This window comes from Cajanus cajan, chromosome 3 (assembly GCF_000230855.2).
Source record: "Cajanus cajan strain Asha chromosome 3, NIPB_CcT2T_4, whole genome shotgun sequence".
In the NCBI taxonomy this organism is placed as follows: Eukaryota; Viridiplantae; Streptophyta; class Magnoliopsida; order Fabales; family Fabaceae; genus Cajanus; species Cajanus cajan.
In genome coordinates this window covers 78434484-78506572 of record NC_138519.1, presented here as the reverse complement: position 1 = coordinate 78506572, position 72089 = coordinate 78434484, and the positions used below count along the sequence as shown (strand labels likewise).

Genomic DNA, 72089 nt, shown 5'->3' with positions numbered 1-72089 from the left:
TTGCCGAACACATGATCACCTTCTTGTCAGTAGCTGCTGCCCATGGGTGGCATACCAAAAGGAGGCATTGGAGGCATTCCCAATCCACCCATTGGAGGGGGAGGAGCAAAGCCTCCTCCCATTCCAGGCATTGGTGGTGCGGGCAAAGCAAGAGGCAACAACTGAGCATACATATTCTGCAACAGGAAAACATCATGAATCAGTATACAGTACTGTAAAGTTCAATCCATTTAGAATGTTTGATGACGAGATAAAAATTATCAAGTTATTAGCAGGAAACAAAATGGCCAAACTAATTACCTGTTGAGCAATTACTTCCTTCTCTTCTTGCTCTTTAGCCTTCACTTGGATCTGTGTTTCAATTTTGTCCTTCACCAGTTCATCAACTTTGCCAGTGTACTCACGGATAAACTACAACCAAAAAAGGAAGACACTGAGAGAAAGCACTGGAATAACACAATGAAAAAGACATAAATGGCAATGTATGATTTGTGTAAAAAACGTTAGGAACACAAGGAATACAAACCTGCAATAGATATGGGAAGGCGAAATCAATCATATTGTGCATCCAAGCCAATTCAAGAACAATGTCTGCCCGGATCAAATCATAGCAGACAAATAGACACGAGGCAAAGCATTCCTTCTTTCCCTGCATAAGCACGTGGAAAGAAATATTAGAATATATTGACCTTACTAGAAACTGGCAGAATAAATTGTCACAATAAGATTGAAAAAGAAAACAGTAACAATGCTAGTAGGCAGTTACCAATAATTTCTGACTTAGAACTGTATATGCCACTATGAGTAATACAAGTGTCAATGTTCAATAAACAAAACATTATGACTTAGCATCTTGGTCTTTTAAATAAAACATGTACGATAATGAGCCAACCCAAATCAAATATGCTGGGCTGTGTTGCGGAAAATGAATTATATGCAGCTGAAGTTGAATTTGGCACCTGATCAATGAAATAAACAAGTAACTCCTCAGCAAGTTCACGGTCACCAGATTGAGACGCCGTCTCCATGGCATCTTTGTAAAGGTTATCCTTCTTTGACAAGGCAATGGACTGCTTCCATCTACCTGCCTTCTTGTAAATATAAGCAGCAACACGTCTCATCTCAAGAAGCTCATGCTTTTCAATCTGTATTCCAGATAATAACGATTATTTTAATATTCTATCATGTTCATACATTTGAATTGAAAAATAGTCAACATGACGAATAAATGCAGCTAACCTTCTGTGCAAGGCCTATTTGGTCAAAGTTATCGTGCAAATCAATTGACTCACGCAATCTATCATAGTCCTCCTCCTCAACATATATTTCATTCAGGGCTTCATTAACAGCAGACACGTTGTTGCTCTGAACAGCAACCATGTATGGCTTGACAAGACGGAGATGACCAGCCTATGGTACATCACAGGGAAAACATTCATGAGTGAAATACAAAACAAGTTATTATGTAAAAACTAAGATCTAAAGAAATTGTTAACAATATTAATTCTACCTTTCGCATGATGTCAACAACACGTGCATGATCAACACGAAGTGCAAGGACATTCAGAACATCATTGATAAGATCTGGATGCTCTTGTAAATAGAAGTGAACAGCCTTGTAATACAACTCCACATTAGCAACTTTGACAACAACATCTTTGAATTGCATGTGATCCCATGCTTCGGGTGAATGGTTCATGATGGTTGTAGCAGCATTATCAAACTCGTCATATTGGATGTACAGATAGGTCAGCTCCTTCCAATGTTGTTGTTCATCACATGCTCTTATGAGTTTTGGAATATTGAGGCGGGTTGAAAAGAGTTTGATATGCTCCATAAGCTTCTCAGGACGGTATCTGGCATACAGAACTCCTAACTCGGTGAAGATGCCCATATGTGCCCGTTCTAATCCTAAACCACTCTCCATGAGGGATATTAACTCATTGAAGCAACCTCTATTTTGGTAATATTCACTGACCTCTTCCAAGTCATCCACCTACCAAATTCACAACAAAAATTGACATTAAGCATCAGAGAGACTATAAGCTCACCAATTGCAGACCCAAGTAATGCTCACTAAACCTTCCAACCATCACAAGCTCACAGCATATTTATATGGATATTATTTCCCCATTAGATTCTGAAATATCAAATTATTGAAACTGCCTAAATTGAAATCAGATGACAGCTGAATAAAGAAAAAAAAATCCAATTCATTTCAGAATATAGTTAATTAAAGAATTAACAAAAATAAACACATTACCTGAATAATAATGTTAAGTCCACATATCTGGGCCAAACGGAACTCCTCTGCATCAACACATGCGAAGCAAACTTCCTTCCATGTTTTTGAGCTGTTAGCTTTCCTTGCTGCATCAACTGCACCTTGGAATTGTTTCAACTTCACAAGTGTAACTGCTAACTTGGCCCAGTTGGATATAAAGGCAAATATGATTTTGGCAGCCTCATATAGTTCTTCATCATACAATCGGTCACCAACATTTTGAAGATTGGCTACATTTGGCATAAGAATGAACTCCTCAATTTCACTGAGCCTATCGATCTTTGCATATGCATAAATGAGCTCACTATCCACCTTGGGTTCTTTTGTCTTCTGCCTTACCATCAGCAAGTATTTCACCAAGTCATGGTAAACATTGCCATCTTCAGCAGCACGGATAACATCCAAAAACTGTGTGGCATCATCTGCTCTAATAAATGACTCAATTGCATCACTTACTAGCCCTTCCCTTAGTTGAGCCTTGGCCACCTGACTCCAAACAGCATCTTCTTCAACTCGGAAAGCAAACTCCACCGCTCTATCAATGCTATGAATATTATCTAGCAAGACATTGACTGCTTGAACATTTAAGTTGAACTTCTTGAAAATTGCAAATGCTTCCTCATATAATTGAGCTTCAACAGCCATTTCTCCAACTGCAGGCCCATCAAAATTATCCAGTCTGTTAACATAATCCATAACTCTGGAGGGATCAGCCTTTATCGCCGTTAAAATAAGCAGATTCTGCAGATTAAAGTTCCCACTGAATGCAGAATTCTGAAGCACTATCTTCTCTAGAAGCTCAATCAATTCATGAGGTAGATCAGCAGTCATGAAAGCCTTAACAGCTGCAGATACTTGTTCAGGGCTCTTGCTTTCAGGCAGAGCTGTAGACACAACCTGATCAATAAGTTGCCTTCTGTACGCATTATCAGGGTTAAGCACTTTCTCCCAAAGATCACCATCCATCCTCTCAACAACATATCTGCAATCCCAATATAAGAATGTAAACACTGAAACCCAGAAAAATTATAATTATATACAGAAAAAAATACAAATATACACCACAAACCTTGCTTGTAGTTTGAACAAAGAATTTTTGTTTGTCACATTAATAAGTTCGTCGTCACATTGTCCACGCCTATAAGCCACAACTGCCAAGGTGGGATCACGTTTCTCACAATATTTGCCCACAACTCGAGAATCATAGTATGGGTTGGTAGTGAGAAAATGTTCTGGATTGTTGTTGCTATCAATGATGATTTTACCCAGTGCATTGTGAACATGTACATCCTGGCTTCCCTCACTTACCAGATGTTCCAAAAACTGTGTGAGCAAACGAAGCCGATTCCTGCATGCCAAAAGAAGCACCAGAGAAAAATCAGAAACATGAACACAAAAAACAAGTAGGATTAGAGAACAGATACTACCTCTTCTCACACTCCTCCACAAGGGGCTCCACTGGCAATAATGAACGAACAGAGAGAATCAAGCCTTTGATAAAATCTTCTGGACACTCATCATCTAGAAGCTGCCCAACAACTAATGGAGCATTCCCTGGGTTCACCTATAAAGCAAGGCGCAAATTTATGACTGGAGCAGAGAAAAAAGTAGATAGCATTCATGTAATAAACACGGCTATTGCATTATTAATGGAAACTATAATACCTTCTGAACATAACCTTCAATGTAGCGAAGCATGTTGCTTGTGTATAGATAGTGTGTTAGATCTGGAACAAATCCAAACCGGTCACAAACATTTATCAGAGGTCGAGCATCTGGTAGCTTAGCTTCCATTAGAAAGTTCTTCGTTTTTTCAGGATCATAGAAACTTGATTCTCTAGTCACACGCTCAACCTCTTTGATTTGTCCAGTCTTTGCTGCTGCCTCAATGTACTTAAAGTGAATGTCAGGATCCTCACTGTCCCGTATTCAGGGGGAAAAATATCAGCAGATATCAGACAATATCCCCTCTACAAATGGCATCACATGTCCACTGCCCAAAACAGTTAATATAAACATTAAAGAATTACCTGGAGCTCAAATATGATCCCAAGAAAAAGTATAACCCTTCATATGACCTGAACTGCTCAAAAAGCTTTATGCAAGCATCAACGCCTAATTGTTCACAATATTCTTTAGCAACCTAAACAGATACAAGTAAGCTTTTAGTTATCAATCAAATATTAATAATTCCACATTATAGAATGCAATAATAGTTTCATACCTGTACAATAATCTGTAGGTTGCCTCTAAGATTGACCAGCAATAGGTCTTTCATGCACTCTAATGCCCATTCTCGTGACAGAGTACCAAAAAATTCAACAAGTGACTGCAATAACCAAACAATGACCAAGTATTATAAAACTAGCATAATGCTACAACAGATAAATTATAAAAGCAATGAAGCACTTAAACCTGAGGCTCAATTGCATGTGTATTTACAATCACACGTTTTATATCTGGCAACTCTGTGTAATGCTGCACCAAAAATAATATAATCAGCAAAAGGGAAAGCTTTTGGATTAAATAAAAAACAGTTAGAGAAAAACATTTGGTGAGTCATTACTTGCAAAGCTCGCACATAAAGACCAGCTTTTTCACAAAGTTGGGCAACACGAGGACGATCATAATGGCTGAACATGCCGTTAGCCAAAATTGCATCAGCAACATTTGGGAAAGTAACTAGATTTATCTCCAACACCTTTGTTTGAAGGAAACCATGTTCTGGTAGATTTGGCTTCAAAACATCTAGGAGAAAAGCTGTTGCCTCACGGATCAGGTTTCTCTGAATGGAACAAAAAAAATGTTAAAAATGAACAGTCCAGCAATAATAATTACTTCTAAAATAAGGAGAGGAAAGGACTGGGCAGGTGCTTTTACACAAAATCAATGATCACGGAGCAGGAATGTTATATTACTAATCACCAAAATGGCTTGATCATAGTAGATTACCAACCTGAAGAAACAGATCAGTTATGGTATTGTAATCAACTGGGCAACCTCCCTCCATTTGTGACATCATTAATGCAAAATTAACAGCACCCTGCAAATCAAAATGTAAAAAAAATAAAAATTGAAGAATTGATTTGTACAACTATTAATTTCTGCACATTGAGATGAAAAAAGTAAACTTGTACAATTTCTCTGTCAGAAAATATATCATTTGATAATCAGTAATCAAACAGAGTGGTCAACAATGGGAGAAAAATACAAATAAATGATTCAATTTAGATAGTTAATATGAACTGCAGAGGGTTGTCTCATACCTGAGGATCGGTCCGGAGAATTGTTTGCAAAAGGAAGAGATAATCAGGTGTGTACCCAACCTGTAGCAACAAAAGGTAATGAAAATGCTCAGGCACAATTCATTCCACTAAAATGCATAGGGATACAGGTCAAGTACAAAACTCTATAGGCCAAAACAATATTAAAGAATTCAACAAGGGAAACACAAGAATCTGATGAACAAAAATCAGTATTATTTGATGCAAAAACAAGCCTCTACCTGCTTAGAGTATATCAGAATCTTGTCAAACTCTCTTCTCTCAGCAAAAGCAGCAACAACTTTTGGAGTAGCTCTGGCTTTGATGTATATTTTTAAAGCAAGATCATTGTCCACAGTCTACAATGGAACATACTAATCAAAATTAACAAAAATATACCATTTCATAGTAAGAAAATTTAAAAGCGGTAGTATACTATTAGATAAACAATTAGAAAGAAACAAAATTAAAAAAAATGATAAAAAACAGATCCACTTTAAAGTTTTTCAAAATTTCAAAAATGCAATCCAACCTTTACAAGATCTCCTAGCTCTTCACTGCATTCAAGCTTGTCCTCTGCCAACCAATTCTCCAAAAGATTTTTCTTGTTCTGGTTCACAACCAACCGTGACAATTCTAATGACTCAAAGGCATTCAGCTTTCCTCTAGTTAGAAGTGTTCCAAAATACTGCAACAGTGGAGGAGTTTGCCCAGCTTGCACAGGAACACTCTGCCACGTAGAACAAATTATGACACTTTAACCATCATGACAGCCTAATTGACCAAGAAAAAGGACAATCCTAAAAAAAGTTTAATTTACTTTTATCCTTTATCCCTCAAAACAAGCAAAGACAACTAACTAGGTTATATTTGTTGAGGAAACACCAGAAGTGCAAACAAAATATTTGATGACTATATCTTATTACAAAACCTGAAATTTGGCAACTGTATCAGGTGTCCGAAGGATTCCTTGTGGAGACTCAGCAGCAAGCTCAGCTGCTTCTTTATACTTTGTTTGGGCAAACAGTTCATGGAAACGTTCTACCACCTGTAATGTCAACAAGGAGGAATGTTAATGTCTAAAATATACACACACACAAAGCAACTAAAAAAGTAAACCATTTTAAATGAGGCTAATACACACCCCAATCAATACCAATTATTTTTTGCAAAATATAAAATAAATAAATTAAACATATCATCAAAAAATTAATCAAAGCACGCAGATTATGTTAATAGAAGGAAAAATGACTAAATAAGAAACTTTGTGGCAATACAGAACCCAGGCCACTCACAAACTCCTTTGGCTCAAGCATATATCTTTTACAAGCATTAAATATTTCCACATAAAAAGGTAGACATGTCAAACAGATACAGCAAATATCAGCAAGGAAAAGATATTTCTGTTGAACAGATATGTAATAACCTGAATAAGTGAATGCTGAAGAGAACAATTAGCAAATATTCACTAAAGGAAAATGCTAACAAATGTTGCTAGGGCACTATTTAAGGAATCAAAAGATGAAAGTTTTTATGGGAAAGTCCAAATAAGTTATTAATGCGTTCCATCATGATTTCCAATAAATAAAAAAATTATCTATTCTTTAATAAGTACCTTTAGGACACTCTTTAGCAAGACCCTTTATTAAAACATTGCACATTGTACAACAACCATACAAAATTTCATACAAGTTAGCATTTAGCATTTATATGAAAAACCCCACCAAATTGATAACATGTAACATTCAATTTATGGGGACCACCCTATGTCCTGACAACACCCTAAAGCGAAAATATTAAGTTCTAACAAAAATTGACATACCAGTTTCTCAGCCCCAGGAAGATTTCCTCGCTTGGCGAGATTAACTGCTAGCTCCAAATTGTTTAACTGTGATAATAAACAAATAAACTTGTAAATATGCCACTTTGTTTCCCATATTACATAAGAAAAGTGATAACAAGACCAGAAACATACTTGACCACTGACAAAATTCACAATCGTTTGCTCATTAACAGTAGCCAATAACACCTGGCCTCTCCTGTTAATGGCATAAAAGCCTCCCACTGATGTAGCTTCTGATGTCAAAAATATAGGATCTGGACTTATTCTGTTCCTATATACAGCTGTAGCTGTCTCCAAATCATAGACAAATAGGAGACCAAGTTTCGTAATCACATAAATCAAATTGTATTTGTGGGATATCTGCCAAAAAAAACTATGAATCAAATATCTGTATATTTTATAAAAATAAACAATTCCTGCAACTTCTGTACCTGCATGGCGACTGGAAAATCATCAGCAAAATCTGGGGGAAAGAAAAGATCTGCTTGTTTCTTTGTAAATGATGGCTTCCCTGCCAATAAATTTATGAAGTTAATTCCCAGCAGGATGATGATAAAATTATACAAATGATCTAGTTATAATACCATAAATCTATCTATCCATTTTTAAATGCCCTCACTAATTTAAAAATTTTACTATGCTGCTTCCTGCATTTGTGAAATTAATCACTACAGCAGCTTCACAGGGTTATCATTAAATAGAAAACCCAATAGAAGTCTGTCATGATCACATTATTCAAATTTTCTTATCATTGAAACGTAGAGTAATCCCTGGAGCACAGACTATTGCCAAACAACAAAAAGCAGTACATTTCAATAACCAAAGCTATTAGCTATAATGAGTAACCTCTTCATATTGGTAGTCTGATACATTAACACTTTGATCCATCCATCTAGAATTTGAATTTTATTAAATAGTTATTCTGAGTTCGAAATATTTGAATTGCAAGACAAAGGTGCCACTCTTGGAAATTGAAATATCTTTAAGAAATCTCTTCTTCCCCCCACACCTCAATTTGATACAATTTATGATTATGACCAATTTAAATTTCTGATTTCACAGGAAAAACAAGGTTGGAAACTCAATATGGGACAGCTAAATTGTCATCTTGAGACATATTTATTGAACAGAAATATTTCCCTTTCCCATAGATGAATTAATATACAAGAGGAAAATGTGACAAAGAAAAAAATATACAGACCTGGCTGTGCACCCAACTCAATAACATGCAACTTGGATATAATTTGACCAGCATTAAGTGTCTTAGTGGCAAAAGAAATTAAAGTAGAAGGATTTTCATTCCCAGGAACCTGTCCAAAAAACACTCCAATTTTCTAATACATACGTAGTATGATAGTAAAATATAGTAGTATTTTTTCAAGAAAATATAAAATTAACAAAGGAAAATATACACAGAATCATAAACAGACGCACTTTAAATTGAGCAAATGCTGCAGCATGTGCTTCAAGAGCCTGGCTGCGCTGTTGATCGACAGAGAAGAGTTGCATGTTTCCTTTAACCAATTGTGGCCTCTAGTACAACACAACATACCATAAAAGCACTAGATCAGACTAATGCAAATTACAGATAATAATAAACCATGATTGTTTTCATGGACCAACTATCCCAGTAGCATATGTTAGATAAATGGTTTTATATACAATTCCTCCTCCTTTGAGCTTGAAGTGCGAACAACACAAAAGCCCATTATTCCTTTGTGCTGAAATTTAACTTTTATTAGAGGAACAAGGGCAATGAAAAAACAAACTCTAGATCACTTAACCAAGGAGCTCTAATACCATGCCAAGGACAATTTTCCCAACATCCTATGCCTTAAGGTTTTCAGTTTTAATATCTTAATAATATTCACAAGATTTTACAGATAAATTAAATAGAAACTGATTAGAAGAAAAGGAATATGAGCTAAAAGAAAAACCTAAATAACTGAAACAAGATAACTGACTTTCTAATTTCTATCTATAACAGGCACTAGAGATATACCTCAGGGGAACCTGGAGCAATACCAATCAAGACCAACCATTTTTCAGATGGATCACATCGATAATTAATTATTTGATTGTTTGCCAAATTTGCTGTTCTCTCAAACATCTTCACGGGTTCAGAGTCACCTACAAATTACATATACCAGACAATTATACCAGTGCACAATATGCAGATGGGCGATAAACACACTAGTAACAATGCTTAAAGCAGAAAACATAGCACAAATTCACAAAACCATGTAGTTAAGCATGATTGCATTTTATCATAGTCTTACCTTCGATTGACCAATGGTATACAGAGGTCTGTGTCACAAGACCCAACAACTTGGGGGTAATCCACTTCCAAAAGACCACCTGCACATGAAATGAGGGCATTCCACAATGATTAACAAAATTTTCCTTATAACAGTGCTGTATACTTGTACATAATAGTTACCTGCTCAGGCATCTGATAAGATTTCATCTTTGCTTTCATTTCAATGTTAAAAATTTGTAGGTGATCTTGAGTTGTTCCTTGTAGTTGAGCTTCAAGAGAATGATGTAACTTAGAAGGGAATATGATCCAAAAGTAAATACTAATTAAGGTGCAACACAAACAGAAGCTTGTGATATAATCAAATAAAACCTTGAATTTTCTCCCAATAGTTGGAAAAGCTATAAACATACAGCAATTTTAATACCCACCTTTTTCTTATAGCCAGGGGCACTTTTTCTTGAAATATAACCACTTTCCAGATTGACAAATGATGGTGACAAGAATAATATATATCATGACAACGTTTAATTGGTGTAATGTGAATTGTGAATGATAAATAAAATACAGCATGGAGAAAAATGATCATCAGATTCATAGCATTACAGGCGATGAAATCCATCCTCTAGTGACTTCCCTTTCCTAACTGAAATTTAATCTAATAGTCCTATTACCTAAGCATGTGAGAGTGAAAACATACGTAGGATAGTTTTCTTCTCTCAATATATTTATATCACATAAGGACATGATCTCATGTATGAAATTGATAAATAAGAAACAAACAAAGATCCCTGTTTCACCCCTATGATCAGGCTACTTAAAGGACACACTTAAGAATCTAGAATGCAGAATTAATGTTTCAGAAGCAACTAAAGACCTGAAAACCAAAATTAACTCAGGCCATACTCTCATTGAACTAAGTCAAACTAGTCACGAAATGGATATGTTATTCCACATTTCCACTCCTAGTCAAACTAGTTGAAACTAAGCAGTTTGATTCATATAATGATTGCTTCAATGCCAAAAACCTAAGGAACTTGCTTCATCTCTCCAAAAAAGTAAATATATAAAGAAACTAAGCTCCCAATAAATATTGATATCTACAATGACATAAAAAATTCAAATCAATAGCAAAATGCCAGTAGTTAGATTATCGACAATACATCATCACTAGCCAGTAGCCACAAACACAGCTCACAAGCTCATGAGAAGAATACAAGGGAACAGTAACCTACCTTTCAGAGCAAGGATTCTGGAATTCGGATTCATAAGAGCGGAATCTGCGGTGATAGGCCTCCTCAAAGGCTGCATCGGCATGTTCATATCAATGATAACGACACTATTCTGCGGAGCCGTTTCTCGAACGCATATATACTTATCGGACTCCATCGTCACATGCGTGAAGGTGATGAACTGCGGATTTATGCCAATGCTCGGCAACTGCAGTCACAAATCACGAATCACATCACTCAATTCACAACACACAGGCAACAGCTTCATGAATGAATTTCTAGCTCTAGAGTTCAGACACTGTACAAGACACATCCAGATCTACGCAAACTCAAAAGTAAGAAAGTAAAGTAGCGCGGCGAAGTTCGCAACGCCACCGATCGAATCTACCGCGGAATACTCGATTCGGAAAATCGGAATCTAGTAAAGCGTAAGAGTAAGTTGAAAAACTTGGATAGCTATTATTGTGCTATAAAGATAGCATGTATTTGCTGTAGTTAAGTTCGGAAGTGGAGCTGCGAATTGAGCTAAGGAATGGAGAGAAAAAGAAGAGTACGGGAACTTACGGTGAGAGCTTCTCGCATGGCAATCGGAGCGTTGGCGGCCGCCATGACGGCGTGGATCGGATAACGGATCTGCGGCGGCGATAGAATTGGAAGACAGAGAGTCAAAAGAGTGATCCAAATCGGCGCAAGATCTGGAAGCAAGTTGGACCCTCTAAAGCGAAAGGAGAGAGAGATCTACGGGGAAGAAAGAAAAAAGGAGGTGACACTAATAAAGCGGGGTTAGAGTGAGAATGAGAAGAGAAAGAAAAAGAATTGAATTCCAATGATGAAAATAAACGACAGAGAACAGAGTGAGAACCTTGTGAGCTAATAAAGCAAGATTAGCGAATTTACGAAAATAAATTTAAAATCCTATGATTGTATTATATTTACAGCCTAGCAATTTGGTAGATATGCGAGTGATTTTTTATGTTCAGATATGTGATTAAATTGATGACAAATTTGTTTATAATTTTCTCAAAGTAATGATTAAGAAATTAATCAATATTTTAGAAAAATAATATTAAGATGACCATACATTAATAATATTAAATTAAATATTATTTTTTAATTAAAATTCACTCTTATTTTTATTATTATTTTTGAGACAGTAATTAACATAACTGACTTCGTAATAGCTTAGCTTTGATTTTACGGACAGCAGAACCGGGTAAGGATTCAACCAATTCCTTTCTGTCTTTTTCTTTTTTTAATTTATGTTCATTCGTGTTAATTTGATAACGATTTTGAAAATCAGGTATTTTTCTTTCAACACATAACATATGGGTTTAATTTTCCGACAGTAAATTACATTGGCATTTTAAAAAATTATATAAATAATTTCAATTATTTACTTTTATAATAAATAATAATCTTTAATTGTTCAGTCAAAAAAAATAATCTTTAATTGTTTGAAAAAAAAATTATTACATTAGCATTCATTATTCGTTACATTAACTTTTTAATCATTTAAAAAATATTACACTATAACTCTTTAATTATTTTTAAAAATATTACGCTATAACTTTTTTAAAGAAGGTTAATGTAAACATCACCAAAAAAAATCAAATATTGTTATTATATTTTCACACAACTTCAAGAAACATTATTATAATTTATTCATTTCCTTATCAATAATTGATGTATGATTCGTCAGTAAATATTCAATGAGTCCATTAGTTTAAATTTATTTTAATTAAAACACATATTTGCTTAAATTAATCATTTTAAAAATAATTTTATAAACTTAAAAAATTACTTTAAAAAATACTTTGTTCATGATATTTTTGAGTTTTAAAAAACCGTATGTTTAACCATTATCCTTTTTGAAAAGAGGATTGCTATATCCACCAAACAAAACATCGAAACAGCCTCCGAACTATTAAAGTTTTGACACCTTTTGATAATTATATTAAAAAATATTATTTAATTTAATGTTTTATAATTTAAGTTAATTTTGCATAATTCGGAACAGTCTCCAAACTTTTAAAATTTTGACACCTTTCAGTAATCATATTATTAAATAATTATTTAATTTAATTTTTTATAATTCGAAACGGCTTTAGGAGCGTTATTTCGGAGGAAAAAACGTTTCTTTTGAAAAGTACAAAATGGAGACAAAATAAACTAATACTAATCAAAGGAAAAGGCAAAAGCAAAACCCATTGTCAGAGAAATATTGTAAATAGCTAATTGCAATTTTACGCAGAAATTATTCTGAATTATGTAAAATGTAAAACAATTGTATCATTTCACATACACAGTACTAAATTAAAAAAAATGGAAAATTAAATCATAGCAAGATTAATTTTGCGAGTAAATGGTCAAAAGTTTTTGCCCCAGCCCCAATTATTATAAAAAAGAACAAAAGCCATTTATATGTTATAGATATACACGCCATTTTAACTTTTCAAACCACAAAAATGTCATTCGAGTAGCACTTTGAAAATTATTGTGCTGCGCTAATTATGCACATTAACAATATATTTTTATTTTCAAATAAAATGCATAGTTAAGGCAATTCAGCCAATTTTGAGGCCAAAATAAAATAAAGGAATTTATAAAAGCTGAAATGGGATTGAGTTATAGCAATTAGGAAAGCAGCACCAAAAATAATGCATATCATAATCGAATGTTTGAACTTTGAACATGAACACGAAACACTAACCATAAAAGATCATCCAACAAAACTGTAACAAGATGAAAATTTGTATCTAGCTATTAAGATAATGTATCAAGCGCGATCACAAATTCACCGAAATGAAAAAAGAAATCCCTCAAAAGACACGGTAAGATTTTCCCATGGTACTCTTCAGATACAAGCACCTAACCTGAAATCAACAAAAAATTCATCGTAAGATTGAGCAAATAAAAATAGAATGAACAGTTGCAAATGCGACACTGGCACATTTGTGCCCAAAGTCATCTAAGGCCAAAAATTAAACACATGCCAACTATAACATCATTTGACAAACTTCCATTCTTTGATTTGAAATCACATTAGGTGAGATCACAGTCACACTAGGAATGGAAATTAAGGGCATATTGGACAGGTTTAATGTAAGAAAAAGAAACAAGGACATATGACAGCATCATCTACATAAGCATATAAGATAAAACCTATGATAAACATGGATTTGATCCGTGCACATTTAATATTCATGACTACTCTTAATGTAGCTGAACTTTTTAATTACACCAATATCTACAAGAACATATAACTAGTAAAGCACAGAAAAAAAATGTAAAAGCAGCAGAAGTTTTACTACATATTATGAGTGGACTACTCACATTCTGCCAGTTCTTTTTCAACAAGGATACCAAGAAGTTAACACTCAATTGCACATTTTGGAAGATTTGCTTTTCCTCCATGCTAACATTGCCCACAGCTACTCCCATGCAGAGCACCTTCTTAAGTTGAAATTTGACCATAGCCTTGGACTCATTAACCTTTGACTCAAGAGTTTCCTGGTGAGTAACAAGTGTAGGGAACTTTCCTGCATAGTTATACAACATACCAAAATCAGTTAAAGTTATTAGAATGAAAAACACAACATCATATATAACAGTTGTTTCAAAGAAAGCAAGCCACTGTATGCAGGGGAAGGGATGGAATAAAGCATGGGCGAGAGGAAACAGGGAATCATTTTGGATATAACAATGCAGATCAAATTTACTAACCATATATATATATATACAGTAGAAACTCTTTAAATTAATACTCGGTAAATTAATAAACTCTCTAAAATAATAAATTTGTCCGGTCCCGACTTAGGCCAATGTAAAAAATTGAAAAACTCGATAAAATAATAAGATAATTTTTCGGGAGATCCTTTTATAATTTTCGGTCCCAAAAAAATCATAAATTAATAATTCATAGAAACTGAAAAAAATATATTACACTCTAACACATTCATGTAATTTATATATGCCAAACTTGCTTAAGAATACATTGAACACATTTGTTCCTTTTGTTTACATTTACTGTACTTCAAAAGTCATTATTGATTTCCAATGCATATGTACTTCAAAAGTCATTACGTATTGATTTTCAATGCATATGTACTTCAAAAATTACTAATTTACGTTGAATCTCAAGGTTCGCAGCAACGTAATTCTAAGAAGCATAGACTAATTTTCCTTTTTATTTGGTATGTACAGTATAATTACTTAAAAACTCTTTAAATTAATAATTATTAATTATCGATAAATTAATAACTCTCTAAATTAATAAATTTCTCCAACATTATTAATTTAAAGAGTTTCTACTGTATATATATATATATATATATAGCAGAAGTGGCCAAGGGTTAATTAGAAACGGCAATCCCCTTGTGTAAAAATGATAAAATACTTAAGCAAATCACCAAAAAGTATCATATGTCCAAAGTGTTCAAAATCCTACACCAAGGAAAAAAATAAAAGCAAATACATGCCTGCCTTGTTGAGACCAGGACCCAAAAGACGTGGAATCTGCTTAATGACTGCTTCAGAAGCTAAAAAGGCATGGTATTTTTTAGCTAGCTTCTTCACCAACTTCTTATTTTTATTCAGCTTCTTCAGGGCTTCGACATCCATCCAGTCCAATCCAATCTTTTCCGCCTATAGATTAGAGTAAAAGACATTAACAAAACAAACTTGACAACCACCGGACAATATTTATTTGAGAAAACTCTTTAGAACAGAAGATAAAAACCAAAATCATCAAACCCACATGGATGGCATTCCTTTCTTCAAATGCATTTGCAAAATTACAGGAGCAGTGTCATTTCAAGACAATGAAGCCATTACTATCCATCAATAACTAACCAGGGGACAAAACTTAGATAGTGTACCAACATTGTACTCTCCTCGAATTAAAATTGGAATTTCATCTCAATTATTTGAGTACTAAAAGATTGAATTAAATGTCGATGAGATAAGGCTTCAATTCTAATTGGAAAACAGCACCAGCACTGTAATTAAGTTTTATCCTTAAGAGAAATCAAATAGCACGCAACTAAGCATGAAGGAAACCAAAAAGAGATGGTTCATCAAACAATACATTGCAATACAGACAAAATAAACATACCCTCCAGGTGCTATCTATCATAAAATACTCAAGAAAGGATAACAATGAAGCTCATGTTTTAAAATCGGGGTAGACTAACATTACGGATTGATGAATAGAGCAAATAGATACCTCTTCAACATGTTGAGCATCACCAAGCATGCAAATTTTCATCTTGGGGCGAGGGATGTGGGGCAACTTGACAGAGCCGCTGAAACGCTTGTCCTTTTGTGGATCGTAGTTCTTCAATCCAATCTGGAGCTCAATGGTCTCCACAAATTTGCGATTCTTCTCCTTGGAATCGGCCATGATTCCTGAGATGGCCTCTCGCAAAGCATCACTCTGAAGCTTACTGCATCACCACCAACCAAAAACAAATCAGAGACACCACACATGGAATTACACGCGAATGAAAGAAAAAAAAATGATGAGGTATTGTACACATGAGAAAACGCATAAAGGAGCTTAAAAAGTGAGAACGGAAAGAGATAGGAGAAGAGAGTGTAGGCACCTCATCTTTTCAAATCAGCGACTGAAGATCTCGGAGAGCTGTGAAAAACAAACACACATACAGTAGGAAATGTTAACGGCGGAAGAGAAAAAGGGAGAGACAAAATCGAATGGCAACTATTCAGAGAAGAGTGAGTACCTGAAGCGAAAACCCTAACTAGGTCTTGCGGCTCAAAGAATCAGTATATACATGGACACGAGGAGATGGAATGGGCTGGGCCTAGTTTCCAAATTATTTAAACGGGCTTTGCACAACTATCTTTTTGTTTTTTTTTTTTTTTCTAGTCTAAATGTATTTTTTTGATTTTTGAAACAATTAGTATTGGTATACCATAAAATAGAATTAAACTCGAGAGAAACTACTAGTGGAAATATATTTAGGCTTTTTAAAATAAATAAAAATGTAATAAGATCAAATGAGCACCCAAAAAATTCTAAATATAGTTGGTGTCAAAAAGAATCTAGATATTTTGATCTAATAATATCCATATAAACCAAAACATAACCAAAAAAAATAAAAACTAAGGATTAGATTATATAAATATAAATTAAAATTATCAATAGGAAATATAATAATTTTATAGAATAAATATAATAGTGTGATTTTAGGTTAAGTTTTTTATTATTATTTAAGGTATTTTATTTAAATAATTTTATATAAAAAGACATTCAGGTATGCAACGAGGTGGGTACTATAATACTAATAGGAGTGTGTTTGATTTGGCATTTAAACTGTATAAACACTTGTTCAACTCAAAGCAACACCTTTCTTGCTTCTGAATTCTTGTATTCGAAAATGGAAAATGATGGTTACATTCAAAAAAACGTGTATCCAAACATGCAGTACACCTCTGTCAAATTTTTTCAGGTAAATTCTTGTTCCTGCCTCCATCTCTATTATGTGATTTTTTACTTCTTATTGTGAATAACTTTTGCGAGTATTCGAGTAGATTTTGTCATCCTATAACTCATCATGTGGATTATACATGTTAATTCACTTAAAATTATAAAGGAAAAATATTAAAATCAAAATTAAAATAGTAAAAAATTTAAAACAGTAAATAAATCAAAGTATCAGTAGATTTATTATATTGTATTTCATAATTTATATATGTTAATAATTTAAAAAATCATATTGACATGTCAATTCTATATCTATATTTAATAGGATAAATTGTTATTATCTTTTATAATGACTAGAATCATACAGGGAATCACTCAAAAAATAGAATAATGAGAAGAATTAATAAATTAAGATTAAAAATAATAACTCAATGTTATTAAAATTTATTACAAACATCTTTTATGAGATTTTATTTTTATTTTTGACTAATTGTATTTTTGTTCTTTTTATTTTTGTTGATTTACAATTTTGATCTCTTTATTTTAAAATAGAAATAATTAGTTTATCTATTTTTAATAATATAAAATTTTGATCCTACTATTAATTTAATTTTTTTATCATTAAATTTTGACATTGTCTAATAATCTGTCATTATTTAAGTGACATAATATTTAATAACATGTCATATAGAGATAAAAATTAAAAATTAATATAACTACAAGTCATCATCATCCACACCATACTCACGACCTTATTCACTAGTGAATAACATGGATAGTATCTCAAACATCCCCTCATTTAGAAACTAAACTGCCAAAGTCAAATCAATTACTATTAAAATATCTTCAAAACAGGCTTTCCTCCCTTACAATCTTCAAGCCATGATAAATGTTCCATAACTCTACTTGAACCATTGAACAGTTTCAAGTTGCAAGAAAAAACAATCACAAAATTTCCCCGATAATCTTGCACTATACCACCAAAGGAGGCTATCCCATCACTAAGAGCACCCCTCACAGTAAAAATGCTATTGCTTGAACTATCACCCTTATTGTATTACTCTCTCTTTTATGTGTAATTCAACGAACTGTAGTAATCGTTTATTATCTATTTACATTATATTTTTCAATAATATCGGTATTGGCAGCTGAATTACAAAATTTGGCAAATGAATTTTATTTGAGAAATTATTGCAATGAATTATTTACTACTAATATTGATATTATTAAATTTTATAATATCTTATAATATTAAATAAATAAATAAATAATAAATAGTTAGTTGAATTGCACGAAGAGTAATTCCATGCTATTAAGGGTGACAAGCAGTAAAATTATTTTAACTTGCAGCAACCCATATATAGGAGGTTGCCCCCACTTGATTAAGTCAATTTGATTGTGACTTAATCTCACAATCGCCTGAATACTATTGAAGATAGTATTTTGGAAAACTTTATTACGCAAATGCCAAATGACATCAACCTCAACAGCAAAAACCATTTTCCAATCTATCAAGGGGTGACCAATAGAAGTTAAGTTTTCCTGTAACCAATCATACACATCAATCGAGAAGAAACCTTGTGGAAGTGGACCCTCCATCAAAGATCAAATTTGATTCAAAGTCCATTCATAAATATGTTGAAAATTTAAGGAAGGTCGAGAAAAATTATAAACAAAATCATTAAGAAAGAAGGTCAAAAAATTGTTTTTAGATATAATGTTTAATAAAACAGTATAACATCCCTTAATTTGATACATGTAACCAATATTGCATAACAAGAAGTAGTTTTATTCTTGTTTTTACAAACATTAAAATTGAAATATGTTGATATTGTTTTGTTAGTCTTTCAACCTGCTATCCGACTATCCGAGTATATGGAAGTGTCATGAGTCTGCAACTTAATGAATCAATGAAGATTTATATTCACTTATTCATAAAAAAGTTTGTCATTATTCTCAGGTGCTTCCTAGTATCACTAACTTTTTCGGTATCAACGGACTGTTATCTTTTAATATTTCAATTGTATTAAAGTTGATAGTGGACAAGAGCTGATATTGATTTGGTCTTTTAGAGGGGTGTGTAGCTATGATATGTTGATATGAATCAAAAAGATGATGACAAATACGAGTGGTTTCCTTCCAATTTTTGTTTTCTCATGATACCATAATATGTAAATATTTTTAATTGAATCATAAAACAAATGAAACATTAACATAAAAACATTGATGCACTAGTATCCAATCACATACAAGATATGTTTAGTTGCTTTATTTTCTTTCCAAGGATGCATTGTACAATTCAGTTGCTTGCTGTGCTTCCCACCTCAGCCAAATGGGCTCAACAAAAGAAACACGAAGAAGAAATAAAAAGAGTAAAAACTGAAAAGGCAAGGCCCAAGTCCTAGATCTCAATCTACAAGAATAGAAAGCTAAAGAAATGTCTCAAAAAAATTTACAACTTACAAGAACATAGAGACAAAACTAACAAAGACTGAGGCAATGAAGCGAAAAAGAGATAAAGAGAAAATTTTATAACAATTATGTAAAAAAAAAATATAAAAAAAAAGTTGTGAAGTGAAGAAATTTTGGTCAAGATTGAGAGATGATACGTGTGTATAGGAACTCGTTCCACGTGTCAGGTAACCCAGGTAGACACCAATGGATACAATCTGCATAAGTAGCAGGATCAGCTTGTTGTTCTGGACTTAATATTTTGCCTTGACGTATGGTGTAAACAGAGGTATGTGCATCTTTTCTAAACTCTGACAAAGTTGTGATGTTAAGGAAGTTCACTGGCACCTTCATCGACTGTGTCACATTGTTGGCAACAACAAAAAGCCTACGATCCGTGCCAACTTGCAATGTTGTGGACATGTTGAGAATTGGGGTGGTCTCTTTAGCACATTTTATGCCATCTGGGTTGTTCCAAGCTTCACTCCTACAATGGGAAATGCGTATAGTTATAAAATGTTAAATTCATAACCCACAATGCAAACTATGAACCATAAACTTTTGCAACCATAGTAGTATACTAGTGTGTCACTAAACCTAACTACCAAATATTTAACGTGAGATCACCAACCATGTTATTTAATTAGATCATAGAGAGGATGGCTTCACCTAATGGCACAACAAATAATATTGTAGTATTTGGGATTACATAATGCTCGTGGAGGATTATTGCACGAGGATTTGTTGTGTAGTTCAGATATTTATAAATGAGACAAATTATTAGATAACCCAAAAAAGTGGCCACGCGCAACTAATTTTGGGGACAGCAAAGTAGTCTATCAAACGTGACGAAAAGCAAGTGCTATTTAAGAACAATACATTTATTGGTATTACAAAAAGCAATTGTTGTTTTTTGACCAAAGAATCACTTTTTTTTTCTCTTAAATTAAAAGAGAGAAATTAAGGTTTGAGCATTACTTAATATGAAGAGGGGACATGCTGGAGAAGAAAACTTTGGTGCGATTTGGATCGATGTTATCTTCCACCCATTTAGACCACGTGTTGAGGACTCTCCCATATGCTATTGGTCGAGGGACTTCGTCGTACTCCGTTGATCCTTCATTAAACGACCCTCGTCTTTTGCATATACATCACCCCACAAACACAAACACTAAAAGTTTCATTCTTTTTTGATCCAAAAATAAGAAAGCATATATGGACGAATAAAGAGGACTAGAGAGAATATATATGACATGCTTACAAGACTTTCATAGTGGCAGTATTCATCCACCATATGTAGGTGTTAAAGATGAGATAGTCCACATTCTTCCAGTTAACAGCATGCTTTTCGATTGATTCAGTCATGATAATACGGTTCAATATGCTGTGCATCTTTGGATCATCTGAATTTGACTCTACAAGGAACGGTGCCCAGTAGAACTCCACTGTAGCATTATAATCCTGCACACACACAACCAGCTAGCTACTGAATCAACACGAGTGGATCCTAAGCTATACCATATGAGGTCCACCTTATCCCATGACGCAACACATTATGTTATATTCACCACTTCCTTAACTAACAGGTGATTGTCACGATATTCCAAAGCCAGATCAACGTGCAGACAAAAGCCAAAATAATAAATACTAGGTGACTTGGTTATTTAAATTGGTCAAGTAATTAATTCAGTGGTCCACCAACATGATTCTTATAATCTTATTAATTGCAACTTTTGTTAGCAATTTTAGTCAATAAGAGTCATAATTAATGAAATGGAACACTGTAGTAGCCTAGAATTATGCCAATGATTAATTATTATGTCAAATTATGTCGACAAAATGCCGAACTATAGCACCCCTACTTTTCTTTTGGAATCTCTTTTAATAAAATTGTTATGATATCAAATATGGACATATCTGTTAACAAGCCATTGCAAGATTATTCTTTTATGAAAGGTGTCCGATTCGAATATCGTGCATGTAAAAAAGTAATTAAAAATTACTGATAAAAGTCAATCAAGTTATCTAATAAAAATTACTCATTAATGGAATGAGATATAGAAAAAGGAAAAACAAGAACCTCAATTCTGAAGATAGAAAGAGAGCCAGTCTTGTTCAAGCTCTTTTTGCCTTGTGGTACAGCAGACTGGACCAAACAAATCATTGATTCCCATTGGTTCCTATTCAATGAGTCTCCAACAAACATTAGCCTCTTCCCTCTAAGCTTCTCAAGCAAAAGTTTCGGTTTGAACCTTGATAATTTCATACAAACATAATCAATATCTAATTCTAATAACAACATTAGTAAAGCAAAGAGAATTGAGAAAATAAAAGAGAAAGTGAAAGAACTAAAGTATGTACTTAGGCAAAGAGCAATCTCTTGGCTGCCATCTCCAATTCTGATAGAGAGAATCACGTCTTCCATTCCTCATGCAGGTGACTTGTGCAGTGAGGAATTCGCATTGTTCTTCTTTGTACAAAGGATGTGTCACGTTATCAAGAACCCACTCCCCAGTGAACAAGTCACACTCTTCTGGAGGCAACACAACCTCTTCTTTTTCTTCCCCATACTCTTCCACCATCATCTTCTCCTCTTTCTCCTGAGCCACAACGGCTTTCAAGTCAATCGGTTCTTGAGTTTCCTCGGAGTCCTCGACCTGGTTTTTCTCCAGCTGAGTTCTTGAGTTCTTGGAAACCGTTACTTCTGGTTCTTGGATTTCTTGAGCTTTAGGCCTCAAGAATGTTAACTCAGCCATTGACTTAACGTCCTCGTTGTACATGAAGACCCCAAAGAGGAACATGGAGAGAACCACCACGGCAATGGAGATGCTACTGTTCCTTTTGCCTTTCATTGTTGTGGTTTCTGAGTTGGGAATACTGTTCTTGCGGCGAGGAGGCTGCATGGAAGAGAGAAAGATAAAGAGAAAGAGTGAATAACAGAAGGCTTGGGTTTGAGGCCTTACAAGGAGGGGGGAGAAAGGGATGAAAATATAGAGAAAAAAATGAACAACATTGAGGAAGAGAAACCAAGATTTTTTTATTTTTTTTTTAAAGTTTAGTATTAGGTTGTGTTTGTTTAATTGGGGTTGGTGAAAGGGTGTTGTCGTTGAAGAAACTGGGACAGAAAAGGGTATCGGTGAAGTGAAGGAGGATTGTGTTTCTCACTCACGTTATCAAGTTCTTATTTGTTTCAGAATTTTTAATTCCTATAATGCATTTGCAACCGCTGTGAACGTTTCTCCCTCCCTTTCAGACAATACGTGTGAGAGAGGAGTGATCTCAAAGCCTTCGGAGTTGGTCCTAGTCGGAATCAGTTGAAAGGGTGCATGTGTGGTGTGGTGGAGTTCAGGCACTTTGGTAGACATAATGTTATTGTCTTTCAGTTTCACATTGCAAGGCTGTGTTTTGATCGATCATTGATGGTCAGAGAATGGCTTTTCTTTTTTTTTTTTTTTTCTTGGTAGAGAGTGTTGCGCTGGTTGTGTAGCCCCCACTAGAGTCTAGAATCTATCAAGTCAATGGTTATATAGAAGTTGTTTGGACCTATAAAATAGTAACTCACTTATATTTGCTGATTTGCCTCCTATTTCCACCTTTTTTAGGAAACAATTAGTGTTTTGTTGGGTCTACCTCTATCTGTGCAGGTCCCATGCAGAAACCCTGATTAGTGGCTAAGGTAGAAACCATTTGGATCAATTAGCTCAAACTCACGCCTCTCATCATGATCTTGGATATTTGATCTTCCTAATTGGTGCAACTGCATAAGCTTCATCTTTTCTGTTAACGGTTGGAGATAAAATTTCTTTGTAGACTACAGGACTATCACTGTTTAGTCATTGAACTAGTAGTGTTTGACATAACATGAACCTAACCTAAATCACAATCGTTAAAGCTAATTAATTGGTAATTCTTTTTAAAAGCAAATATTCAAATTATTACTATCTTTATGTTGGAGATAAGTAAAAGCTAAGGAATCCTTTGTGATTTTTTTAGAGTATTGAGTACACCGGCCACTTGTTTATTGCTATGTACTTGCCAACTTCATTTCCATTGGGTGTTTGTTTGATGGTGGGGACATGGCTTTTTTTCCAAGTTACGGCAATATGCACGAAAAGCTATAAAAGTGGTAATCTTCAAGAAAACATACATATATGTAAGCGTTCGTTTTAGTTTCAAAGGCAAAACTGCTCAAAACATCGAAGTCAGGTTCTCTTCAGTTATCTCCAAATCTCCCTCCTCACCTTCATTATCACTCTTTCAATCTCTTTTTCACTATCTGATCAACTTTCAGATGTGTACGTGCTAACAGCTAAATGGCAACTTCACTGTGTAAAAGCCAAAACATGTCTGATCAAAAAAGTAAAAGGATTAACAACCCCTTATAAATATATTCAAAAGATCACCCAAATCTTATCTAACACAAACATAAACAAGGTATAGGGACAGAAAATGAGACCTTAAAATTATATTAATGGTGTCTAACAGTGATAGGTTGTGGATCAGGCAGGTACTGCCAAAGAATGAGCAACAACTCTTGTCGAATTTCCACTGGTTGTTTTCAAATGCAGCTACTTTCCGGTACAGAAGGAAAAGAAAAAACCAAAGTCCTACTTCTTCTTACACCAGTTTTAAGCCATATCAGCATCAATATGTATGCCCAACTCATATCGTCATCGGTTTGATGTTGTTCAACTACTCTCGACCCTGAGCCAATCATTGCTGGGAGATAAATAATTTACAAAACAACCTTGTATGACCAACTACGAATCAACAATGTGTAGTTTTTCCTTTACTTCCGGAGAACCCAAATTCTTGTAGCATAGATATTTGCAAACCACATTTCATTAAATACCTTATCACTTTTCTTATCCGAAAAAAATATAAATATGCATAATATATAACATGTTTTTAATAATATTATCTAAAGATGAAGTAATTCAAGAATAATAAATAAAATTTTGTTTGCAAATAACACTATTATGTTAGTTGTTTAGGTGTCCGAGCAGGTAGAATCCCACATTTGACATTTTAATTGTCTAGGCATGTTTTATGCATTTGTTTAGCTGGACTTGTGATAATGAGAATAGGTAAGAGCATGATAGGTTAAGTCAAGTTTATCTATATTTTTACTAGGGACAAAATAATGACCAAATAATTTATTTAAACTTACTCCAATCAAGACTCAAATTAACAAGACCTTGTTAACTAGATATTTTAACATAATATATTAATATGAATATTATATATTTAGTTAAATTGTAAAATAAAATAAGTATAACAATTAAATCAAGATATATTTTACAATATATATTTTAAAATAAATAATTATATATATATATATAATTAATGCAAGACATTAAACAAAACTGGAACAATCCTTTAGAATGACTCGAAACCATCCTTAAAGGACAATGGATCTAATTTTAAAACATGAACTCGTTCAATCTTCTTTAAAATCGGGCGGACCTTGCAAACCCCTGCTTGAGAGTCTTCATACTGTAGCAACTCTTTCAAAATAAGCCAATTTAAGTACTGCTCTGAATTAGAACGTTACTTCAAATCAAGAAGATTACAACTGCAGTGAAGTTGTGTGTAACGATAAACAGGAAAAACATGACAAGACAACTATTCCTTTAAGAAAAAATTTGAGATAATTAAGGAAAAGCAGCTTGTTTTATGCGGATTTGTATTGATTATATAAAGATTGCATCCATGTGTTCTCACCCAGGTTTACAATATTCTCATGCCTAGAAAACAGCTCCCAAGAAAGAACTTTAGGGATACAATTCGTTTTGAAAACAAAATTGTAACAAGCCATCATGAGGATATTTCCAAATCACATTTCTTTCTTGAGATACATAATAATTTAAGGTGAATCAATACTGAAAAGCATGCACAACATTCATGAAGGAAGCTATTCTTGATTGATCCTTACGGATTCCATCTGATGCACAAATGCCACTGCTAACATCCACCCCTTCAGGCCTGAGTGTAGATAGAGCCTCAGAAACATTCTCAGGATTGATCCCTCCTGCTAAGAGCCAACCGTACTTGCTTTTGGTTTTTGGTAGTCTCAACTGGGCCCAATTGAATGCCTTACCACTGCAAAGACATCTTATGAGTTCTATGATATTCACGTGCATGGGAAAAAGAAGATTATCTAACAAGCAGATGGACATTGAGCCATTCAAGATGTATGCCTTTACCTTCCACCCTTTGCACTATCTACAAGAACCCAATCAACTAGAGAACACTCTTCATCAGAAATTTTGTTTAAAAGGCTCCCGTCCTCATTTGCATGGAGAACATATATTACACGATTTTCCTGAACTAAAGATGGAAAAGCTAACCGAGATCCTTGTCCATGAAGCTGCATTGTCCAAATATCACAAAATTAAGCATTTAATTGTCATGGAAGGCACATTAACTGTAGGCAAAAAAAATACCTGCACAAATTCAAGGTTTGCTGCATCAGAAGCTCTTAGAATTGTTTCTGAATCATCATCCACAAATACACCCACAGGCTCTGCTCCATAATCCCTTGCAACTTTTGATATGTCCATTGCAATAGAAAGCGAAACTGAACGCTCTGAGTTAGGCCACATGATCATTCCAATAAAATTTGCACCAGCTTCAGCTGCCATTGCAGCATCTTTAGCTGATGTAATGCCACACATCTTAACCAAAGGTTGACTCTTTCCGAGATCCTTTGATGAGCATGAATCATTGTCCACGTTGGTAAGGTTGCAGGAAACTTTATGCTTAAGACAGAACCTTACACTTGAAAATTGCAACTTCTCTCCTCTTAAACCTACAGAAATTATGTTAAAACATTTGAATATTGATTCATTTAAGAATTATGACCATGGTCACTATGCATGGTCAATGCAAGCAAAGACATGAAATTAAGTCCAAATGAGGATAAATGCTACTTTGGTTTCCACTTATATTGAGACACAGAGCAGAATAAGTACAAAGAATTGGACTACCATTAATTGGTCTTTGGTGGAATTTTGTAGCTCTAAGTTGCAAGTAACTCCCAGTGATTGAACCTGTACAAAGAGAACAACAGATCTTGCAAGGTCAGCTGAATTTCTTTTTCAAAAGTGCAGGGTTTGACATAAGTACCTGGAAAATTCTTTGTCACTGATAATAACATGAAAATGCTAAATAGATATACGCTTCAAGACAAATTTGAAAAAATACGTAGAAAATATAACACAACCTTATCACAATTGTGAAGAAACTGAGCATTTATAAAGAACAAAACTTGTGTCTATAAAACTATTTTTTATGACTGTAATAACAACAACAACAACAAGAAGTAAGCATTTCCCCACTAGATAATTAGGTCAGCTATATGAATCAAACCCCGTCATAATATTCTATTGTGAAGCATGCCTACGCATATGGGCAAAGCATTGATGATGGTTTTGCACATAGTTTTCCTTAGTCTTCCTCTACTTATCAATTGAGTTACCCTTCATCTAATCTATCCTCCTTATTAGATGTGATACACTCTTTTTTATGACTAATATGAAGATGAGTTGGTGACAAGCACTATGATAATTAAGGATAAGAATGTCCGTATAAACAACAATTGCCTATGATAAAATTGAATATAAGTAAATTGGGGATTCGCAATCCCTAAAAATTAACGTAATTATGAATGGAGGCAGGAAGGGTCAATCCGAGCAATAAATCCAGAAAAACCAAGCAACAGAACCTTATGCAATGCACGCATTACCTAACCTACTCTATAAATGAATTTGTCATGACAACAAACTACTGTCTTGTAGAACAAAGAGATTGGTAGAGCAATGCTTCCCCATCAAGCACTAATTACAATTTTGCAAACGAATGCTGAGTTATCAGAAACCAAGGTAGGAAAATGATCAAAGATGTGGGATGAAAAGAGAGTGACATGAAATGGGTAAAAGGAGAAACCTGAAACCATAGTGAAAGTTTGGAACGCTGATAAAAGCCTCAGTGCGGGAATCAAACAAAAGGAGGACGAATACACTTCGAATTTAATTATACTACAAAGAAGAATACAAGTATAATAATTACTAGTGAAAAAGAGTCTTTGCTATAAAAAATAACAAGAAAAAAATTCTTTGGTTAACTTTAAAAAAAGTGAGATAGTTAACTAAATTAATTAAGAGAGTAAAAATATTTAAAAGAATTTGATACTAAATTAGATATCTTATTTATTAATGTTATGGATGTTTGTTATTTTTTTCTCGTTATTTAAATAAATTAATTACCTTAAACCCTTTCTTTGGAACTACCTATTATTATTTAATCTCATTTTTTTTATTTCATTTCTTAAATAAAATAATTTTATGTATCTTTTACACTAGTATCTTATAATCTACATTTTTATATTTGTTCATAATGGTTGTTGCATCTCTACTTTTTTTTATGACTATTTTATCTTTAAATTTTTAAATAAATAGATTAGATTATATTTTTATTTCTATATATTTATTTGCAACGTTTGTCTCTCTAATTTAAAATTGAACCATTTAATCAATTTTATTTTAAAAATATGAAATTTCATTTTTTTATCATTAAATTTTAATATTATTTAATGACCTATTATCATTTAAGTGGACTAATATTTACTAACGTGATATATAGAGATATAAATTTAAAAAGAGCATATAAAAATGTTTGTTTATATATGTCTTAACAAGTGATCATTATTTATTCTATTAATAAGTCTTATTTACATTTTTTTTTTATTTCTACACATCAATTAAGTATGATAAAGATTAAAATTTAATAATTAATATATGTTAGTTTGACAAAAAATTATATTTTTAAAAATTAAAAAAAAAACTAAATATCTTTATTTGTAATAAAAGAATCAAAATTGTGAATTGATAAAAATAAAAGGATTAATTACATAATTTAGTTAAATAAATAATAATACAAATATAATAAATAGAAAAACTTTGTTATTATATTGTTGGTATTATTTTCTAATAAAAATTATTATTTTAATTATAATAATATATGAAAGTATATATTATTGAAATGAAACTCTAATCCTATCATAAAATGCATCCATGTACTTACTTAAGTTTTGTCATAGTATTAAAATCAACAAATTTTTAGTGCTAAAAAAAATGTCAAATTCATCCGATCAATTAGATGAACACTCCTAATTATAAAATGTACAATACTACAATATAATTTTTTTTAACTGAAATAAATGGTTATTCACTTATTTGAGTTCTTTCTAATTTTTTCTTCTATGTTTAAGAAACAAAGAGTTCTAAAAGAAAAATTTTGGTAAAAAGAATATGTATGCTGAAAGCAATCTTATTCAAATTAGATAAAATTATCACTCGTGATATTTAACACAATTAATACATACTTGAATTGGATATCACGAAATAGTTGTAATTCTAATTAATTAATTATGTAAGCGCAGTTTGAATGATTGTTATCTGTTCAGCTGATAGTTGGCCCAGTATTCTTAAATCCTGATGCATTAAGCCTTAAATGATACACCAGGCCTGGGCTTTTCTTAACTCATTCATCACTGGGTCGTCGTCACAAGAGTCCTCAAAATATATAGTTTCTTACTTTTGTTATATATATATACATACTAGCGTAAAAAAATACTTCATATTTTTAATGTATTTTTAGAGTATAAAAAATAAGTGAATTATTAACTATTTAAAAATAAAAAAATAAAAGTAAATTATTAATAATATGGACAATTTTTTTAAATAGTTATAGTTGTAAGAATAGTTTTTAAGCTGTTTAGAAAAGTAGAAAAAATTTTAAAAAAATGACGAGAAAGCGTATCATTTTGTCCCGAAAATGATTTTGGAATTCGAAATTACAATTTAAAAATGGCATTAAATTAAAATATTAAAAATACGTTACAGGCGTCTAAATACATTACAATATTTTAAAACACTATTAAAAAAATTAATAAATTTAAAAGTGACAATAAAATTAAATGTAATAAAATTAAATATTGTTCAACAAAAAATTAAATGTAATAAAATCGCTATTCGTAATATATTCAAAATTCAAAATAAATTATATATAATAATCTTATTCATATAAAATAATAAATATAACATTTAAGTAAATAATGCATGAAAAAAAAAATAAACTATCTTAATTTAAAATATTTTATTTTCTTAATTAATATTCTATATTTTGTTACTCATTTCTGTCGCAACCCGAAAATTTCCGATCTCGCGACTAATGGTTTAGACATCCTTTTAAAAGTTTCATCAATTAAGGAATGTCCGGACACCAGACTAATCCTTACCTTAATTAATGGTTTTAAAAAATGAGTTCATGAAGTCGCCACCAATGTTTTACTCAAAATATTGGAAAAAGAAAATATTGTTTAAAGTCCAATAATGGCCTTGATAACCAAAATTGGGTTCAGAGGTCGATTACGTGTAGGGAAGCTATTAAGCACCCCTACAACGCCCTTAATCGGTACCCTATGACGAAGTTAACATTATAAACAACAATAATATAAATATTAAATTCCCTTTTATTGATGATAATTATTTACATGCTTGAAATTTAAATTAAACAATTGACTCTGAAATATCTACATGATTGCGTTTATTATAACAATATTTATCAAAAATAAGAGACAAAAGAGAGAGAAGAAGATTGATTGAAATACCTTGTATCAAGCTTTATTAAATCTTTCAATATGGAGATTCTAAGTGCTTTGTGACAACCTTTCACACTACAATGCCTCACAAAATCTCAAGAAATACAAGAGAGAAAACGAGAGAGAAAAAGAGAGAAATTTCGAGCTCTAAAAGTTTGGACGAAATTTTGGAGACCCTCAGAAATGTGCTCAAACTGTCTATTTATAGGCTTCAGACAGGGTCCAGAATGGCCCGTTTCGAAAACGGAACGACCCGTTCTGATTATGGCCGTTACGTGTAAATTTTGTAACTGGAACGTCCCGTTCTGAAATTGGAACGGGTCGTTCCAGTGATAAAATTAACATGTCACTCGGTATGTTGGAATGGGCGTTTCAAACAAGGATCCTTAGGCTTTTTTTATAAGTTGGAACGGCCATTCCAGTTTAGGAACGGCCCGTTCCAGTGAAAGCTTTAGCCCTCTTTTAAGAGTTTGGAACGGCCCGTTCCAATTTAGGAACGGCCTGTTCCAAATTGGGAATGGCTCGTTCCGGTTTTGAAACAACACGTTCCAATCTTCTAGAATTAACTTGTTTGGGCTTTTGGGCCTTCTAAAGTCCTGTCTTGTTATTTGCATACTTCGGGAGCTCCTTCCCTTCATAACAAAGGTCCATTTCCTTGTTTGTATCCTCCCGGACGAAATTGGATGTCTACAATTTCAACACAAAATTAACCCAAGTTTGTGATTAAAAAAAACTTTAAAAAAATACTAAAAAAATGTAAACTATTAATGTTAAGTATCCATACTATACTTACACATGAATACACAAGTAATTTTATTACTTCAAGTCGTTGTTCAATAAGTCTTTATCATCATAATCTTTATCTTTCATATTTTATAGTTTTCGATAATACTTGTTCAAAGAGTTAATATAATTAATGTTGTAATAAATGAAAAAATATCTTATTTCTTTTAATATGTTATTATTTATATTAACCTTATTAAGTTGATAACAGATTCATTTATCTATTTAATTATCTTCATAAATATTTTTAAATTATTTATAAACTTATCTAATTTTTGATAAAATTTAAGGAGTGTTCCATTTTATTCCTTGATTTAACCCTTCTCATATATACACTTTTATTTATATGTTTATTTTCACGTTTACAATTGACAAACTTACATTTAACTCAATCCACCATATTTATACTTTTTGTTTGGGTGCATAAGAATACATGTGGATTATTCAACCACACTATTCTATCTCTAATCATTAATGAGAAGAAAAAAAAATCCATCTAAAATAATTCAATCATATACCTTACAAATTTAATTATCAATTTAAAAATCTTTACAACTACCTAATTAAAAAAGCTTGGATGACAAACATAAAAACAATGTGAACATTAAATAAACCGATTGAGAAAATTAAGGACAGTCTATTCACCTAAGCTAAAATAGAATTGCTCACTCCCATTCTGTCCCAGCATGAAACTTGTTATACTAGGAAATCAACACAAGACAACTCATGCTGCCTACCTTTTGTTTTTTCTTTTAAACTAAGATTACTTACCCTCAAAATTTCCTATATATAGAATTATAGTTTTTTTTTTTTTTTTTTTTTTTTTTTTTGCTAAAAACCTATTTTGGACCCTTATAATATTTTTTTGTTTTAATTTAGTCTCTCATTAATTTTTGGTCTCAATTTGGTCCCAAACTAATTAATTGGTTTCAATTTAGTCCCTCATAAATTAATTGGTTTCAATGTGGGACTTTCCGTCCAAATTTCTTTAACGGAATTAATTGTTGGCCACGTGGATGCCACGTAGATGCATAGGTAGATGCCACGTGGATGTCAAATTTTTTGAAAACCACTGGAACCAGAACGGCCCGTTCTGAAACCGGAACGACCCGTTCTGGTTACACTTTCGGTGTGTTAATTTTGCATTCGGAACGACCCGTTCCTGGTGCAACATTAACAGACTAAAAGTGCAACCAGAACGGTCCGTTCTGATTTCAGAACGGGCCGTTCCGGTTCCAGGTGTTTTCAGCAAAATTGGCATCATGAGTCATCCACGTGGCATCCACCTATCTATCTACATGGCATCCACGTGGCCAACAGTTAACACCGTCAAACACTGAATTTGGTAATATTGTCAATGAAAATTGATAACTTCAATTGTTAAACAGTTAGACTATACAGTGTAGAACCTAAAGTAAAGGAAGATGATACACAGGACTAACATTTTACCACACAACTATATGTAGGGACAGATCTAAGTTAATCATAGTGGGGGCACTTACTCTCACTAAAAAAATTTTCATTCTTTTTTTATTATATATAAAATATTAATAATTTTATAATATATATATATATATATATAATTATATTTTAATTATGTTGTTATATCTAATATAATAAATATATTAATATTTTTTATATTTTTTTTATTGTTTAATTTTTTTGTGGTAAAATTATCTTCATTTTTAATGAAGAAAAAAATTACTTATTTCAAGAATAAGTCTTGATAAATTTATTCTATTTAATAATTAATGTTCTATATTAAATTTTTAAGAGTTTAATTGTTAAATTAAAAAGTTTTTCATGTATAGATTCAATTTATAAAAAAATTTTAAAAATTAAAAATCATATGATACTTTGTTAAATTAATTCAAATTAACATATAAAATATTTTTGTTTTAAATGAATGTAAAAATTTAGAGAACACTAGAAGAAAATAAATTAATAATTTTATTATGTTTATCTTATTAAATTTTATCATTTTATTCCTCTAATTTTAAATAAGTTACAAAAAATTATAAAGTGACACTTAAATATTTTTTCAGATAGAAAAAGAAAAAAAAAGTTATTACTCTATTTATAAGACAATTGTATTTAATAAAAATAAGTAATTTTAAAATTTTTACCATAAAAAAATAATTTTCAAAATTATTATATTTTTTAATAAAATTAAAAATTAATATTCTATTCTCAGTTTTGGAACGACCGTTCTGATTCTAGAACGGCCCGTTCTGAACCCAGAACGGGCCGTTCTGGTTACAAAACGGACCGTTCTGCTCTACTCTTGGTGTGTTAATTTTGCATCTGGAACGGCCCGTTTCAGATGCAAAATTAACACACCAAAAATGCATCCAGAACGACCCGTTCTGGTTCCAGTGCTTTTCAAAAAATTTGGCATCCACGTGTCATCCACGTGGCATCCACCTATGTATCTACGTGGCATCCACGTAGCCAACAGTTAACACCGTTAAAGAAATTTGGACGGAAGTCCCACATTGAAACCAATTAATTTATTAGGGACTAAATTGAAACTAATTAATTAGTTTGGGACCAAATTGAGACCAAAATTAATAAGAGACTAAATTGAAACAAAAAAGATTATAAGAGACCAAAATAGGTATTTAGCCTAGTTTTTTTTTTTTTTTTCAATCACGTACACAAGCCACAAGGTATCAAAACGAACTAACGAAGTAAAACAATAAACTACTGTGAAGGCTCTGAAGGCCCTTTCGACCAAATCGATCACCATAATCCATAAGATAAAAAAAATTCAATTATTTTAAAGTTTTATCCCAGTCGGTATAGGAAATTTCTTAATTCGGTACAAAAAATGTAATACCTATCTATATATATTATATAGTACGTTTATTGTATGAGGAAAAGTTCACAGGTGTCTCATCCATGGAGAAATTTCTTATTTATATTATTTAACTAGTGTAATAATGCTTGTAAAAAAAACTAGTATAATAATAATGTGCGATGTTGTACTAGTATTAGATTTATAATTTTTACAGTACCATTTTTTAATTTATATATATATATATATATAAATTATAACAGTATATATTATTATATATGCATATAAATATTTGCAATAGATATTATTATTATTAAATATGTATATAAATAATTATTGACTTGAAATATGTTTAAATAAAATTATATTCATAAATGTCTATTAAAAAGTATTGGCTTAAAATTAAAAATAGAGGTACGCCACCAAAAAGAAAAATAGATAAAGAGGAGGAGTGAGGGAAAATGAGGATGAATGAGTAAGTCCTATTTAACTTACTCGTTTAATAATTTTTTTATTATAAATAATGAATTTTATTGATGCAAATATTTCACTTTATTGATAACTTTTATTTTAACGTAGTATTAATGCAAAAATATCTTTTAGTATCGTTTTTGTACATTGATTTAGCAATATAGAAAGTGACGTAATTTATATTTTAAATTTTTTGCAATTTGAAGCAAGTGTTTACAGGCGTTGTAAAATAAATGTAATATGTGTTTGAGAAATTATTTTGGTTGTGAGGGTTGTGGCCTGTGGGGGAGGACAGAAGAGGAGGAAAAGTATTGGGAAAAACTCAAGTCGAGATTAGGCAATTGAATGGTATATAAGTGGAAAGCAACCCTCACCTTACAAACCGGTTTTGTAAGGTTGAGTTAGGCTTAATCCACTATTCTAACATGGTATCAGAGCCATTTAGATCCACTTTAAAAATGGGCCACAAGTCCCGCCAATCCTAGATCATTAAAAAGGGTCACCCACCATTTATTCACGTACCAAACCCAATAATGCTAGACGTGAGGGGGTGTATGATTTTGTAAGGTTGAGTTAGGCTTAACCCACTATTCTAACAAAAAGGAAGCGTCAGAGGTGAATGTGTTATGTGACTCTCCAAATTCCTTCATTAACTTTACCACTAGAGAGATATGTGACTGTGACTGTGACTGTGTCTCTGTGCAAATGTTCTTATCTTTTGTCTTCTTTTCTAAAATATAGCCTCTCTCATGTCTTTATGTTCTATATAAGTGTTGATAAATAAGAGAGTTAATTCTTTGATACTCTCCAACTTTTTACGACTTCATTTTTTAAGCCAATTCATCAACAGTTGGTTTTAGTAGAGAGTTTATGTTTTGGCTTCTGAGTTCAGAACCCGTCTTGTAAGAGAAAAAAAAAGAGGCAGAATAGAAAAAAGGTATATTGTTGGGGGAATTAATGGGGTGGGAGAAGGTAGGTGCGAGGGGGTAGGTGCAGGGGAAGTAGGTGCTGAGGAGGAGCAAGTCATATGAAAAGGTGTCAAGAACCCACTTCTTTTTTTACATCACTTCACTAATACATATACAATATCATTTTTAACCCATATAAATTTCCTTTACTACTCATAATATAATTTTTATTTAATCAAAATTATATTACATGATATAACGGTTAGATTTGCAAATTTTTTATTTTATAAATTTTATTAAAGTCTCTACGTGTGTGTAATGAGAATCTAAATGCATGTTTTTTTTTTAATTTACTTTTAGTTTTTCCGTAAAATAAATATAATTATTTCTTTAAATAACACATATATTAAGATTTTAGAATTATCGGAGTCTCAGTGGCGGAATATAAGAATTTTATGTAGAAAATCTTAACTTCAAATTTTATTGTTGTCCTTATATTTTTGTTTTATGAATAATAAAAAAATCCAAGAACAGATCCTTTAATTTTTATTTATATAATGAAATCACAAGGCGATGTCATGAATGATTGGGGCTGGCTCCCAACTCCCAAGTTGGTGAGACGTCGTCGTAATTCATATGTTGTTAGTTTTCAGTGTTGGATCATGCACAGCATTTTATTTTCCTTTTAAAACTGCAGAAGCTTTGACCTTAATTATTTTATAATGCTAAAAGTAAAACGTGTTTAAAAAATAAACCATAGATTACAACTGTTGGAGTGCAATTTGTTAGACTTTTTTTTCTGTGCCGTGATTCAGTAATATTTAGTGATTAATATTTTTTTTAGTGTTAATAACATTGATTATGAAAATCAATATTGTATTATTTTAATTATATCAGTAGATCATTACAAGAAATGTTACATATAATGACATACAAACAATGTTACTATAGATACAATAATATAAGTATATATCTATTTGACATATAACTACTTACAATTTTAGTATTAATTTTAAATAAAATTTAACAACATATTTTATATATCATTACAATTTATATCACATTTTTTAACAATATATCAACATATATTATATTTATTATGTGTTTAAAAGTAATTTTTATTAACACGTATTATATTATTATAAGATGTATGTCACTATATAATAATTTTCTTGTTGTGGAAGTTCGATATAAAACTTTTGATACAAATGATTTGTAATGAATTGAATTATTAACTTAGCATATTCAGTTAGGTATTCTAATAACATATCAAATGTTATTTAAATTCTTTAAATAAGCAACCCACGTGGATTTATATATGTCACTTGAATTTTAAATAATTTATTTAATTTTTATATTAATGCAAGTTTTTAACAAAAAAAAATTGCTTAATTTACAAATGTGTTTTCTCTTTCTTTAATATATCATATTATATTTGTTATGTGTACATACAAATGTTAAACAATAATTAATTAGGTTTAATTTAAAGAAATTCAAAATCACATGTCACATATCAAAATATCATTTTCTTGTTAAAAAACTCATTAACAACTCAACTCCTATTAGATGCTCTAACTCTTATATGAATTTATATGAGTATTTTTTTATAGTTTTTTTTTTTCAATAAAAGTATATTTAAGAGGCTTTTCTTAACTTTTTTTAATTTATCATTTTATTTTTATTTCTAAATTCCATTTCAATAATTTTTTTAAAAAAATATTAATAGTTAAAAATAGTATTATATGAGTGTATGTAACAAAATTTTACAATTTTTGATATTTTTTTGTATAACTAGAAAATATAACTTTTTATTAAGTCAACTAATTTTACTAGCAGCCTTAATCTAATAAATTGTAATTGTTGAAAAAACAATATACAAGAGACTAGATCCAAATGCTGGTATGGAAAAATAAATTATCTCATTTTAAGAATAAATTAATTTTTTTTAAATAAATTTTAACTTATAATAAATAGTACATTATTTTAAAATGTGTTAGAATTTCATCATGTTGTTAATATTTCACATGCTTAATATAGAGTCTATGCATTAGTAAAATTTGGCTATTTAACATCATATATATTTAAGTTAGTTATTTTTTGAATCAGCTTAAAAATTTACACAATGATAATTTTATAATTATTGCATCATTTTCTAAATTGACCATAAAAAGATAAACATTAATCATCAGATACTACGTGGTTTCTCATAATAATCGATATATATAGTAATGTATTAAAAGATTCCCTTTTGTGATACCGAATCCCTTACTCTCAATCTCCCCCCTCTCTTTCGTGCTAAACTGTCATCTTCCTCTCATGAGTTTCACCTTGTCATTGCTTTCTTCCTGAAAACTCCAAGAACTTCATATTCTCCATCTCTCAAACATTCCCTATCTCGTGCTATGCTTCACTCTGCAACCATTCACCTGTATGCTTGTTTCTCACTCACTTTTCACATAGTTATTAAATTTATTTTCTAAAAATAATGTTTTCCACGTTCATTATTTTATACATATAATCTAATACCATAATTCATGTTCTATATCTTATTATTTCAACAATCTAATTCTTTAAGGCTTTAACTAAAAAAATTTAATACATAGATCAAGTGTGCAAATTCTTAAAAAATTTAAAAACTATTTAATACTTCATTTCATTAATTTAAATTAAAGTATAAAATATTTTCATGGTTATCCATCAATTTATATTAACGAAATGGAGTATTAAATATTTTATAAAAAAAATTATGATCTTAATTTATACATTAATTTTTTTTAATTCAACAATTAAATTGTTAAAATTACATGTAAAATAAAAATTATTGAGTGTAATAAATGAATATATATATATATATATATATATATATATATGTGTGTATATATATATATAATATTTGGCTTAAAATTGTTTTTGTCCCTTAAATTTAAAATTATTATTTTTAATTATTGTAATTTAAAGAAAATCTTATTTTAGTCCTTATATTCAAATTTTGTTAAAAATTTTATCAAACATTATTATATAAAATCTGTTTATTAATATTTATGTTAATAAAAATATCACATTAAATTCAATTGATATTAAATAACCATCTTAATTTGTCATTTTTAGATATATTATTGGTAATCTGAGGGACTAAAACAAGAATTTTAAAAATTACATAAACTAAAAATAAGAATTTTAAATTTAAATAACTAAAAATAAATTGATTTTAAATTTTAGAAATTAAAAATATATTTAAGCCATAATATTTTTATCTTTTATGGTTGTTGGGATGTCCAACAATTTATTTTAATGTAAATAATAGTTTAATGATAATAGTTAAGAAATGTAAAAATAAGCATATTTGTTTGGCGTCAACGTCATGAAAAACATGACAAGCCAGTCGGCAGTCTCCTGGCCCCCATACCCATACTTGGCAAAAACAAAACCCCACCGAATTGTCTCGTGACTTGGAATTAACTTGCACAGCATTCATACCTTTTAAACCTAAACCCCACAAATTCCACGTTTTCATTTACGTCCATTTCATTTTCCATGACATCACTCTCCCCTCCCTCATATCATATCCAACCCCCACACACTTCCTACGCCTCAAATGTAAATCCTTTAAATTTAAAGCCCTTAACTTCCTTATTCCATATCTCATACTTAATTTGCACACCAACCCTATCAATACCTATAGCAATAGCAATAGCAATAGCAATAGCAATAGCAATGCTTAAAAACCAACAAGATTGGCCGGAGCCAGTTGTCCGGGTTCAGTCCTTATCCGAAACTTGCATAGATTCAATCCCCCAAAACTATATCAAGCCTTCTTCTCATAGGCCTTCCATAAGCCCTACAAGTTTTGATGATGCCAATTGCAACATCCCAATCATCGACCTCGGAGGCCTGTGGGGTGCCGACCAACATGTCACCGCCTCCATCCTCACCCAAATCTCTGAGGCTTGCAAAGACTGGGGGTTTTTCCAAATCACAAACCACGGTGTGAGCCCCGATTTGATGGACAAGGCCAGGGAAACTTGGCGCCAATTCTTTCACTTGCCCATGGACGTCAAGCAGCAATATGCCAACTCCCCCAAAACTTATGAAGGCTATGGAAGCAGACTTGGAGTTGAGAAAGGTGCTATTCTTGATTGGAGTGACTACTACTACCTTCACTATCTTCCCTTGTCCCTCAAGGACCATAACAAATGGCCTTCCTTGCCTCCCTCATGCAGGGAAGTCATTGAGGAGTACGGGAGAGAGTTGGTGAAGCTATGTCGCAGGTTGCTCAGGCTTTTCTCCATAAACCTTGGATTAGATGAGAAAAGCCTTGAAAATGGTTTCGGAGGGGAAGACATAGGGGCGTGTCTAAGGGTTAATTTTTACCCTAGCTGTCCACGCCCAGACCTCACTCTCGGTCTCTCATCCCACTCAGACCCCGGAGGAATGACCATGTTGCTACCGGACGATCAAGTTCCCGGTCTCCAAGTCAGGAAGTGCCATGATTGGATCACCGTCAAGCCTCAACGCCATGCTTTCATCGTCAATATCGGTGACCAAATTCAGGTCAGTTCTCTCCCAGTTATCCCTATTCCAGAATTTCCATTCTTTGGCCACGATTCATTCATCATCACAATTCACACACGCAAACATGTCCACGTGGAGGGGACACTTGTCATCTCCAATTATTACTTTTTCCCTATAACGATTCACAACTCGAAACGTCCCGGTCCCACGAATATATACTTCATTAATTTACCCTGGAATAATTAAGACACAGCTTTAATATATACTTGATTCATTTTCTTTCAAGATTGGACATCTGTCTATAATATAAAATATAAGTTTTGTTTTGGAAGTATATTTAAAAGAAGAAAATTTAAAAATAGAAACGTTTTTTTTTTATAAATTAAATTTAGTTTACACATACATTAAAAAAATAGTATGTTTTAAAAAGTTAATATGAGAGATTTTTACAAATTATTTATGTATGAATTATGAAAAATAATATTTAATTTTTTCTTTATCTTTTTTCCTCCGATAAATATATATAAGAATATGACAAATTCTATAGTACCCATCTTATTTAAGAGGGTACCGGTACAGTTTTTTATATTTTATATTTTAAATTTTTAAATTATTTAGTCATTTTATTTTTATTTTATATATTCTAATTTATTTGTAATAATATTATTATATATTTAAATAGTTTAATTTTAATAATTTTTTAAGTATATTTTTATCTTTTCATTTAAAATTTTTGAACTTTTATATTTTTATTTTAATAATTTTTTAAGTATATTTTTTGTCTTTTTGTCTTAAATTTTTAAATTTCTATATTATAATTTTAATAATTTTTTATTTTTACTATTTATTAATTTTCTTTTTTTAATATTTTATAATATTATTGAAATCTTATAATTTTAATCTCTATAATTTTATCTTACTTTTTATTTTATAAGTATAAGTTGAATTATTCATTTTATAATTAAATTAATTTTTTTTAAAATTTTTTTATAAATTTTTATATAAAAAAATGTGTTAAAACCCCTCAATCTTTAAGGATACCGTAGTAACTCCCTAAGAATATTTATCCGAACACGTTATAGTCAATCTAGAACTTATGCCTACGTGTCTTTTTAAAATATTATGCTCACACATAAAGGCTAAAGCGGATAAACATTTGACCAAGAAGGTCTAAGGATAAAGTCATAGGTTTGATGTGAAAAAGATTCCTTCACACTCTCGAAGAATAAATCAATCAATAGAGTCCATCTGATTAGACAGAGGTAAAGAAAATGAAGATAAAATAAATAATAAAGACATGTATAATTAAAATTAAGGATTTGAAAATTTAAAGTTATTTATGTGGGTGATGAATTAATTCGTTTATTTTTGTGTGTGGAGAAGGTTCTAAGCAATGCAATGTACAAGAGCGTGGAACACAGAGTGATCGTAAATTCAGATAAAGAGAGAGTCTCTCTGGCCTTTTTCTACAACCCCAAAAGTGACATACCCATAGAGCCAATAAAAGAGTTGGTAACAGAGGACATGCCTGCACTCTACCCACCCATGACCTTCGATGAATACAGGCTCTTCATCAGAACGAGAGGACCTCGTGGCAAATCTCAAGTTGAATCTTTAAAGTCTCCAACATGATCATCAATCTTCTCATATATAGGATCTTATCGCATTTTACCCAGTATAATTAATTAATTAATTAATTGTAAATCTCGTAATCAGATCGGGACTTGTTTGCACATTGAGCAACGTATCTAGATTATATAAGGATCCATATATGTATAATTAAATAGAGATTGGATATTTAGATATGTAATTGTTTGAAAGAAGATGTTTTATATGCTTTGCTATGTAACGATGCTTAAATTTTGTTGACCATCAAGATTAAGATTTTTCCTAGGTGTGTGTAAATAAAAATTGGGTTTTGTCCCCCACTTCTCCCAATCCATGATTAATTAAGCACACCATAATTTTAAAAAACTAGATATCATCATTCTATTACCACATTAAATATAGAGACGACTGTCTGCTTGATATGCCTTATTTCAACTTCATGGTATACTACACCTTCCTGTCCTTTTCTTTGCCGTTTGTTTATGTTGCTGCTCATATTTTCCCCCCCTTTTTAGTTATACTTCTTGCAACAAATTGCAATACTATATGTGTTGTGTTTGATTATCTCTTAAAATCACGTGCATTCAACAAAATCTTGCAATCATGCTTAGTGCTCTAGAACGTATCATATGAATAGTTAAACGGTGATCCAAATACACACGATTTGTATTTGGTTATATTACACGTAGGTTTCATATTATTTGAACTTTTTTAATAAGATCAAATGCTTTTTAGAAGTTTGGAATAAAGTTTTAGGGTTTTTTAAAAAATAAAAATAAAAATCCCATGTATATGTTAAAAATAATTAAAATTTATAATGATGTTGTAAAAGTAGTTCATTAAAAAAAATTAAAACGAGTGTGTTTACAAGTCACTAGCTTATAAGCTGATTTAATTATTTTTTAGTTAATTTAATCAAATATACTATCATAATTTAGTAGTTTTTAACTTGTTTTCACGTGTTACATCAATTAGTTTATAACTCAAACAAATAATTTATCCTTATATTTGTCTAATAGTTTTATGACTAACATACCAACTCTACAATAGTTTATTTAAAGTATAGGTTGTTATATTCACATGCATTTGTAAGATATTTTATAATTTTTATTATCCTAATTAAAACTTGTAAAAGAAATATTTATAATTGTACATAAATTTGTTGTTTTGTGATTGAACATTAAATTTATAAGCAAACAAGTATAAAAAGATAGATATAAAGTTAAGGAAAAACAATGAGAATGATTATTAGGATATCTATCTACCTCCTCTATTCTCTTAAGAATATTTACATATAATTCTTATCACTTAGTGTTATTAAATTTATTTTTAGCATTTAGAATTATTAGGTAATTTGATTTAAATCATATTTAGAATTTATTTTTCCGTCCAAATCTAAATCTCAAATCAAAAGATGAGTGATAAGTGATTAATTCACCTCAAGCATTAAGCACAAGAAAAATCACTAACATGAATAACACGATATCATATATATAAAACGAAATGATTACAAAAGAGTTTTATAGATTTACTTTCAATCCCAACAAGGAGGAAGATTAGCTACTTATGATGGTAAGAGCAATCTCTATTTGTAATAAAAGCATGAGAAAAAAAAATGACCCAAGATCTTTCCTTCCTAGAGGTCTTGAATCTTTTTCCTTTCTTTTGTTCTTCATTCTCTTTCTTTCTCGAATTTTTTATCTATAATTTTCTTTTTCCAATTCCCTTTTATATCTTTAGTTAAAAAGGCAGAGCATCACTTAAGTGAGCAATCCGCTCAACTATTTTAGTTTGGTTAAGCAAATTTTAAAATTTTTCATGTTGAAGAAAGTTCAATCTGAACCCTTTCTAGTTCGCTTAACACTTTTTCGTTCCAATTTTCTTTTTTCTTTGGACCATATTTGTTTAGCTATTTTGATTTGGTTAAGCCAAATCTTGTGGAACCTCTCATTTATTTTTCTCCATTCCGTTGAGCGAAATTCATTTAACTAAGTGATTTTCACATTTTTTTAGGACTTGAGACTTCATCAATTCAACAGAAAATTAGGACTTATTGATCCACAAAAATTACCATCTCTTCAAAACAAATTAATTTACATATCCTTTTGATTTTCACAATATTCTTGGTAGGGATGGCAACGGGGCAGAGCAGGTACGGGTTTCATGATATCCGTCCTTGTTCCCACGAGTTAAACCCATCCCCGTCCCCGTCCTCATACCCGTTGGGTATAGATTTTCATCCCCATCCTCGTCCCCGTCAGGTATCGGGTATACCCGTACCGGTACCCGTACCCGTCAATTTTTTTATTTTTAATTTTTTGTAAAAAAATGATATTTTTAAATTATTTTTTATTATATTATAATTATAATTAAGTTATTTTTTTTATCTTATATTATAATAAATAATCACACATAAAAAATATTAAATTTTTTTAATATAATTAAATTGAAAGTGAGTATTAAATTAAAAATGAGAACGGAGACGGGTACGGGTATAGGTACGGGGCGGGTAAGTACATACCCGTACCCGTACCCGATTTAATATATCGGATTTTACCCATACTCGTACCCGTACCTGGTCAAACCGGGTATTTCCCGTCAAAGTTGGGACGGTTCGGATATTACCCGTAGATACGGGTATGTTTGCCATCCCTAATTCTTGGCGTTAAAATTAATTTTTCCTTTTAATCCTAGACAAATAAGTCTCAACAAGATCAAGATTATATTTTTTAAAGTAAAATTGATACTTATTGTTATTCTCACTAATTTACTTAACATCTTTTTTCACTTTTTTTCCAGTTTAGAAATTCTTTTGCTTATATTATCACTTTTAACAATGTCATGTTTTACTTTACACATCTTTAGTTCTCACACTCACAATGACAATAAATATCTTTGATGTTACCCATGTTAATTTGACTTGTCAATTGTTGTCATTGCACTATCCCTTTATACAATTTTTTTGTTTACTAATAATATTATTATATAAATTATTCAAATATTAAAAAATAAAATTTATAATTTAATTAACGTATATTTTTTTGAAATGAAGGAAACATATACAAAAAAATTAAAATTGAAAAGAATGACCATCAATCTTCCTTTAATATAAAATTATCAATTTTTTATCATTATTTTTTAATATAAGTTATTAGAAATAATTTTAAACATTGGAAAGATAGCAAAATAATCGTTCCACGAGTCAACACATGAAAAGTAGGTCATATTGATTATACTAAACCAAATTGACTGAGGTTTTTTCAAAAATATTTTTACATGAATAAAAGAAAAGTAAAAAAAAATCGTAAAACTTAATTTTTGGCCTCGATCACCCATAGAGTCAGAACAAATTAAACTTAACCTAAATTGTGAGCTATTTAAGCTACGCGTTGATCTGGGTCCTTTGTGTTACCTCTACCCATAAAAAAAACGACTTACAATTATAAAGCATAATTATCTAACCATGCCATATCAGAAATTCAGAATTTCTTTTTAACTAATCTAATGTCTGATGATGTTCATGTTATTTACTTATCTGATTATATAATTTTCTTATCCTTTGCAAATCCATTTCATTTTTGCTCCCAGTAATTGATTGATTGCAAAAACACGTGTCCATCAAGAAAATTTATTTGTGCTAATTGTAGAAAAAGTTAAATAAATTCATTTTTCTCTGGTTTGGAATGACATGCATCTAGGATTTTTGTTCGAGGTAAGACCCTAAAAAATCAAAGCATTCTAGAGTGTAAGCTGTCCTTCTAGGTCTAGGGTTTAGGAATTTATTTTTACTTGTTCATGGGTTTTATAAACCTTACAAATATTGTAATTTTCTAAAGTCATTTTATTATCGTAATATCTAGTTATTAAAAATAAGATTCTATCCTAGATACGATTTTTCATAGCAAACTTATTTCGATCCCCTTTTAGAGTGGTATCCACTTAAAAGTCGGCCTCCCTCAATACTCGAGTAGTCCCCCTTAGCCCAACCTTCAACATACTCAATTGAAGATTTCCACCAAGGCCTCTCGGCAAAACCATCTTAGAATTTATTCGAGATGGTAGACTTGCCCCCTAACCCTAAGCCTAAAAGGCGTAAGACTTGATTAGTAGTTACAATATTTGACTCTTTCAGCAGAATCATCTTGAAATTTATCTAAGATAGTATACTTGCCCCTAAAAGGCATAAAGGCTTGATTAATAGTTGAGATGCTTGACTCCTTTCGGTAGATTCCTCTTGGCAGAACCAAATTCTAGTTTTTTGAGAAGAAATTTTCTATATTTTGGAGTGTCGCAGTTGGGTTTCAGTTAGTGGTGTTGGAAGTCAAGGATGCTTTCTCTATTTCAATCATCCTATAAGAATTTCAAATGAACATCATATGAACATTTACTCAAGGGTTTCCTCTTTATTGGAGTTAGAATCTGACATCATATGGCAGGCTGGATTTCGAGAAGATTTCGAAGAATGATCAGAGGATGCACTACAACAAAAACTAATATTACCGATAATTATTTAATAACAATAAATTAATTACCTCTATTTTATTATTTAATAAAAATATTAATGACTATTATATAATGATCACTAAAAATGTATTTATATTACATCAAAATTTATTATTAGCGACAATTATTTGTTAGAAAAAACTTAAGTTCCACATCGACTAGAAATAAAATAATTAAATATTGTTAAGATTTTTAAATAGGCAAGCGCACCCAAGTCTCTGTAGTAAAAATAAAAGGTTGTCGAACCTCAGGGACTTGTGAGATAACTTAGATTTCTATTATATTAGTTGATGCTTATAAATTTAAAACTGGAATAGTTACACATATTCAAATTTGAGATATATGATTTTCCAACTTCAAGAAACCAAAGAGTAATTTGATTTAAAGAAAACAGATATAAGAAACAGTTGGGATTTGATTTCATCAATCTCCCTCCTATGTATTCCTATTGATTCTTTCTAAAATTTCCATTACTCATTGTTATTGCATTCTCTATTTTCATTCAAACCCAATCCCTTGGCATAAGAAATTCTGGGATATTCAACTCAATGAATGATTCCTCACTTCATTTAGTTCAATATTCCGCATTACGAATCAGAACTTGTTACAACTATTAAGATCAAGACCATCCCTGGCTCTTAAAAATAATAGGTGATTTGACTCAAGCCTAGATCCAGAAAATGTTTTCCAACTAAATTCTAAATCCAAAATCAAAGATAAGTGATCAGTTTATCTAAGCATTAAGAATGGAATACAAATCACTAACAAAGGGTAACAGATCATATATATATATGAATCAAAGAGAAATACATAGGAGTTTGATGACTACATCAATCCCAAACTTTAAAGATTAGCTCTCCATATTACAAGAAATCACCAAGTTACAAGTTGAGAGGTAGAAGAAGAAGATCCTTTGAAGATTCGCGTTCCCACGAGCTCCAGAGTACTCTGTTTTTTTTCTTCCTCACGTGTCAGTCTCCTTTCTCTCTCTTTCTTTCCTTATATATGAAAACAGAGTAAGCAAGAGAGATATGAATCCGCTCAGCGCCTCGAAACGGCTGAGCGGATTGAGAGTTCTTCACCATGAAGAAACCTGAATTCTTCACCATGAAGGAACCTAGGCGCTGAGCGCCTTAAATCCGCTCAGCGCCTTGGAGGCGGTAAACATACTGGGACCAATCCGCTGAGCGGATGGTGATGGCTGAGCGAATTGGTGGCAGAGAGTATCATTTGTTTCTGGATGCAAATCCGCTGAGCGCCTTGTATCCGCTGAGCGGATTGGAGGCAGAGAGCATTCCTTTTCTTCCAGGGACCAATTCGCTGAGCGGATATGATCCGCTGAGCGCCTTCATTGTGGAAACTCTCTGTTCTTATTCCGCTGAGCGCCTCAGAATGGCTGAGCCATTCTTCTCCAGGTTTCAAATCCTACAAAATAAGCACAAAATTAGATCAAAGGCTTCCTATTCTATGTGCTAACATTGATCAAGAGTATCTCTTTGATTCCATGCCTATATAAATCAAAATAACATTAATAACAACACAAAAACTATTAGATAAGTGTCTCAAATGAATGTTAAATCAAGCTAATTAGACACTTATCAAACTACCCCCAACTTAGAAATTTGTTTGTCCTCAAACAACAATCTTCGTTGAGAATAATATGACTGACTCATCTTTCCAGTGAATACAAAAGTTTCACCCAACAAATATATCAATACATTTTTCATGATTTCACAGAATACAATGAACTTATTTTTCAAAATCCAGTGAGTGATTGCTACAACAATTGATACCCAATTGATGACAAACATTGTGAACCTCAAGCACACTCAAGGAAAATATCCAATCATCTTCCATTGTTTTCAGCTAAGAGCACTCAAATTTCCTCACTAGTGTATAACTCTCTTAGTATATTGTGCAGATGAGTGTTTCTCTCCTTTCATGCACCAAACAAGCTAAGTCTGATTTGTTACCTGTCTCTCACAAGTCTATTGTTAAGACTAAGCATGAATTACTAAGGACTTAAGAGGGTTGTAACATGGCCTGGCTATCAGAGATTTGGTCTTTCTTTGGGAATCTGATCTGAAAGCCTGTTTGACAAGAGACATTCTCACTCATATGGTTAATCAAATCCTTGCTCTAGCTTGAATTCTCTTGATTCTTTATACCTCATCTCTCTTTGAATGACTTACTGGTTCCTTCTCTTTCGAAATATTGCACAAATTAATGGAATGATAACAAGGAACCTTGATTACAAAATTAACTCAAATTTTTTTTATTTATTTATTTATTTATTTATTTATTTATTTTTTATTTATATTTATTTATTTTTTTTTTTTAAGAGATATACATAATAATACACTGTAATAGAGATATACAATCCAGCTTCAACCACATGATCTCTCCATGCAAACTACCCCCAACTTGGTTCAAACCCACTTGTTTCATAAAAATGTCTCTTACCAACAAGGCTAAGGACAATCATGGTTTTCCATTTTGAGCTTAGGGGTTCTGTTTAAGGTCAAATTTTATGTTCAAGGATTCATGGGTTGGCTTTTTTTTTTTTTTTTTTTTTCTTTTTTTTTTTGGCTACTGGTTAAATTAAACAACTGCCTTAGAAATTTCATGCATAGCATAACTGTAACTAATGAGAGACTCAAACACAACTGACCGCATGAATTAGTGATGACTCTCCAAGATTGTATTTTAACTGTTTGGCTCACTCACTCACACGGTTTGGTTAAGTGCCCTAACATCAACAACTTTAGAATCATTTCAACTTCACTTGAACAAACTTGAAGCACACAATCAAAGTCAAAATTGTAACCACTTGTGCAACAATGTAACTTCCCAGATTAGAAAATATTGATCATTGAAAACTTGGAATCATAAATTTGCACTTTCTAGAAAAATTTGTCAGTTGAGTTAAACCAAAGCAAGCAACTAATGTATCCAAAATAAAATGCACAATACTGATAATAAATAAAACGAAACAAAATAAACTGCACAAAAACCCTCAGATGTCCTCATCATCATGGTCATCTCCTTCAGCTCCATCTCCTCCTTCTTGCTCCTGCTCATCCTCTCCTCCTTCAAAATGTGGACTGTCCCCAGGCCAATAAAAGTGTTGCTGAAATGCCTCTGGGGATGGCCATTGGAAAGGAGGGCCACCCTGAAACTGGTGCTGATGGGCATGATACATGCTAGTGTTGAGTGACATCAGTGCCAGATGGTTGGCCAGATTCTGCTGCTCTATGTGATGAAAGTGTGCAGCCATGAAGTCCTGAGCAGGTACTTGGGAAGAAGAAGAGCCTTGCCCATGCCTCTGGGGTCGAGGTTGTGAAGCATCTCCATGCTGCTCACTTTTGCAATGTATTTTAATATATGCAGCATTGATGGGAGGTCGGAGAGCTTTATTTAAATTGCCAGGCAAACGAGAACCACTAAATAAACATAGCCCAGTAATTAAACCTGGAAAGCCCAAAGGTCTAGAAACACCTGTTGAAGACGGAGAAGATAGCACGATCTTGTGTATTTCATCTGAAATAATTGTAGGTATATCCACCTCTGTCTTTTGCAAAATAGAATAAAGAAGTGTTGCTCTGGGCATGTTTAGATCAGATATGTGGGTGATGCAGTACACATTACAATATAGGAGATTCTGCCAGATACGTGCAGTGGTAGTCAAGTTCTTCCTAAGGAATGAAACTGGGTTACCTGTGAGTCCCACTGTGTATGTACATCCAGGCAAACATAACAGCTTAGCCATTTTGTCCGCATTAAAAGCATGGGCTTTCTTCAATCGGCCAAATTCATCCAAACCATCACCTCCTATAACATCACGACTACCCAAATACTGTTGAATGGCATCCCTAGAATAACTGACCACAGCGCCTCTGACCCAGCTGTTTCTAGTTTGATCAGTCCTCTGGAGCGGGTAAGCATTGGCATAAAACTCCTTGATGATCTCTTCATTATATTTCTTTTCAGGAGTAGCCAATTTGTTCCATTTCCTGCGAGTCAGCTCCCTTTGGAAGTCCATATATTCTCCAGCTTCCAACTCCACCCGTCTTTCAGCAACTATTTGGCGAGGCTCCAACTCAGTATATCGCTGCTGCTTAGTTTTGGTCATGAATCTGTTCCTGTCCAAACGGATTGAAGCCACAGGTGAATGGGTAGGCTCCTCAGTGTCAGAATCATGTGGAGGAGGATTTGAAGAAGCAGCCCCCTTCCTCTTTTTACTGGCTGGAATCTCATGAGTGGGTCTTGATTTTCCCATCTGCAATTCATTCAGAACAAGAGCAAACCATAAATGTTAGACAATTTCAGTTAATTCATGCAATAAATGAACATGAGATTCTGCATTCCATCCGCTCAGCGCCTCTTGTCCGCTGAGCGCTTTAAGCCATCAAGGGTTTCTGACCTCTATCCGCTCAGCGCTTTGGAAGCGCTGAGCGCCTTGCTCCAGAAGTTGAAACTGAACTATCATTTTTAAAACCCATGGCTATGGAACCCACGCCAAAATATACTTAAAACTTAACAATGTATGGCAGTGAAATTCAAACCCTGATTTTGGAATGCAGAGAGTTATGCCCCTAACATATAAGGTACGAACCTTAATGCAGCAATTTCAAACCCTAGACATATGTCTTTAAAACAAACCATTGGATTACAAAATTTCAAGAACAGAATAATAACCAAATCCTAACTAACATAAATAGGGCAAAGCAGCAGAATGTATTGCATGAATAACAACCAAGGGTTGGCGCAAAAGAAGAATGTATATGAGCATACCTGGGATTTGAGATGATGATTTTGGAAGCACACAAAAGACTAAGGAATCAGAAGAACTTGAGAGCAAGTGAGAATAAAAATAGCAAAAGGGAGGGGGAAAGGCTCTTTCAAACGTTTAGAATAGGAAAGGGCTGAGTGGGTTATGTGTGACCCTTGAGTAGTTGAGGCTTTTAATTCAAATGAAGGCTCAAACCCGTAACTCATCCGCTCAGCGCTTGGGAAGCGCTGAGCGCTTTGGCTCCAGAGAGATCACTAACCCCAGGTGCTGAGCGCCTTAATTTCGCTGAGCCAATTGGCTCCAGAGAGTTCTAGGGGTTTTCTCCTTCCAGGCGCTGAGCGCATCCCAGGCGCGGAGCGCCTTGCCTCCAGAAACCCCTCCTCATATGAGGCGCTGAGCGCCTCTCAAGCGCTGAGCGCCTGACCTCCAGGGACTCATCTGATTATTGACTGATATAAAGGGCTGAGCCACTGAGTCCTGGATCAGAAATTATACAATTCTTATTCTAGCTCATTTTTGATCCCAAATTCCTTAATATTCTTCCTTTACTCCATCAAAACAAACACACATTGAACATCAAAGAAAATGCATAATCTAACACAATATTCTTGAATTTATTTTAAGCATTAATTTCTAAACTCACTCCCTAAAACATCACACATATGAAATTAAACATGCAATACTAAATAATCAAACCACTTTTAAAAACATAACGTCTGGGTTGCCTCCCAGCAAGCGCTTCTTTATTGTCATTAGCTTGACACTTCTTGAAGTCATGGATCAATGAGATGAGTGACATTGGTGAGTTGCTCAATATCACCACCCAAGTATGGCTTAATTCTTTGGCCATTCACCATCCAAGATCTTCCAGAGTTTGGTTCTTCCAATTCTACTGCCCCATATGGCTTAACTGATTTGATGACAAAGGGGCCTGACCATTTGGACTTGAGTTTTCCAGGGAATAATCTCAACCTGGAATTGAACAATAACACCTGTTGACCTGGTTGGAAGTTTCTCTGGATAATTTTTCTATCATGATAAGACTTGACCTTGCTTTTATAAATCCGTGATGATTCATAGGCTTGTAACCGCATCTCTTCAAGCTCATGTAACTGGAGCTTTCTCTTTTCACCTGCAGCTTTCAAATCAAAATTCAATGCTTTCAATGCCCAATAGGCCTTATGCTCCAACTCAACTGGAAGATGACAGGCTTTCCCATAGACAAGCTGAAATGGAGAAAGTCCAATTGGAGTTTTGTATGCTGTCCTGTAAGCCCACAATGTGTCATCCAATTTCAAAGACCAATCTTTTCTTGAACTGGCTACAGTCTTTTCTAAAATTTTCTTCAACTCCCTATTGGAAACCTCTGCCTGTCCATTCGTCTGGGGATGGTAAGGTGTAGCTACCTTGTGTCTCACACCATAGTGCTGCAACACATTCTTCAGCTGTGTGTTACAGAAATGAGAACCACCATCACTAATGAGCACTCTCGGTGTTCCAAATCGAGTAAAGATGTTCTTCTTCAAGAACTTGATCACTGTTCGTGCATCAGCCTTCTGAGTTGCTAAAGCTTCCACCCATTTAGAAACATAGTCCACAGCAACCAGAATGTACTCATTGGAATAAGAGGAAGGAAGTGGTCCTACAAAGTCAATTCCCCAGCAGTCAAACACTTCGATTTCAAGAATATTTTGCAATGGTAACTCATGCCTTTTGGAAATTCCACCAGTTCTCTGACATTTATCACAATTCTTGCAATGTTCATGAGAATCCTTAAAGATAGTAGGCCAGTAGAATCCAGACTGGAGAATCTTTGCTGCTGTGCGATCTCCATTGTAGTGACCTCCATAGGGTGAATTGTGACAGTGCCACAAGATATCCTTGACCTCTGTACCTGAAACACACCTTCTTAACAAACCATCAGCACCAATCTTAAATAAATAAGGATCATCCCACACATAATAAGTAGAATCCTTTAAGAATTTCTTTCTTTGTTGCCAATTAAAATCTTCTGGAATGACCCCGGCTGCTTTAAAATTTGCCATATCGGCAAACCAAGGTCGTTCCTGCACCAAGAATAATTTTTCATCTGGAAATTCTTCATAGATTGCACTTTCAAGTATGGTCACCTCATCATTTTCCAATCTGGAAAGGTGGTCTGCAATTTGGTTTTCACAGCCTTTCTTGTCCTTTATCTCTAAATCAAATTCCTGTAACAATAAAATCCATCTTATTAACCTTGGCTTGGAATCAGATTTAGTTAACAAATACTTGATTGCTGCATGGTCAGTAAACACAGTAATTTTTGAGCCAATCAAATAAGAACGAAATTTTTCAAGTGCATACACTATTGCAAGTAATTCTTTTTCTGTGGTTGCATAATTCATTTGAGTTTCATTCAAAACTTTACTCGCATAATGTATGGCATGAAAAATTTTGTTTTTCCTTTGTCCTAGTACAGCACCTACTGCATAATCACTCGCATCACACATTAATTCAAAACCAAAATTCCAATCCGGACTAGTGATTATGGGTGCCGAACACAGTTTTTGTTTCAAAAGTGAGAAAGCAGCCAAGCAATTATCATCAAAATTAAATTTAACATCTTTAACAAGGAGATGGCTAAGCGGTTTGGCGATCTTTGAGAAATCTTGGATGAAACACCTATAGAATCCAGCATGTCCAAGAAAGCTTCGAATCCCTTTTACATTTGTTGGTGGAGGAAGCTTAGAGATGACTTCCACTTTAGCTGGATCCACCTCGATACCTTTCTCAGAGATCTTGTGGCCAAGCACTATTCCTTCAGTCACCATAAAATGACATTTCTCCCAATTAAGCACCAAATTAGTTTCAACACACCGCCTCAGTACAGTGTTGAGATTCTCTAAACATGTATCAAATGATGCTCCAAACACAGAAAAATCATCCATGAAAATCTCAATACACTTCTCAACAAGATCAGAAAAGATGGCCAACATGCACCTTTGAAATGTGGCTGGTGCGTTACATAATCCAAAGGGCATTTTCCTATATGCAAACACACCAAAAGGACATGTAAATGCTGTCTTTTCTTGGTCCTCCGGATCCACTGCTATCTGATTATAACCAGAATAACCATCCAAAAAACAGTAGTATGCCTTACCTGCCAACCTTTCTAACATCTGGTCCATGAAGGGTAATGGGAAATGATCCTTCCTTGTGGCCTGGTTTAGTTTCCGGTAATCAATACACATCCGCCAACCAGTGACTGTCCGTGTAGGGATCAATTCATTCTTATCATTCACCACGACCGTCATACCTCCCTTCTTAGGAACCACCTGAACAGGACTAACCCATGCACTATCGGAGATAGGGTAAATCATGCCAGCTTCAAGCAACTTAATCACCTCTTTTCTGACCACCTCCTTCATTGTTGGATTGAGGCGCCTTTGAGGTTGTGCTACAGGCCTATAATCCTGTTCCATCAGGATCCGGTGCATACAATATGAAGGGCTAATACCTTTCAAATCTGACAGCGTCCAACCGATAGCTCCTTCATTAGCCTTCAGAACTTCAATTAGCTTCTTTTCCTCCTCAACAGATAGGGAACTATTGATTATAACTGGTTTGCCACCATTTGCTTCAAGAAAGACATACTTGAGATGGCTTGGCAATTGCTTCAACTCTAATTTCTGAGGTTGAAACTTTTCCTCCTTGTTTAAATCTTGAACACTTGTTGAACTAGGAGAAATTTCCTTTGCTTTGTCCAGCTCTTCCAAACACTTCTGTATTTCTTTTTCATCCTCCTCATTGATTTCACTGACTGCATTAACCAGTGCTTTCTCTAATGGTGTAGCTACTGAGAATGACTTTTGAGCTTCCATACACAGCTCATCAATCACATCCACTCTGAAGCAGCCTGACTTATCACTTGGATGTTTCATGGCTTCAAATACATTAAAATTCACTTCATCATCCTGAACTCTAACCTTGAGTTTGCCATCATCAACATCAATAATGACCTTGGCTGTCTTCATGAATGGTCGTCCTAAAATAAGAGGAACTTCAGAATCTTCCTCCATATCCATGATAACAAAATCAACTGGGAACCAAAACTTATCAACTTTCACCAAGAGGTCTTCAACAATACCATGAGGATACTTAATGGATCTATCAGCCAGCTGCAGGGTCATCCTGGTAGGTCTCACCTCTACTTGGCCTATCCTCTGTAACATAGACAAAGGCATCAGATTGATACTGGCTCCTAAGTCCAACAATGCCTTCCCCACAGAAACATTGCCAATAGTGACTGGCAAGGTAAAACTCCCTGGATCTCTAGACTTTTGTGGAAGTGACTTCTGAATTATAGCACTGCAACCTGCCTCTAGCTCCACTGTTCCATCTTCACTCAACTTCCTCTTTTTTGTCAGAAGCTCTTTCATAAACCTTGCATAAGATGGCATCTGTTCCAAGGCCTCTGCAAAAGGTATGTTGATCTGTAACCGCTTGATTATATCAAGGAACCTTGCAAATTGTCGTTCCTTGTCTTTCTTTGACGGAGCATGTGGGTAAGGTAAATTCTTCACAGGAGGAGGCCTAACAACTTCTTTCCCTTTCTTCTTACTCTCCTCCTTCACCTCTCCATCTCTACTCTCATTTTTTTGACTTTCTATTTTATTTTTTTCATTTTTGTCAGCCTCATTATTCAACTCCACTCCTTTCTCACTTTCTAACTCAACTCCACTCTTTTTTTCTTCTTCTCCACCATTATTGTCTCTCAAATTATCACCAATCCCTTTTCCTATCACAGTGCCTCTCCTAGTTGTAATTGACTGACAATGCTCTTTAGGATTGACTTGTGTATTAGCTGAAAAATTTTTGCTTTGTTGATCTGCCAATTGCTTGGCTAGCTGCCCCACTTGAACCTCCAGGTTTCTGATAGACGCTTCAGTGTTTTTCTGGTTAGTTGTGGAAACCTGCATAAATTGTGTAAGAGCATCCTCCATTTTTGACAACCTATCTGGCTGATAAGAAGACTGATTTTGATATGGCTTTTGTGGAGGCTGCCTTTGTGATGGTCCTGCTTCTTGTTTCCACCCAGAGTACTGATTTTGATTATTTCTCCAGCCTTGATTCTGATTATAGTTACCAGAGAAATTCCCTTGCCTTCCTGGATTGTTCATATAATTAACTTCCTCCTCCTGTTCTGATTCAGATATAGAACATTGCCCATTTGGATGATCACCTGCACAAAAATCACATCTCATTACTTGTTGAGAGCGTGAAGATGATCCTACTTGAAGTTTGGACATCTGTTTCCTTATCTCTTCCATCTGCTGAGAAAGAAGCTTATTCTGAGCCAGAATTGCATTTTGAGTATCCAATTCTAGAATTCCCCGTTTGGAAGGCTGGCTCCTGTCATGGTGAGCTTGGTAATCACTGGCTGCCAAAGCATCAATAATAGTGATTGCTTCCTCAGAATCTTTCATCATCATAGAACCACCTGCAGAAGCATCCAATAACATCTTTGTTTGAGGCCTTAACCCATTACAGAACATGTTGAGTTGTGCAACATCATCAAACCCATGATTTGGGCATTTCCTCAGCAAGGATTTATATCTCTCCCAGGCCTCACACAAAGGTTCATCAGCGCCTTGAGAAAATGTTGCAATTACTGATTTGGCACTTATATATCTAGAAGGAGGAAAGAATCTAGCTAAGAACTTCCTTTCTACGTCCTCCCATCTAGTTAGGCTCTGATTTGGATGAGCCTGCAACCATGTCTTCGCTTTTCCTGTCAAAGAGAAGGGAAATAATCTCAAGTAGACCGCTTCTTCATCTTCTCCAGGAATGCCCATAGTGCCAATAAGCTCATAGAAAGTTGACAGATGTGTGTAGGGATCTTCATGGTCCATCCCTGCAAATTGATTGGCAGTGATGAGAGATAATAATGCTGGTTTCATCTCCACCCCCTTAGCTGGTCTAGCTATACTGGAAAAGTGCCTAGGACCCAATTGATGATTGTATTCTCCAAGGAGTCTCCTTGGCTGATGATGAGGTCCATGACCACCTGGTCCTTCTTCAGCCATTGATTCAGAATTAAAGTGTTGAGCTGAAACTGAAGTGGAAGTACCCTCCTGTTCCCGTCTCTCCTGTTCAAGCTTCCTTTGTCGCCTTCTTCTGCTATTATTTTTCCTAGCTGTTTTCTCAATCTCTGGATCAAATAACAGCTGCTCAGCAGGAATTTTTCCTCGCATACAAAGACTGACTTAAACAGAAAAGTTAGAACAACAGGTAAAGAATATATTCAACAAAATGAAAACTAAACAATATATACAATAAGCTCCAACTAGTACAATAGAAATCACAACTATCTTGACACAAGTCCCCGGCAACGGCGCCAAGAAACTTGTTAAGATTTTTAAATAGGCAAGCGCACCCAAGTCTCTGTAGTAAAAATAAAAGGTTGTCGAACCTCAGGGACTTGTGAGATAACTTAGATTTCTATTATATTAGTTGATGCTTATAAATTTAAAACTGGAATAGTTACACATATTCAAATTTGAGATATATGATTTTCCAACTTCAAGAAACCAAAGAGTAATTTGATTTAAAGAAAACAGATATAAGAAACAGTTGGGATTTGATTTCATCAATCTCCCTCCTATGTATTCCTATTGATTCTTTCTAAAATTTCCATTACTCATTGTTATTGCATTCTCTATTTTCATTCAAACCCAATCCTTTGGCATAAGAAATTCTGGGATATTCAACTCAATGAATGATTCCTCACTTCATTTAGTTCAATATTCTGCATTACGAATCAGAACTTGTTACAACTATTAAGATCAAGACCATCCCTGGCTCTTAAAAATAATAGGTGATTTGACTCAAGCCTAGATCCAGAAAATGTTTTCCAACTAAATTCTAAATCCAAAATCAAAGATAAGTGATCAGTTTATCTAAGCATTAAGAATGGAATACAAATCACTAACAAAGGGTAACAGATCATATATATATATGAATCAAAGAGAAATACATAGGAGTTTGATGACTACATCAATCCCAAACTTTAAAGATTAGCTCTCCATATTACAAGAAATCACCAAGTTACAAGTTGAGAGGTAGAAGAAGAAGATCCTTTGAAGATTCGCGTTCCCACGAGCTCCAGAGTACTTTGTTTTTTTTCTTCCTCACGTGTCAGTCTCCTTTCTCTCTCTTTCTTTCCTTATATATGAAAACAGAGTAAGCAAGAGAGATATGAATCCGCTCAGCGCCTCGAAACGGCTGAGCGGATTGAGAGTTCTTCACCATGAAGAAACCTGAATTCTTCACCATGAAGGAACCTAGGCGCTGAGCGCCTTAAATCCGCTCAGCGCCTTGGAGGCGGTAAACATACTGGGACCAATCCGCTGAGCGGATGGTGATGGCTGAGCGAATTGGTGGCAGAGAGTATCATTTGTTTCTGGATGCAAATCCGCTGAGCGCCTTGTATCCGCTGAGCGGATTGGAGGCAGAGAGCATTCCTTTTCTTCCAGGGACCAATTCGCTGAGCGGATATGATCCGCTGAGCGCCTTCATTGTGGAAACTCTCTGTTCTTATTCCGCTGAGCGCCTCAGAATGGCTGAGCCATTCTTCTCCAGGTTTCAAATCCTACAAAATAAGCACAAAATTAGATCAAAGGCTTCCTATTCTATGTGCTAACATTGATCAAGAGTATCTCTTTGATTCCATGCCTATATAAATCAAAATAACATTAATAACAACACAAAAACTATTAGATAAGTGTCTCAAATGAATGTTAAATCAAGCTAATTAGACACTTATCAATTTATATTACATCAAAATTTATTATTAGCGACAATTATTTGTTAGAAAAAACTTAAGTTCCACATCGACTAGAAATAAAATAATTAAATAGTATATAAATGAATGATAACTCTCACCTTACAAGTATGTTTTATAAGATTGAGTTAGGCATATAACTTACTATTCTAAGTTGGTATTTAGGAGATAAGATAATTAAAAAAAATTAAAGAATATATACTTAGAAGATAACTTTCATCTTCTAAGTCCCACATCAATTAGAAATAAGGTGACTAAAGAGTATTTGTACTCATCTTACAAGTCTTACATCGACTAGAAATAAGATAATTAAGTATTATAAATCTTTTCTTAAACTTTTAGTGACAATTTTAAATGTCAGTAACAAATGACACAAAAAGTTATACACTTTTCCCGACCATTATGAAGTCTTTACTAGCATATAGAATAATTGTCAGTAAATGTTTTAGTGACACTGCATACAATAACTAATGTGTGAAATGTCGGTAAAAAATTTTGTAGCAATTTTTATTGTCACTAAAAGTCATATTAAATGTCACTAAATGTCTATTTTATTATAGTGATGTTAAAAAACTTGAGAAGTGCAAAACCATGTTAAAATTAATTCATAGTCAAAATGAATTTTAAAAGAAATTAACATGAAAGAAAATTTACAAATTAATTTATACATAATTTAACTCTAATTTATAAATTATTTTATTTTATTTTTCTTCCTTTATACATATTTACTAATAAATTTATCTTAAGAAATCATAAGCTTTTGTAGAAAAAAAAAATCATAAGCAAACTATCATCATTTATTAGCAGAAAATTAAAATTATAAACTATCCCATCAAAACATGCAAGCCCTCATAGATTTTTTTTTTTAATTTTTTTAATCAAGATTGAAGTCTTGCGATTTTTTAATCTAAATATATGTTATTCTATCTTAACAATAGTAATAGATAAACCAACAATCATTGTCATGCATTGCACTTTGACTAAATGTTATTATTTTATGTTAGATCCCTTGATAATAAACAAATGAATGCTGACATATTCATGTAGCCACTGAGCTTTATCTCGCATTAAGACAAAACGCTCCGGAGTTTAATTTTCTAAACCGCCGAAGTTAGTATTGTCAACTACTCATTAAAAATACTTGTTCAATGTTCATTCTAAAATAATTAGCACTATATGGTTTTAAAAAAATCTTTATAATACTCTTAATTATCACGTGCTTAATTGAAACTGTGCAGAAACTAATATAGAATGCTTTATTTTTTACAAATGTGTTACGTTACGTACCTGATAGGGCAGTTTTTTGATGTGAAGTTTGAATTTGGGTACCTTTGATAAATGATAATTGATTGGCTGTTGGCATCACACGATATAAAATATTCGTTAACGGTGGTTATTGATGTGGTAACCTTTCATTGTCTTATTTTTCTTTTTACATATAATAATATACAGTACCTTTCATTTTCTTTATAATAGTGTCGTGGAACACCGTTTGCTTTGGGTTCCTTTTGCTATTTTTCTTGATGTTACATTGATAGATTCATATTTTTTATATATAAAGTTTAATATCTTTTTAATTAACTTTATAATGTTTGCCTCAAAAATTACTAACGTGCCAAAATTAACAAAATTGTTAATCTATAACAATCACTTATTATTAACAAGTGGTTGGTTTGCTTGATACTAAATTTGATCTCTTTAAATAAGGTTTTGAGTTTGAATTTTGTGTAAAAAAATATATAATTAGAATGACAAATCTTACTAAAGAATGACAATTAGATTCACTGCATTAATTAGTTACCGATGAGACTAGCTAGTAAATATTTTATAATAATAACATATTTTTTTTAAAAAATTGATATACCATTTTTATGTTCATATTTTAAAAGATATCTTTGCATTTATTTTATATTCTATTTTTCTTTCATTAATGTCTCTCCTAAGGTTGAAATAAAAAAAAAAATTTGTTCACTTTGTTAACAATAACTATCCATTTTTTTTTATAAAGGCATGGATTTTTTTGTTGTTGCTAGTACTTATTTAAAACACATGGATAAAAATGTATATATTAAAAACTTATCACAAGAAAATAGTATATATTATTTTAATTTTTTTGGAGGAGAACACCTTCCGATTTTGGTTTCGTTTTCGTCCCATATCCACCGATGACTTGTTTGAACATTTGTCGGATGACAAGGTATGAAGTGGTATGCAACACAAGATTTCTTATTTTTTATTATTCAAAAGTTTAAGATGAAACGATGAAGACATTTTTATTTAAATATTAAATTAATTATTTATGAAAAATTTATAATGAAATTAGTATTTTAAATTTTGGAATATTCGAGATTTTTTTTGCCATGGTTATCCTTTGTTTGAAGCATTTTGAATTTTGGATACTACGAGACACTAAATGTGAGATCTCTTTTTTAAGTAAATAAATATTTTTATATTATTTAATTTATAATAAACTAATTTTTAATATATGAATAATATAATAATTAAGAATCATTATAAATAATATTTTAATAAATAAATTATATTGATGCAAAAAAATAAATTATATTATAATTAAATTTATTATAAAAATATATAACTCATATTTTATAGATTTATAATTGTTCCGGTATATGGAATTACCTTAAAAAAATTTAACTACTATCTCAACTCAAAATATTGGTCTCTTGTTTCAAACTAGGGTCCCTTGTCTCTTATTCCTATCTCTTAAATGTCGTCATGTTTTTAATGTTATTAATGACCCATGAATTTTAGTCTTTATGGTCATTATCATAATTGTTTCACATATCTTAAATGTTTGTCTTACTTTGCCTCAGGGATAGAAAATCTCAACCATCTCTCAAGACTTTAAGGGCAAGATATGAGAGTCAACTATAATAGGAATAGTCAAGGTTAAATGAGTAAACTCCATAAGATCAACATTGTTTTATTGAATCAATAAGATCGACCTTTTCCAATACGGTACATAACCCTCCTAGAAAGTCACCATTATCAAGTAAGATCGACCATTTTCTAATATGATACTCAACCCTCCAAGCTCGAGTAGAAGCGCATACAGGCTACATGAGTCAATTCTAGAAGGTCGACATTACAAAATCAAATAAGGTCAACTTTGTTCTAGTACAGTACAATAATGAAAATTTTAAATTGTAATATAAAGTTGTTGTATTTGTGGTGCACATGATTAACTTGACCAAACTCATATACAACTTTGATTAATATACGTTTTTCTTTGTTGAGATTCTAAGTGTATGAACAACAAATCTTTCCTCTAACACAACTAAGATGATTAACTATGGTTAAACATATGTAACTAGGTTGAAGGTGTTGTTGCAACTTGACTATCACCTAAAAGCTAATAAATGTGATTCTTTATTTATTTATCTATTTGGATCAATCAAGTTAAGACAATTATTTTTCACTCATCTCTTTGCAACTTTATTGTAATATTAGAAAAAAAATAAGATAAAGTTAAACATTAAATTACTTTATTACTTGTCAGTGTACATTTTCTTATATACCTAAACTATGAAATGTTTAGGTGAACTTTTTTTTTAATGTATACTTTATTACAAGTCAATACACATTTTTTTACACCTAAATTATAAAATGTTTGGTAAAACTTTGTGTGTATATATATAGAGAGGAGGAATTCACTTACTTAAAAAGTAAGCTTACTTTAACTTACTCTAAATAATATTACTAAATGACTAATATTTTACATCAAATTTCAATGATTTAACATTTGTAATTTTTTACAAAATTGAAAACTATTTTATATCTCATTTCATTAATTCAAATTGACAACATAAAATATTTTATATATTGATTTGAATTAATGAAATAAGATATTAAATAGTTCTCAACTTTTTTAAAAAATTGCATAATTGAATTATGCATTATGAAATTTTAATTTAACAATTCAATCATTAAAATTTGACATAAAATATAAATTATCAAATAAAATAAATATAAATAAATTTATTTTTAAAATAAGTGAATGTGGTATATATATATATATATATATATATATATCCAAAATCCAACAACTCGCAGATAAACATGCTTTCTATTCTAAACCAATTTTAAAAACAAAACAAAATCATTCACCACCATAAAAATAAACAAAAAAACAAATAATTTGTCTGATGCGCTTGTGTGGCGTGATGCAACAGGGCCCCCCTCTCCTTTTCGTGAAAGAGTGCAGAAAACATCATCTGGGTGGGGTCTTCCAATACCCTTATTTTTTCTCACCCTTTAATTATTATTGTTATTAGTAAAAAAAAAAAAAAACTCTCCGTCATTTAAAAACAAATTTAGTTCTTTAGAATGTCTTTTTCGTTTATAAAAAAATTAAAATTAAAATAATAGAATGAGATAATTATTTAGAAGATGTGAATGGATGATTTATAATTTATAAAAAAATAATTTAAAGATAAAATCAAAATTTAAAATATATAGGTTAAAAAGATCTATCACCTTTTATATATTTGTCACAGATTATTAAGAAACTTTCTCCGTGAAGAATTTTTTGTTTGGATAGTCAGTTATATATATATAACTATTTATGTAGCTGGCCCGAATTGGGCTTTGTCCAATGCAAGTCCAAATTGGGCTCTATCCTGGAACTAAATTAATGATTATACTACCATTAGATACATCAGATACATCGGAGTGGGATTTTTTTTTTCCTTTTAAAGAAACGTAGGAATTTTGATGTTAAATAATTCTTCATCTATGAAAACTTGTTTGAAAACTAAACAATAAACCTTTACAATGAGCTTAAAAGTAGTTATATATATGCCTGACGTGATCTTTCTTTATAAACAAAAACTTAAATAGTGGAAGTGGTTCGATGCCTTCGATTAGAATATAGTCCATACGAAATTTTTAAAAGAAAATAAAACATCATACATATTTTATGCAGTTAGCCGTTCATTGTTAGAATTTTTTTTCAAGTATTAGCCTAGTTAAGTTTAATTGACCAAATTACATCAATAATCTCTAAAATTTCATCAAATTGTAAAAATATTTTATTTTATTTTTATCTTTACAATATTTTCTCTTAATTATTTAAAAAATATTACACTAGCATGGTTTATATATACACTATATTAATCCCTCTTAAAAACAATACACCATGGCTCTTTATAAAAAATGCTATTATATAAACGTTAAAAAAGTTAGGGATGTCAATACAATTTTAAGGAGTACTAATATAATATTTATTAATTTTCTCTAGTTTTAAATCAATCAATATGGTTTAATGTCTAAAACATTCTTAACATCAACACCTCAATAGTTCAACACATCATGCTTAAATGTCTTAAATGCTTAAAGCACTCTCACTATTCACCTCAATAACATTTATCTATATTCTTTACCTTGGGTCAATGGATATAAATTTAACAACATTTTCATAAATTTATATTATACCAATGTATCTCAATAATTTCAACCATACAATCATATAAGCAACACATACAAATAAGATAATACATGCTCGATGCTATCCAACTTGTGCTTGGTGCCATTAAGGCAGGGAGCTTTTTACCATGTCTATGCCCACGTCTGATACAATTCGACCTGTTCCCAACATGGATTAAGTAGAAACCCTTTAGGCCTTCACACGCCTAGCATGACAAAGTCCGATGCCCAACCTCAGGCCAATTTGAAATGATTCTCTCTCCTCACGTCTGACTTCACTCCATTGGCACTCAATGTCAATCCAAGTAGAGTCAATTCTCTTAGCTCATATCCAATGCCATTTAAATTACAATTAATGCCATTTCAATTTGAGACAATTCTCTCTTCTCATGCCCGATGGCACCAATCATGTGCTTAGCACGAGCAAGACAAAGTGTCCCTAATTGAATCATGCTTAACACCATGAAGACACGTCCAATGTGATGGTGAGTTTTGTATTGTAGACTCATGAATTGCTCTCCTTTTACCTGAAAACTAGACAAATCTCCAACTTATATGGAATGTAATACCATACATCTATACATCTCAAACAACTAATCTCCAATCAAAATTACAACATGCAACAATCATATGACTTCATTCATCAAAATCCATCTTCACATGACCAAAGCACTAAAATTTACTCATATCATTTAATCTAAATCTGTAGCAACCTCGGTCGCGACGGGACGGCGAAAAATAAATTGGAAAAGAGGAGTCGCCACCTATGTTTTTTATGGAAAAACATTGGAAAAACCATAAAATAGAAAATAGTCTACGAAAACCAGATTTTTAAGTTCGGGAGTCGATTACGTGTGAGGAAGGTATCAGCACCTCACAACGTTCGTCCTAAGACGATTACCTTTAATTAATTAAACTAATTATTTATAATTTATAAAATATTTATCTCACAAAAATTATCAAATATATTTTATTTAACTAATTTAAATTATGCATTGAAAAAAAGGTTAAAATTATTATTGTTATATAAAAAGGAGGATAATATTTTTTTTATTTTTTGGCTCGACAAGATTTAGTTCTTGCTCCTACGTATCTTCATGTGTAATGAAGAATCAGAGTCACGTAGTTCTTTGTAAAAAATATTTGTATGTTGATATTTTTTAATTAGATTTTATTTTTGTTAAATATAAGATTCTTGAACTGTCTCAGCTCATTCATCTTAAAAATATAAAATTAACTAAGGTGTACACCAAAGTCAATTCAATAAAATTTTAATTATAATTATTGCTAGCGATGTTATGATGTTAAAAATTCTTAGTCGGACATTTTTGTTTTTGGAGGAAAAATTTAAAGATAAGCTGTCACAACTTGTACTTTAAATTCAAAGGTTAAAAAGATGTCACATCTAATTAACCATTCCTCCAATAAAATTTTTAATACAATAATTTCATATATTTATATTAAATATTTTAAAACTATATTATGATATTTAATCAAATTTTGAATTTAAATAAGGACTAAAGATATTACTAATATAAAAATAATAAAATAAAAAAAAGAAAAAGAAATGAGTTTAATATACTCACAATTCTTCGCTACAGAAGTGGGTCTCCTTCTCTGGGTTTCCTCTGGTCCAAGGTGGAGATGTGTGTGGGAAGGGTATCCTTTGGGAAGGCCAAGGGGGGAGAGATGTGTGTGTTGGTGCCTTTGGGAAGGGGAAGGGCGCTATTTATAGACTTTCTGGAGGGACCGGTACGGCCCGTTCTGAATCCGGAACGGCCCGTTCCGGGGCTGCAATTTTACTCACAACGGCCAACTTCAGAACGGGCTGTTCCAATTTCGGAACGGCCCGTTCTGGACTAAAATTTTTAGGTATTTTGGTAGTTTGAGAACGGCCCGTTCTGGACTAAAAAATATAGGTCTTTTTGAAGGTTGGAACGGCCCGTTCCAGTTTGGGACGGGCCGTTCCAATTTTTGGGAACAGCCCGTTTTGGGCAAGAAATATTAGGCTTTTTGGAAGGCTAGAACGGCCCGTTCCAGTTTTGGAACGGCCCGTTCCGGGCTAGAATTTATAGGTGTTTTTGGAAGGTTGGAACGGCCCGTTCTGAATTCAGAACGGCCCGTTCCGGGCTAGAAATTTTAGGGCTTTTTTGAAAGGTTGGAACGGCCCGTTCCAGCTTTTGGAACGGCCCGTTCTGGGATATAAATTTTAAGGCTTTTTGGAAAGTTAGAACGGCCCGTTCCAGATTGGGAACGGCCCGTTCTGGGCTAGAAATTTTATAAAAAATAGTAAATTACCCTCCATAAAAGTATAAACAATGAGGTGTTACATTTGACTTACGTATTTTTGTCTTTTTTATTCTTTTTTGAATATACCTTTTTTCTATTTTTTTTTTTAAACAAAAATTGACATTTCCCGGACGAAATTGGGTTACTACAGTTGCCCCTCTTTACTTAATTTTACTAGATAATATAAACAACTCTTGTTTCCATATTATCATAGTAAAATATAAGTAAAGAAAACACAAATTTCGTCCTTGAGCTTGAAACATTTAGGAACATGAGCACGAGGGACACGAAACATTAAAAAACATGAGCGCGAGAGCTTGAAACATTAAAAGACATGGGTGCGGGGGCTCAAAACATTAAAAAGGTGAGCGCGAGAGCTCAAAACATTGAAAAAAGTGAGCGCGAGGGCTCGAAAGATTGATAGAGTGAGCATGAAGGCGCGAAACATTAAACAACATGGGTGCGGGGGCTCAAAACATTAAAAAGGTGAGCGCGAGAGCTCAAAACATTAAAAAAGTGAGCGCGAGGGCTCGAAAGATTGATAGAGTGAGCATAGAGGCTTGAAAATTAAAAGAATGAGCACGAGACTCAAAAGATTGATAGAGTGAGCATAGAGGTTTGAAAATTAAAAGAGTGTGCATAGAAGCTTGAAAATTAATAGAGGCATGAAACATTAAAAGAGTGAGCACGGGGACTCGAAAGATTGATAGAGGCTTGAAAATTAAAAGAGTGAGCGCGGGGGCTCGAAAGATTGATAGAGGCTTGAAGATTAAAAGAGTGAGCACGAGGCTCGAAAGATTGATAGAGGCTTGAAAATTAAAAGAGTGAGCACAGGGGCTCAAAATTAAAAGAGTGAACATAGAGGCTTGAAAATTAAAAGAGTGGACATAGAGGCTTGAAAAGTAAAAGAGTGAGCATAGAGGCTTGAAAATTAATAGAGGCATGAAACATTAAAAGAGTGAGCACGGGGGCTCGAAAGATTGATAGAGGGTTGAAAATTAAAAGAGTGAGCGCGGCGGCTCGAAAGATTGATAGAGGCTTGAAAATTAAAAGAGTGAGCACATGGACTCGAAAATTAAAAGAGTGGACATAGAGGCTTGAAAATTAAAAGAGTGGACATAGAGGCTTGAAAATTAAAAACGTGGGCGCGGGGACCCGAAAGATTGATAGAGGCTTGAAAATTAAAAACATGGGCGCGGGGACCCGAAAGATTAATAGAGGCTTGAAAATTAAAAACATGGGCGCGAGGACCCGAAAGATTGATAGAGTGAGCGTGGGGGCTCAAAATATTAAAAGACATGGGCGCGGGGACCCGAAACATGAAAGAGTGAGAATTTTGATAGAAACAATGTTGATGCCAAGTAGATAATAAACTTCAATGAATGTGTTATGCAAGTACATTACTTGATTACATGTGGATGATAAGTACCGAACTTTGGTACAAATGCTGTGGATGCTAAGCATGTATTGAACTTGAATGCATGAGTTAGGGATGGACCAAACTTTTGGTGATGCAAATGACAAGTATGCATTGGACTTGAATGGATGTGTTAAACAAAGTATTAGACATTAATGTGAACAATGTGGGTGTTGGACAAGTATTGGATTTGAATAGATGTACCAAACTATGATATAATGAATGTCAACCATGTGTTAAACTCAAACGTAGATGATATAGATGTCAGACAAGTGTGAGATTTTATATGCAAGTGATGAATTCGAATGCATGTATTAGGAAAGTACCAAACTTTGATGCAAATAAAGTGGATGCCAAGTGAGAATTTGAATGCACGAACACTTCAAACATATTAATACAAATGATGTAATGCTTGATTCGGTGTTAGGATGTTTATGAGGTGTCATTGACAAATTTCATTTTGTTTCTTTTTTCTTTTCAAAGAAAATCATAAAATGATTATTTTCTTTAGAAAAAGCAAATCTATGCAAAGCCCTTTCACCCTTTTTTTTATCCTTTTCAAATTCATGAAATTCTGTTATTTCCTTTTTTGTCAATCGTCGAAAAATGATCTCACAATTTATCTTTTCAAACTTATCCCACCTAGAATCAAGTGAGACTCATTTGGCCTAACTTATCAATTAAGTGATTATCACTATCTTGTTATTCCCTTTGAAACATCATTTAATCAACATGCATAACAATGACACATGATTTTTTTTGGAAGACTATTCAAAAAGGATATTTGAACGTGACTTTATTTTGATATAGATAAAATAGAGCAAACTACCCCAAGATATGACAAAAATTGAGAACCTGGTGGGAATAAGAGATTGAGCAATTGCCCCAGTTTGATGTCAAATTAATGGAGTGAAAGGTGGAAGAATGTAGACTAACTTGGACTTGAACAAGTGAGGCAAATGATTTACATCACTTTAGACTCGAGTGGATAGAATCAAACAGTGACACATATGGGAAGGATAAACTGTATTTAGAATGGCGGAATATGGATGATACAGGCATTGACTTGATTAAACTTGAGACACATGATTTATATGGTTGAAATGAAAATGTGATGATAGTTGAGAACTTGTCCCGGTATAAAAGGAGTACTTTGAGTTGCCCTAGTTTATGAAGAAATAGGGAACAAAGTTGGATTAGACAATTATTCCAATTGAAAGTTAAGGTGATGAGATGACAATGAGATGTTTTGCCCCAGTGTGAAGTGGTTGTCCCAATTTAGTCTTGAAAGGAAGGGGTAGAATAAGAGACAATGATGAATGTGATTGCTTTGTTTTTTTACTCAGGGAAACGACATTGATATATGAATTGATGGAGGAATCAGACATGAAACAAATGTCTCATTTAATTGGGTAGGGGGAATCAAAGGAAGGCATGAATTGTGATTTGTTCCCAATCTAATCTTTTGAATGATTCTCATAATTATTGAGCATAGTAATCAAGGAATATTGATGAATAGAAGATTTTGCACTACATGTTTGTTTCTCTCCATGATGTAATGGATGTGCAAGTCTTATGAGCATTTGTATTTTTTTGTTTTTTTTTAGCAATCGTGTTAACGATGATAGATGAGTTCAATTGTTTTGTCTTAAGACTAAACTTAAAAAAAGGAGCAACCAATTTTTGATCTGTATGGACTTTATCAGATTGTAACACTGGTCGGTGAGATGGATATGAAAGAAAAGATACAAAGGCCCAAATGTGTGTTTGGAGGTTATTCGAAACAAGGATCTTTGCTATAGTGTTGGCTTTAATGCTTTTTCGGTTTCTTTTCTTCGCCCCTCTTTTTTTTCACCCCAGCTTTTGCCTAGGTTTTTCTTTTGGAGTTTGCAGTCTACCAGGTTGCTCTAACTTTTGCCTAGGCCGCCTTTTTGAGGTTTTCAGCCTAGCGAGCTCTTGTTTCTTTTATTCATTTTCATTTTTTTTAGACCTTAACTTTTGCCTAAGCTTCTCTTTTCGAGTTTTTAGCCTACCAGGTCGCTCTAAATTTTGCCTAAGCTGCCTTTTTAGGTTTTCAGCCTAGCGAGCTTTTTTATTTTTGTTATTATTTTGCATAATATTTCTTGGCTGCATCAGAATTTATTGGGTTCAATAGATCTTCCCGTCCACTTCCCTTTTATGATCTTTTTGAGGTGGTAAGAATTTCTTCAATACCAAATCACTTTCTTGAAGCTCTTGCGGGCGGACCTTTTTGACAAAAGCTCTCTTGATCCTTTTTTGATATGATTGACCATGACACAAGACATTTAATCTCTTCTCTTCAATTAGGTTCAACTGATCATAGCGAGCCTGAACCCATTATGCTTCCTCAAGTTTGCTTTCGGCCAATACTCTCAGAGAAGGTATCTCGACCTCAATAGAAAGGACTACTTCCATACCATAAACCAGAGAATACGGAGTTGCCCCAGTAGAGGTGCGAACAAAAATGTGATATCCGTGCAGAGCAAAAAAGAGCATTTCATGCTAAATGCTGTAGGCGACCACCATCTTCTGAATAATCTTCTTTATATTCTTATTTGCCGCTTCTATTGCCCCATTCATCTTAGGACAATATGGTGAAGGATTGTGATGTTGAATTTTGATGAACTTAACCACCACATTACTTGTCACACTAGCATAAGAAGCTATCTTAACCAATAACATCAAGGATAAAACAATTCCTTCTTTATGCCTTTGGTTCATTTCTCTTCTTTTCCTTTTCCATTGTTTAGATGGTATCATGAACAAATTGAATGAAATGGGAACATTATGTTGCCCCTATTTTCAGGGTGAGCCTTGTTTGAGGTAATTTTTGAGGAAAATTTTCACTTTTAGGCTCAAATTTGGGTGACAAGTGATGGTCATACATCATTTCAAATCTTGACTACTTATTTTTTAAAGGTTAATCCTAAGACAAAACTTAATGAACTCCATGTTAGTCTTTTTCTTTTTTCTTTTTTCTTTTTTTGTTTGTCCTAACTTTTGCTTAGACCGCCCTTTTGGGTTTTCAGTCTAACGGACTTTACATTTTTCACTCTTTTTTTTTGCTCATAAGACTTGTCTCCATTAAATGTGGTAGTTGGTGGGCCAGATACTCATAAAAATGATAAATTTGTCCCGATAAGAAATCTTCAAATTTTTGCCAAACTTGCTAATTGAGAATCATCTAATAGACTTGACTTTTTATGAGGACAAATTCTTTATTTTTGAAAGAATAATGAGGAAACTATGAGATGTAATGGGACAAAGACAATTTATGACAATGAAGATAACAACACAACTTGTTATGCAAGTTAATGAAATGAATATTTCAAAAGGTTAAAAATGGATTTAAAACCACGTCAATTGACAAGTTAAATGGTCAAAGAAGCTCATCTTCTCGATTGAGAATTAAATGTAAGTGAGAACAATAATTTCATGTTATTCCCTATTTTCTTTGTTTCCTGCTTTTTTCTTTTTCTTTTAAGACATTGCATAAATTTGTTGCTTAACATCCTCTTTAAAAGAAAATAATCAAATTAGATAGTTGTTATTTTTTTTTAAAATGACATGAATGAGCAATCAATTAGACCTTTATTTTACTATGAAATGCATGTATAAAAGAAAAATGTTGGAGTGCAGAATTTGAAATGAAAAAAAATGTTTTTTTGTTTTTCTTTTTGTTTTTGTTTTTTTGTTTTTTAGAGAAACAAATGCATTTGATTCGGGATGATGAAATGAGAATGAATGCAATTATGGAGAATGATAAGAAAAGACGATGGATATGTTGATGAATATACCTAACATGATTACTTAATATAAATAATGCTTATGCGTGAATGTCATGGGAGATTATGAAAATATTGAATGTTATGAGATACATTTTAGACTAAATGCTCAAATGGAATAATGATCTTACTTTGAATTATGCAAGAGAGAACTGTATTCATTTTTTAGAAACAAGTGTCAATGATGATCACAATTGCAATCTTTTAAAGTTGTATGCATGATTTCATAAAAAAAAATTTATGCAAAGATGTAAAATGTATGTCATGAATGAATTATGAAATGTAGATGAATGCATGCATGCATGAATAGTTTTGTGGTGATGAATGTTATATTGAAGATGCGTGAGATATGATAAAAGTCAAAAAAATGTATGATGTGTATTATGAAATGAATAAAATTCTCTTTTTTTTTGCGTCATTCGAACGTAAAGGTAGAATATTGCTCCTGTGATACTTAATAAGGACATCCTTAAGTTGAAAACTCTATGGACTACT

The 72089-nt window shown here is 32.7% G+C and overlaps 5 protein-coding genes across 8 annotated transcripts in view; 1 reads left to right on the top strand and 4 right to left on the bottom strand.

The window, feature by feature from the left end:
- Window positions 1–11723, bottom strand: part of LOC109809968 (clathrin heavy chain 1) — a 12129-nt gene extending 406 nt beyond the window's left edge. Inside the window, exons 1-29 of the mRNA XM_020373400.3 lie at window positions 11444–11723; window positions 10883–11087; window positions 9831–9919; window positions 9670–9748; window positions 9393–9520; window positions 8825–8923; window positions 8592–8700; window positions 7822–7901; window positions 7523–7750; window positions 7370–7435; window positions 6479–6595; window positions 6080–6277; window positions 5790–5906; window positions 5551–5610; window positions 5241–5327; window positions 4851–5069; window positions 4700–4762; window positions 4509–4613; window positions 4315–4427; window positions 3950–4202; window positions 3712–3848; window positions 3354–3632; window positions 2264–3266; window positions 1511–1996; window positions 1240–1410; window positions 960–1145; window positions 527–649; window positions 301–411; window positions 1–176 (exon numbers count right to left, since the gene is read on the bottom strand). The exon at window positions 1–176 is cut by the window's left edge and continues 406 nt beyond it. Of these exons, the coding sequence (XP_020228989.2) occupies window positions 27–176; window positions 301–411; window positions 527–649; window positions 960–1145; window positions 1240–1410; window positions 1511–1996; window positions 2264–3266; window positions 3354–3632; window positions 3712–3848; window positions 3950–4202; window positions 4315–4427; window positions 4509–4613; window positions 4700–4762; window positions 4851–5069; window positions 5241–5327; window positions 5551–5610; window positions 5790–5906; window positions 6080–6277; window positions 6479–6595; window positions 7370–7435; window positions 7523–7750; window positions 7822–7901; window positions 8592–8700; window positions 8825–8923; window positions 9393–9520; window positions 9670–9748; window positions 9831–9919; window positions 10883–11087; window positions 11444–11488 (5106 nt within the window). The 5' untranslated portion in view covers window positions 11489–11723 and the 3' untranslated portion in view covers window positions 1–26. The remainder of the gene's footprint in view (window positions 177–300; window positions 412–526; window positions 650–959; window positions 1146–1239; window positions 1411–1510; window positions 1997–2263; window positions 3267–3353; window positions 3633–3711; window positions 3849–3949; window positions 4203–4314; window positions 4428–4508; window positions 4614–4699; window positions 4763–4850; window positions 5070–5240; window positions 5328–5550; window positions 5611–5789; window positions 5907–6079; window positions 6278–6478; window positions 6596–7369; window positions 7436–7522; window positions 7751–7821; window positions 7902–8591; window positions 8701–8824; window positions 8924–9392; window positions 9521–9669; window positions 9749–9830; window positions 9920–10882; window positions 11088–11443) is intronic.
- Window positions 11724–13513: 1790 nt separating this feature from the next.
- On the bottom strand, window positions 13514–16641 carry LOC109809970 (large ribosomal subunit protein uL1). The gene is made up of 5 exons (XM_083071406.1): window positions 16483–16641; window positions 16104–16323; window positions 15358–15523; window positions 14213–14418; window positions 13514–13752 (listed from the first exon to the last, which is right to left on the bottom strand). Exons 1-5 carry the CDS (start codon window positions 16485–16487, stop codon window positions 13699–13701), a joined length of 651 nt encoding a protein of 216 aa, XP_082927532.1. The 5' UTR covers window positions 16488–16641; the 3' UTR covers window positions 13514–13698.
- A 2920-nt stretch (window positions 16642–19561) lies between these two features.
- LOC109809238 (xylan O-acetyltransferase 1) lies at window positions 19562–24528 on the bottom strand. Of its 3 annotated transcripts, XM_020372488.3 has the most exons (7): window positions 24232–24528; window positions 23923–24122; window positions 22137–22672; window positions 21856–22027; window positions 21037–21236; window positions 20754–20912; window positions 19562–20262 (listed from the first exon to the last, which is right to left on the bottom strand). In XM_020372488.3, exons 3-7 carry the CDS (start codon window positions 22625–22627, stop codon window positions 19914–19916), a joined length of 1371 nt encoding a protein of 456 aa, XP_020228077.1. In that variant the 5' UTR covers window positions 22628–22672; window positions 23923–24122; window positions 24232–24528; the 3' UTR covers window positions 19562–19913. The 3 variants fall into 3 exon arrangements, with proteins under 3 accessions (XP_020228077.1, XP_029129058.1, XP_020228076.1); XM_029273225.2 differs by lacking the exons at window positions 23923–24122; window positions 24232–24528 and adding an exon at window positions 22945–23257; XM_020372487.3 differs by lacking the exons at window positions 23923–24122; window positions 24232–24528 and having other exon boundaries at window positions 22137–22924.
- A 901-nt stretch (window positions 24529–25429) lies between these two features.
- Window positions 25430–27869, bottom strand: LOC109808554 (N-(5'-phosphoribosyl)anthranilate isomerase 1, chloroplastic). 2 transcript variants are annotated; one of them, XM_020371595.3, is made up of 5 exons: window positions 27723–27869; window positions 26765–26827; window positions 26222–26586; window positions 25982–26145; window positions 25430–25877 (listed from the first exon to the last, which is right to left on the bottom strand). In XM_020371595.3, exons 1-5 carry the CDS (start codon window positions 27730–27732, stop codon window positions 25652–25654), a joined length of 828 nt encoding a protein of 275 aa, XP_020227184.2. In that variant the 5' UTR covers window positions 27733–27869; the 3' UTR covers window positions 25430–25651. The 2 variants fall into 2 exon arrangements, with proteins under 2 accessions (XP_020227184.2, XP_020227185.2); XM_020371596.3 differs by lacking the exon at window positions 27723–27869 and adding an exon at window positions 27523–27698.
- Window positions 27870–38916: 11047 nt separating this feature from the next.
- LOC109809730 (jasmonate-induced oxygenase 2) lies at window positions 38917–41802 on the top strand. The gene is made up of 2 exons (XM_020373116.3): window positions 38917–39948; window positions 41293–41802. Exons 1-2 carry the CDS (start codon window positions 38932–38934, stop codon window positions 41539–41541), a joined length of 1266 nt encoding a protein of 421 aa, XP_020228705.2. The 5' UTR covers window positions 38917–38931; the 3' UTR covers window positions 41542–41802.
- Window positions 41803–72089: the final 30287 nt, after the last annotated feature.

Coding starts and splice junctions, on each gene's coding strand:
- LOC109809238 (XM_020372487.3), bottom strand. CDS start 22,678: ATGCAGCCTCCTCGCCGCAAGAACAGTATTCCCAACTCAGAAACCACA. Junction 22,028..22,136: donor AGAGATTGCTCTTTGCCTAA/GTACATACTTTA, acceptor GAAATTATCAAG/GTTCAAACCGAAACTTTTGC. Junction 20,913..21,036: donor ACTGCCACTATGAAAGTCTT/GTAAGCATGTCA, acceptor TATATGCAAAAG/ACGAGGGTCGTTTAATGAAG.
- LOC109809970 (XM_083071406.1), bottom strand. Junction 14,419..15,357: donor TCCTGGTCTCAACAAGGCAG/GCATGTATTTGC, acceptor ATAACTATGCAG/GAAAGTTCCCTACACTTGTT. Junction 13,753..14,212: donor TGAAAAAGAACTGGCAGAAT/GTGAGTAGTCCA, acceptor TGTTGATTTCAG/GTTAGGTGCTTGTATCTGAA.
- LOC109808554 (XM_020371595.3), bottom strand. Junction 26,146..26,221: donor CAAACCTTGAATTTGTGCAG/GTATTTTTTTTG, acceptor TGGACAATGCAG/CTTCATGGACAAGGATCTCG. Junction 25,878..25,981: donor GATAGTGCAAAGGGTGGAAG/GTAAAGGCATAC, acceptor ATGTCTTTGCAG/TGGTAAGGCATTCAATTGGG.
- LOC109809730 (XM_020373116.3), top strand. CDS start 38,932: ATGACATCACTCTCCCCTCCCTCATATCATATCCAACCCCCACACACT. Junction 39,949..41,292: donor ATATCGGTGACCAAATTCAG/GTCAGTTCTCTC, acceptor TGTGTGGAGAAG/GTTCTAAGCAATGCAATGTA.